Consider the following 70,138-nt stretch of genomic DNA (forward strand, 5'->3'; position numbering starts at 1 on the left):
CGTGTTTTCTGAATCAGGAAAAAGGATACCTGGTAGGCATAAAGAATAGCGCGGCTGAATGTTTTCAGATAGAAGCATGAAATCATTTTTGTGCCCTGCTTTGTTGCCATGTATGCACAGATAAAGCAGGGAAATTCAAGGGGATATGGCTAGGTAGGATCCAAAATTGCTTCAAAGGATACATCTGGGTTGCAGTGTTGTCTTCTGCTTGTGTCACTGTATCAAGGCAATGTCCATGTAGCCTTCCTGGGGAGGTGGGAGACCATAAGCCTGGGAAAGATGTGGGTTAGCGTCTTTGGGCATATGCCCTTGGCAAAGCTTTGCAGGCTGGAAGATGTGGAGACAACAGAAAGAGCACTGAGATGTGAGAAGGCTCAGCCCTCCCCAGTGCTTTATCTCCTTGGAGAGATGTAGCCTCTGGTTAGGCCTGAGGATGTGCTGTACATACCCTGCCCATGTCAGAGCCCCAGCGCAAAGCCCTCCTTCATGTTACCGAAGCAGCAGGTATTCTTAAACTTCAAGAGCAATCACAAAGCCCTTGCTTATAAATAGGGGTCAGAAGCCCAGGGACGAGGTTCCATTTAAAGGATGGCACCTCTGAGGTTAAACACCAGCCCTCAGCTGCTGCAAGGCAGGAAAACATCTCAGCTGCCTTTTTCAGGATGGTGTTATTCAAGAGAAATGGCGATCCTCAGCCCTCCGGCACTGACGAGTGCACAAGGGGAAAGCTAAGCACCACCTGAAATGGGACAGCTGTGCCAAGGACTTCTGAAGTCCTTATTTCCCCTTTTTGACACTTCTCGCTTGCAGCTGCATTCCTATTGTTGTCATGGAGAGCCTGAGCTGTCCAGGGGTGGGGTGTTTGGTGCGTTTCTTGGGCAGGAGTGAGCAAAGCTGGGGTGTCATGAGGGTGCAACGTGCCCTCGAGGTCCCTGCCAGGACAGGGTGCTGGGAGCACCCCGCTTCCTCGTGCAAGCCGGTGGGTCCGAGCCCACCTGCCGGTGTGACACGGGCTCCACCTGCACCTCGTGTCTCATCCGCACGGGTCTTGGACCCACACTCGGCTAATGGCACAGGCGTCCCCGTACTTGGTGTGTGCCTGTGTCCCATCTTAGCTGCTCTTGGCTCGATGAGGCGGTGGAGCCTGCAGCACAGTGATCCCCCTCAGCCCAGCCAGCTGCCTCCTGTAGCCCATGGTGCTTGTTTTCCAGCTGCTGCCGTCCGCTGCTGTGGATCTGGAAAGTCGGAGGCCGGTGAGGACCCAGGAAAGGATGCGGTTTGTGGAGGTGGAGCCCCTCCCCTCGGGAGCGGAGGAGGTAAGTGGGCATCTGTCTCACTTCCCCGTTCCCAGCGTGGCAAACAGTTACGTAGCCCCTGCTGCCACTGGTGGCCCTCGGTGCTGCTCACGGAGTGGCCTCGCATCCCTCCCAGCACGTTGCGCAGCGCTGCTGAAGCAACCGGCCATGTAGGGCTGACCGAGGGTCCTGCCTGTGCAGCGCCTGTGGAGGGTGTATTCATCTTGTTGCTCATCAGGTGCTCGGTAGGAAATTTTTGCAGTAGCTTTTGCAGTAGCTTTTGCGAGAGCAGTGTGTGGGTCGGAGAGAGAGTGAAAAGTGTCAGGAATCAGACGAGCTGGGCTGAAGTCCACCCCCAGCTCCAAGGGCTCTCATCTCCAAGTCTCGTGTTTTTCTGAAGGCAGTAAAAAGTGTTTTTAAAGGCAAGTTCTTCAGCTGAGAGAATGTCTTGCTGCCAGGAGACATCCCAAATTAATTTAGTGTATTAATACATTAATTAGTATGGGAGAAGATTTTTCCCAGGGTCTCTCCCACCGGTAAGTGGAATGGATGCAGAATGAGAGTAGGGTGATCTCGCCTGTGATGAAGAGGCCCCTCCAGCCACATCTGTACTTTGCTCCAAGCCACGGCTGCTCTTCTGCATCAATTTCCACGCTCGACATCTCTGTCTCTCCTCCCCTGCCTCCAGGTTTTTGATGTCCTGCCACTGTACGGCGTGCTGCCGCCGGGCAAGAGCCAGGGTGTCACATTCACCTTCGTTGGCCGCACAAACATTGCTGCCCGTGTCACGGCGCTGTGCAGTGTGGAGGGAGGCCCGACCTACGAGATTGCGCTGAGTGGGGAGGCTTCGCTCATCAACTACTTCCTTGACGTGACGGAGATCGACTGCGGGCTGCAGGTACCGCACGCTTCTCTTGGCAGAGGTCCTTGTCTTGGAACTGTCGCCGGCGCGTTGCTGCCCACCGAGGTCTAGGGCGCTCTTCCCTTCCCAGCTACTCTGTTGGCTCTGTCGCTTGGAAGTACTGCCTTTGGGTGATACATTCTGCATCAGAGTTGTTTTTTAATGGCCATCTCTACCCCCCCATATTTGGGATTTCCTCCTCTTCAAGGTAACGAGCGCTGCCTCCCGGGACAGGCAGGGACCCCGTGGTGATCTCCAAAGGGACATGTCCCCAGGACCCTCATCCGCCCATCCGTTCCTGAAGCCTGAGGTCCAAGGAGATGCTTTCTTTTAATGCTCTTGATTAATCAACAAAATAAACCAGGGAGGAAGTTAACTTGGGCTTCCAGTCACTGCAGCTGGCGAGAATGTCCCAGAACAGTTGGCACTCCTTTTCAGTTAAAATCCCTACAGACCCTTCCAGCTGTTGGCCCTGTTTGGCTGTTGCCCTGTCTGTCTCTACTTTTGCTTCTGTTTTGCCTGCAAATACTTGTATGCAGGTGCCTCTTGTTCTGAAATGCCTCGATGCCTCCTCTTTTGTTTCAGCTGGCTGTTAGGTGACACCTTAAAGAGCAGAGGGCTTGTATCCCCTGGTTTATTTATTACTGCACCTCTACGTGCTGCCGTCGATAGTGTTCCTGCGTAGGGCTAAGAGGTACCCTGTGGCTGGGGGTTGCCCAGGTTAACCCAGGACACCGCAGTGCCTGTACCTCCTCTGCGCTCCCTGCTTCTGCGCTGTGTTCATGTGCTTTCAAGCCAGGGAAAAGGGAAGGAGACTCCCAGCAGCAGACCTGCGTCTGTAACTTCCCGCTCCTCTGTCTTCTCTCCAGCTGTTTAACAAAGTCAGGGAAGCGGAGGTCACCCTGCAGAACAGAGGGAAGATGGGATTCACCTACGTGGTGCTCGGCTCCAGCGCAGCCGCTGCGGACAGCCCTCCGCTCGGCGTGCCCCTGGCCGTGCCCAGCACGGTGAGTAGCATGAGTGATTCACCCTGGCCAGGCTGCCCAGGAGAGGGTTATAGGGAAAAAAGGTGGTGGGGTGGGTGGAAAAAAAGAAAAGGAAGACAGAGCCACAAAACCAGCACGGAGAGCCAGGGCTGTAAGCAGCTGCTGCTGGGTGGCAGAGAAGGTCGAGCAAGCGCGGTCCTACTAGAGCCCCTTCATGGCCTTTGCTGGTGGGTGGCTCTGGCATCCTGCAGCAGCCGCCGGCGGGAGGCACGAGGGCTTCGGTAGCTCTTTGGACCCCGAGTGCTGAGCTCTGTGGTTGTGCCGACACTGGAGCCAGATGGTGCAGGCTCTTGTGAGGGTCACCTTCCCCAGGTTGTGTGGTCAAGCAGGGCGTACTCCCTGTCCCTGCCTGTAAGAAACCCCACCTGCCCCCTGCCAGCACTAAGCAGGACTGAAATACTGTCTTGCCTGGGCATGAAGCTGCTTTGCCAGAAATTTTAGCAGCCCCTGTATTGGTCCCTCCTCCAGCTTTGCTGCTTTGCAGCAGTTTTGTGGGGCAGCGAGGGGGTCAGGGAGGATCGGGGCTGGAACAGCCAGGAGAGGAGTTTGCAGCATCCCGGCGCCCCAGCTTCTTAGTCCCGCGTGGATGTCTTTGAGCTGAAGCAGCGTTCTTACCTTTGTCTCTTTTTGCAAGGGGAAGAGGAAGCCAAATGGCTTTCACATTGTTTTCGTGCCCGTCTCCTACAAGGGATGACACACTGATGCCCTCTTCCCGCGGGCTGCCGAAGACGCAGCTCTGCTTGGACCCGTGCAGCCAGCTGCTGCAGCAGCAGCGTGGGTGCTGGCAGCTTGGCAGGGCTCACCTTTGCTGCAGCTGTGCTGTGCGCTGGAGTACGGGCTCAGGGGACCAAGTGGCAGGAGCTGTCCCACTCAGCGGCTTCCCCTGCAGCGTGAAGGGGAGCCGAGGGTCCAGCCCAGCGTGCAGAGGGCGAGCCAAAGGCGTCTGCGTCTGTGCCCGGTCACCCAGAGCCATGCTGCTGTCTGCTTCCATTTGCTCTCGATGTGGCTGGCGTGAGCCCAGCCTGAGGCTTGGAGAGCCTTTCTGGAAGCCCAGAGAGGAGATGTCCTTCCCAGCAACACCTTCTTCCCTAGAATTTGTCCTAGTCTGCTCCTGCATTTCCAGAGATGTATGTTTGCAGGTCGCTGTGAGTCTGGATGGGCTCACGCACCCCTGGTGTAACCACGCAGGCAGGAGATGTTTGGTTGGGATGATGAATGAGTCAGGCCCTTCAGCAGCAGCCTGGGAACCACTGACGTGCAGTGTGAGGAGCTGCTGGCCCTGCTGAGGGCATGGGCTTTAGCTCGTCTTCCACAGCAGCTGGTAAAAGAGCTTTTCTTTATTCAGTCTGGCTCTTGCTAGCAGAGGGTAAGCGCTGTGAGCAGCAGAGCTGCGCTCCTGCTGAGCAAAGGGCGGTCTGTGCTGTGGGAATGCAGCCTTGCGAGCCCTCTGAAGGACGTACTGCACCCTGGTGTAGGAGACTCGAGCTTTTAGGATACGAGAAAGCCAGAAGGCCATGTTGTCTGACGTTTTCTTCCATAGGAGAAGCTGTTTTCTCTTCTCAGTGTGTCTGTCGCCTGAGCCGTCCCCCCACCAAACGCTCTTTGGTGCATTCCCTCTCTTGTCTCCCGTGCCCTGCAGGGTTACATTGGACCTGGCAAGGAGCAAGTGCTCAAAGTCTGTTACCTGCCAGGAGTGCCTGGAGTCTTCTGCAGGGCTTTGCAGATTCAAGTGGGTCACCTGGAACCAGCAAGCATCACCCTGAGAGGAGAAGGGACCCTTCCCAGGATCTGCTTGGACCTGCCCAGGAACATCAGCGGTGAGCACTGCCTCTCTGCTCCGCAGGAAGGTCCCCTGGCTTTTTCCCCATGTCATATGCCCACAGGGCAGCTCACCCCCACCCCCACTGAGCCTGGAGGTTTCAGGGCTGTCAGAGCAACACTCAACCCTCGGGTTGCTTCCTGAGTCTCTAGTAGGTGAGTCCATGTGGGCTTTGCCCCAGGAACCACCCTGCAGAGCTTGCCAGCATATCTGTCGGAGGCCTGGGAAGGTGGCGGCTGGGCAGAAAAGCTTGGGGAAGGTGTAACGCGGGCTGGCAGGGATGTTGGCAGGGTTGGATTTGCCATGGCGTTGCAGGGGATGGGATGCTCCTCTGTAGAGGGGAAGGTGGGTGGTAGTGAACGTCAGGATTCAGAGAGGAGCAGCAGCATCCACTTCCCATAGATTGCTCAAGGAGTTTGTTTCTGGGAGAGGCCAGCATCAGGGGAGTGGGGCTTCCCAGCTTAAGTGGGATTGGCACGGCGTCCACGCTTCTATTTGTGGATCTCTTCTTCCTCCAGGAAATGCAAAATATGAGAAGGTCCTCAAAGAGGCCAAAGAAAAGATGGCAAAGGACAGCCAGCGAGCTGAAGCAGTTGCTTTGGGGGAGGCTGCGGCCGCGGAGCCACCCAGGGACGATGCGGACACCGCGGTGAGAAGCCCCATTTGGCATGTGCCACCCTGCCCCTGTGTCACTCGAGCCCTGGGCACCCCGCAGCAGGCTTCCTGGGGCCCTGCTGGCACTTGGGACCTCCCTGCCCGCACCTGGCCACGACCATGTGTCAGCTCAGCGTTGCCCCAGGGGCTGCCCAGCTCTGGCTGTTGTCCCTCCAGCAGATGCACCAGCTCCCCGACTGCCTCAGGGAGAGCTCCTGAAGGCCGTGCTCAAGTGACTGAGTTCCTGGCACTTTGAAGGAGCTGCGGGTCGTGGCTGAGGGGTTTGTTGCTCACGACCCAGCTTACCAGCAGCAGCCTGACTGCGCCCTGGGGCTGCGCTGTCAGCGGTCATCTCCAAGAGGCGTCAGCTTTCTCGTGGTTCCCTTTCCAAGAGAGCTGCTGTCCAAGCTGCTCTGGCACTGGTTGGGGGCAGGCAAATACTCGGAGCTCTGGAAGGTTCCTGGCTTGTCTGGCTGTCTGTCTGGCCAGATCAGCTTTTGTGACAGTGACTGGGCAGGCGAAGGTGCTGGAGTTCGTTTCCCTTGAGATCAGGTCTTGCCTAAGGGAGCAGGAGGTGTCACAGACGCTGAGCAGCGAGGCAGAGGGACTCCATCGCCCCTCTCAACAAGATCAGGGTGGGATCCTCTCTCAGAGACAAGCCTGTGCCTTGGGCAGGACCTTTGCTAACCAGCCGCTCTCTTTCCTTTCCTCAGTGGGACACGCAGCTGCAGCTGCAGATGGAGCAGTTGCTGATAGAGGAACATGCCCTGGAGCAGCAGAAAGCTCTCAGCTCCGGTCCCCCCGAGGAAGCGGCCTTTGACCAGCGTGCTCGTCGGAGGCTTCTCAAGTTAGTAGAGACTCCAGGTGCCCCAAGGGTGACACCCAGCAGTGCACCCCTGCTCCCGAGAGCTCCTGGTGTCTGCAGAGCTGGCAGTAGCTGGGCACTGCAGAAAGGGTCTGACCCTGGTAGCTCTGACGTGCTCCCTGTGAGCAGCCGAGTGTCCTCACTTCATAGTGCCACCCTGGGGTGCTCAGCTCCCCACAGATGCTGGGTTCTGCTCTTAGTGCTGAGGGGGTGCAGTGCAGACCATCCAAGCCCCTCCAGACAGCACAGACACCGTCCCTGCTGACCAGCTCTGAAAGAGGCAGCTCAAAGCTGGCATCTTTGTTCCAACTGACAGGCCACGCTAAGCAAAGCCAGCAGGGAATCGCACGGGCTGAGAAACCCTAAAGCAGGGGGTGTAGATGCTGGTGGGACCGTAGGGCTTGCCTGGGTGCCTTGGTCCTTCCCTCTGCTCCTTCCTGATGAGGCAGGGGCACGGTAGGCTCCGGTTCAGGAAGAAAATGCTCTGCAAAACAGACCACTTATGCGCTTTCCCGAGTGGGATTGCTCTGGAAAAGGAGCTGCCCTTGAACGCTGTAGGTGTCGATTCCTGCCTTTCCCGGGGCTGCTCTGGGGACAGACCTGGCTGCAGAGCAGGGAAGATTGCCTGTGCAGGCAAATCTCATTGCAAGGTCCTGAAGCGATTTCAGGCTTGGGCTGTACACCAGGTTAGCAGTTCCACTGAGGCCAGTGGAGGTCTGGTGGACTTAGCCACAGTGGCTCTTTGTAGCCGAGGAGCTGCGACCAGTTAAACACAATTTTATGTTGAGGTCCCGTTGGTAGCTGATAAAACCTAGGACCTGCACCCTCCGTGACTTACCAAAGTGTTACTACCAGGTGGTCAGGCCTTGGCTTTCACAGGCTTGAGCTGGGTTTTTACAGCAGCAAATACCCACTTTATTTGTGTCTTCTGTCCACCTGGAAATGTAGCCGAGCTGTGGTTTAAGGAATGTCTCTATTCCTTTCAGAGTTCAGCTGCCTGAGTACATCCTGGACTTTGGCTGTGTCATTCCTGGTACCGTCCGCACACACCTTGTGAAGATCACCAACCCCGGGCGGTTGCCTGTGTCCTTCCTCGCCGATAGACGTGTCTTGTGTGGCACAGGTAACCAGTGCTGGAGGGACTTCCCGTGGGCTTGACAGATGAGCTTAAGTCACTGGGTGTGTGGGGGGGTTGAGTGCCTGTTTGTACAGCTTTTTTCTTCCTGACTGCCCCCTGCTCGGTGCTTTAGAGCCTGAATTCTCCTGGCCAGCAGTGCCCAGAGACCTGGTCTGCCTGGGACTGCCCTGACACCTCATTTCAGGGACTAGGTGGGCTGATCACCTTGGTCACCTCTCATCATCTTCTGCTCTTGGCTACCATGAGTGACAGCCGAGGTTTTGTGCTCTCTGTGGGCTCGTGTTGCAAACGGACGGGACCCTTTGTGGTTTGGAAGTGCTTTGTTTAGACTTCATGATGTCATAGCCCTTCAGTTGAGCCTTTATTGAGAAAAGAGCCTGTGAGATCCTCTGGTGTATCAAAACAGGCTTCCACGACAGGCCCTGAGGCAAGGCTGTGTCCCATCAAACGGTGACTTGCTGTGTCTGGGGGGTGGTCAGGTGTCTTCTCTAAGTTGTTGTCCAGGGAACACCGCAGCATGGGGGAACCTTCGTTGGAAATTCTCCTTTGGGGAGGTCTGTGCCTCCTTCCCTGAGATGCCCAAGGAAGGAATTGCTGAAGCTCAGCTGATGGGTTTCATTTTTACCATGTGGACCTTGGATTCTGGCTGCAAAAACGCTTTCTCCTTGGGCGGTGACAAGGGAGAAAGAGCAGCAGGCTTCTCCGGGGATACAAGGGGGTCTTTCGCAGAGCTGCCAGCCAGGACACCCGCGTGGCCTTAACGTGCTTGTGACACACAAGCGGCATGAGATGTATCTCAGCTGCTTTATTTTCATCTGTTCAAGGTTTCAGCGTGGATCTGGACCATGTGAAGTGCCTGCCCTGCTGCAGGACTAAGACATTCAGAGTGCGCTTTGACCCACAAAGCGCCAACCTGCCACTGGGAGAGGTGGACGTGCTCCTGCCCATCAAGGTACCACCTTTTGGGGCAGGCAGCAGGCTGGACACAGCCGCAGATGTCACCTGGTCTCTCAGCTGGATGTTCTGTCCTTCACTAGGTAGCAGGTGGCCCCACGTTCCATGTCCGCCTCCGTGCCGACGTGACTGTGCCGTCCCTCTGCCTCTCCAGGGACAGGCTGGAGTTCTCCACTGTCCAGTGTGGGCAGTGCCGGGAAGAAACTGTCCAGCTCCACAATCAGCTCCAGGTCCCCTGTCAATGGTTCGTCACCGTGCACGAGCCTGTTAAGGTAAAGCACAGACAACGTGTGACACGTAACTTCTTGGTTGGGTTTTCTTTGCCTCTCTTGCCCTTTCTGCCCCCGTGGCTGCCTGGGCGCTTGGGCTACAGCTGGGCTGAGGAAGCTTCTGAGGGTACGGAGCAAGGCTGCTTCGCCTGGACCTGTTCGTTAGCTGATGCTTCACTTCTCTGCCATCTTCACCCATTCCTCCTCCTCTGAGGACAGTGCCTCCCCATCTGCCTGCCCTGCCTACACATCTTTGCTCCCATTTATGGTGCCACCAGGTTATGGTGGCCACGTCTGGTTTGGACGTGGGTGCTCTCTGCACCGTAACAGTATCTCAGAGCACGGCAGGAACCAAGAGTCTGTCCCCACAAAGGCCACCTCACACGCCTGGTTTCTGTGCCCAGGTGGACAAATGCTTGTCAGCGAGCATGCGTCGGAAGCTGCTGCAGGAGTTGGAAGCCAAGCCCCGTGTCTTTGAGGCACTGCCCTCGGCCGGAACCCTCGCTCCCGGACAGCGATGCAACATGCGAGTCAGGTTTTCACCCGTGGAAGAGGTGAGATTGGCAGGTGTCACCCCGCGGAGGTCTGGCAGGGCAGTGTGGAAATGAGAGCCCAGCTCAGGGGATGAGGTCTGGCCTCCGCATGGAGCTTTCTGCCAGCCCCGTACCCACTGTGCCCCAGTTTCCCCTGTAGCGCGCACTTCTGAGAAGCGCTTTGGAATCCCCACGGGGAGTTGCACAGGGAGCATCCAGGCTCGGCGGTGTGGCTCCCTCTCGGCACGTGGAGGAGATCCACCTGTTTCCCCTCATCTTCCACCTGGTGTGGGCATATCTGCAGGCTGCAACGCCCCGGCGCAGAGCAGCTGGCATGCTCGCAGGGGACAACCCTGGAAGGGCCAACCTGGGCTAATCCTGCTGCCGGTACCAGCAGACAAAACAGCCGCCAGACACCTTCCTGGGCACGGCGGGACTGTCACCTGTAGCGGTACGCTGCCAGCAGTCCCTGTGGCTCTGGCCCAACCTGCCTGCGTGTTCCCACGCGGTCTGGGAGTCAGCTTAAGCGATGGAGCATTCCCAAAGGCAGTTTGCATGTGGCCACAGTGACTTGGAAGCTGGCAGTGTGTGACAGCATGGACACAAGTGCTTCCATGCCTGGGAACAGTCCCAGGGACGGTAGAATTGCTAGTAGGGATGCAACCAGCTTGTGTTGGGCTTTGGCCAGAGCCAAACGCTGAGCAGAGAAGATGACCCTTATTTCTAGCCAGCGGGAGCTCATCTGCCTCTTGCGTGGCTGGTGTTTGCCTGATGCAGCAGTGCCGCAGCTGTGTCTGGGCAGCGTAACCCCGAGGACCTTTCTCACGAGCACTGCGCTCCCTCGTGACTGGGTGAAAACGTGTGACAGACTGTTTCAGATCTGACACCAAACAGCCAGTTACACCTCACCCAGGATCCATCCCAGTTACCCGGAGCCAGCATGCAGGTGCTGCAGCCTCTGCTATAATTAAATACCTGTTTTCCATTCACCTTAGAGGTACTGATGACACCGCTGACCTTGGGGCAAGGGTTGAATTCCAGGCCCTTGTCACCTGGGACTTAGTGCAGGACCTTTCTGTGCTTCTCTCTTTTCAGAAGTCCTACAGAAGGAGGCTGAAGATTAACATTTGCCAGAGCAGCCAGCACCTCCAGCTGCAGGTCTCGGGACAAGGTCTGGAGCCGCAGCTGGAGTTCAGCCCCCCAGTGCTTGAGCTGGGACCGGTGCTGCCATACAGCCGTGGGGCGGAGAGGACAGTGGTGGTGAAGAACCCGTGCGAGTTTCCCATCGAGTTTTACTCGCTGGAGTTTGACCAGCAGTACCTTGAGGAGGAGCAGGTGAGCGGGAAGGTCTGGTCCCCGTGTGCGTGCTGCCGTAGCTTCACAGCGCTGTGGTGGCATTCCCGGGCTTGCGCCAGGGAGATGGAGGCAGTCCCCAGGGCACAGCCTGGCGGCACTTGAGGGGCAGCCAGCTCTGCTGGCAGGCGGAGGGGGGTGCTTGGGTAGTCCGTGTTGGGAGGAAGGCATGAGGGAGAAGACTGGTTGGCTGGGCAGTGTGTTCGTGTGGTCAAGAAACCCCTCCTGTACGTGGTTTCTGTTCCCTCCGCGCACAGGTCCTGCGCATGCTGAAGGACTACGACAGCCGCAACACCTTGTTGCTGCCTCTGCGTGGCCCGGGTGAGAAGCTGCCCCCAGAGGTGCTGGAGTACTCTCAGGACCAGAAGAGGCTGCAGGATGATCAAGCAAAGCCCAAGACCGGGGACCCAGCGGACCAGGACAAGGGTGAGGGTTTGGCATGGTCTGTCCTGAGTGTGGACACAGCAGGGAGTCCAGGCTGCGTACCCTGAGTTCTCCATGACCTCATTCTCCACGGAAAGCCCGTGCTTTTAGCGGCCGCCTGTTCCCCAGCTTGGTGGAGGAATTGCCAGGTGAAAACCTGTGGCTTGTGAGACGCATCCTCTCGCAGCCCTGAGTGCAGCTAAAGCAAGCTCATATCTTACTGCCACACACTGGGGAAATCATCAGGGTGTCCCCTTGTGTCCCTCAGCCGCAAAGAGCAGGCTCAGATGAGTTCTTCAGCCTGTAGGACCAAGTCTAATCTAACGAGCTGGTTTAGATTTGTTCCTTCGCGGCAACACAAGCACAAGCTCAGAATACCCCTGGACAGGCTCCTCGGTGCCTTGGGAGTCTCCCTCCTTAGGAGATTTTTGCTTTTGCTTGTGGCCCTGCAAAGTGGGAATGGCCAAGAGCAGGTTGCCATTCCTTCCCCACGTCCTTCCTCCTCGGCCAGCTCTGAAGGTGCCTGGCACCTGTCAGATGGGGGCAGAAAGCACTCCGCTGGGGTTGTTTGCAGCACCTCACCCCGTAGCTCGGTCGTTCCCCCCTCCCTTTTCGATGAAAGCCAGTCCAACAGGGTGAATTCAGAATCCGAATGTGGGGAAGAGGAGGAGGAAGGTGTTAAGGAAAGACGCGGGATGGCTGGTAACCCGAAGCTCTTCACCTATTTTGTCCATTGTAGCAAAAGAGCCCCAGCGGTGGACTTCAGTGCCACCTCCATTGCTTCACTGCAGCCTGGTGCCATCTCCCTCGGGACTGTTCCCAATGCCCAGTTGCACCTGTCACCCCCCTTAGGCACCAGGACCCGGGACCAAACTCCCATGAGGACCGTGGGGAGGGTTCATGGAAGATGTGGCCCGGGCCTCTTGGGTGTTGCCAGATGCTCTTTCCTCCTCCTGCCACCCCACTTACTGTGCTCTGAACAGGCCCCTTCACCAGCAGCTGGATCTGCGCGAGCCTCGAGGACAGGCACGATGAGATCTGGGCTGTGACATTGGTTTCAGCAGTCTCCTCTCGCAGGATCTGAGGGGATGGGGAGGGCGATCAGGGTCACAGGGAGGCAGGAGGCTGACTTTTCTACCTGGTTCTACACAGCAGAGCACCAGCAGAGCACCAGCAGCAGCAAGGAGGCTGCGGGAGAGCTGGCCGACAGCCCTGTCCATAGGGCCATCGCCCGCCACCTGGGCATCGATATCCCTGCAGAAGGGCGCACAGGCGGAAACCGCAGAGGGATCGTCATCATCGTCCATGGGGCACCTCGGACAGGTACGTGAGCTGTTGGCTGCAAGGAGAGCGGGAAGCAGGAGAGACTTATCCTGGTGGGCCGTGGTGCTTGGTCGGCCAGTTGAAGCGAAGCGAGGCAAGCCACAGCTCTGCTGGTCCGTGAAACAGTCCCAGGCCTTTGCCTAGCTGGTGCCAGTGGTGTGGCTCATCTTGTGTCCGTATAGCTAGGCTCTTGTCCCCCCAGACGGGGTGGCCACGTCCCTCTTGCTGCATGGGACCACATTGCCTAGTGCCCGTGTTTCCTCATGGGAGCAGCCCCTAGCCCGTGCTGACCCCCAGACTGTGCCCAGCTGGCACCCACCAGCACAGGGTAGCGAACGGTGGTGGTGGGACAGGGCTCGAAACAATGTCCTGGCCCAGGGCTGAGGTCACACCACAAGGGACAGAGTCCTGGGCTGAACCGGAGGTGGAGGCGATCCACCTGCCTCTGGAGTTCAGCGCTTCTGACCGTGCTGAAGCTGCCTCCCTCGTGGTGTCCCCTAAAGGGACATGTGCTTTCTGACTGTCCTTGAAACCTGCAAAGCCTCTGGGGGGGCTTTCCAGAGCCTGTCCCTGAGAATGCTTCACCTGCAAATGTCACCAAGCCGCCTTCCTCTCTCTCTCAAGGAAAGACAGCGGCAGCGGTCGCCCTGTCCAAATATTACGGCGCTGCCTGCTTGTCCATCGACGCCGTGGTGACAGAAGCCATCTCTGACGGGAGCAGCGCGGCAGGGCTCCGTGCCCGGGAGCTGTGCGTCAGGGCTGCCGCTGAGCAGAGCCACAAGGAGACAGAGGATGAGGGTAAGGAGGAACACTGGGCGCAGAGCGGCGCTTTGGAAACCCACCACGGCCACCTGCTTCTGCTTGCTCCAGAGGAGTTTGGCAGCCCTTGGGTCTCTTGGGGAGCACGGGTGCAAGCGTGTAGAAATGCAGAGCCATTTCATAACACAGCTCGGGTGATTAAGCAGCTCTGTTTTGAGGGGTCAGACAAAGGCATTTTTACTGCCTCTGGGCTTCTTGACACACGTCCCTTTTTCTGGGAGTGGTGAAGCACACCCGTACCTTTCTCAGAGCTTTATAAAAACATTTTCTCAGAGCTGAATCCAGCTTGCTCCCTGTGGCCATCAGGCAGAACTGCTGCCCACTTGAACAAGGAATAACCCTCTGAAGTGGCTCATTAAGCTCTAGGTGACTGACTGTGAGTGTAGCTTCACAGACATGAGAGGAAGGGAAGAATAACCTCCTGGAGGAATTTTGGATGAGACTCACTGCAGATGAGCTCTTTTTCTCTGGAAATGTATTTTTTTTCCCCCTATACTGACACTGCCAGGTTGCGGAGCTGGCGCGTGCTGTGCTGTGCTCCATGTGAGACTGGAGACTTTGGGGAAACTTTCTTGGGCAGTTGTTGCCCTGAGCTCTGCAGGGTGAGGCCAGACGCTGGCCTTGGCGGGGGACGTTTTACATTGCTCAGCTTTGAACCTGGGTGGTTGGGAGCTGGTGGAAGGGAAAAGGCTCTGGGTGCCGGGTGGGGTTATTCCAGGCAGAGGGTTTAGCTTCCGTGGAGATGGGTGATGCCGCTGGGGCAGGGCTGCCCGTTACAGTCTCCACGGGAGAAGGCAGGATGGGTGCAAGGTAGGAAAATGATGGTGCTGGGGGACGAATCTTTGGCTTGATCCATAGGGGAGCTGCTGTGCAAAGTGTCACCTGTGTGCATGTTTATTAAGGAGGGACACGGGGCTGTGCACGACAAACTCTCTGGCTTTTCCGTCCTCTCTCAGCTTTATCGTGCTAGTAAGGGAAGCAGGGCAGGAGCTGCTTCTGGAGAGCAGCGCTGCTAGTGCCCAGCAGGCTGGGGGACAAGTGCTGTGTCCCTGCCAGGGGTGGAAGGTGCCCGCTTGCTCCCCGCAGCACCCATCGCCAGCCCCGCTGAGCCATCTGTCCCCTCTGCAGGTCACAATGCAGATGTCTCTCTCAGCGTGCAGTGCCACGCCAAGGCCGGGCACAGCTCAGTGCTGCGCCAGTCCAGCTCTGGGGAGGACGGCAGCCTGCAGTCCCCGAGTTCCCAAAGGCCGGTGAGCACTGCAGCAAGCAAGAGGAAGGCGGATGGCCGTGCATCCCAATCCCGGGAACAGCATCGAAGGGATTCGACAAGCTGCCAGGTGAAGCGTGATCTGCGCTGGTTAATGCCTGGGTCCTTTCTGTTGCCTCTGAGAAGCGAAGGGGCTGCTTAGAGTGGGGGCTGGTGTGTGGGTGTGTGGTGCAGAGCGCCAGCTGGGCATGCTTGGGGTGGGAACAAACCCCTGTGCTCTGGCAGAAATCTCGACTGGGCCTCAACAGTTTGTTGGCAAAGTGCAGTCCTGGCTAATGTGGCCGCAGGCAGTGGGCAAAGCTGCGGGATGCTGCGCTGGGGGCTTGCAAGCCACGGGATGTGTCCTCCAGGGTTGTCCCCTGGAGCTGCTGGCCTGCAGGGTTGGTTCGAGCCTCCCGCTAGTGGAAAACCCTGGCTGCAAGCCCAGCAGTTGGAACTGTTCAGGGGTTACCCAAGTGGTTTACTTTTCTTGTGGCGTTCAACATTGCAGGGCTCCTCCATTTCTCATCTCCACCCTCCCCTTCCCTGCGTCCCTGCGCAGCGACGGCTGAGCATCGGTGGCAGCACAGAGGGAGGGCTGGGCTGTCTGAGCTGCGTGCTGCCCGAGGACTTGCTGGTGGCCATCCTCTCCGAAAGGCTCCAGGTACGTGGGTGGGGTGGGGGCAGATGCTGCGTTCCTGCTCCAGAGAGACAGGCAGCGAGGCAGTTTGGAGAGGAGGTCTGTATCTGCTCTCAGAGGAGCCCCGAGCTGCACGCAGGGATCCTTGGGGGAAGCTGCAGATGCCCCAAGGTGGCAGAACGTGGGGAAAGATCAGAGCTCGTCTGGGCTGATGCGCTGGACACAACGATGGCTGGTGTCCTTTGACATCTGCTGACAGTGGACATTTACTGACTGGCTGAGAGCCCCGTGTGTGCCACAGCTGACTAGAAAAGCTGTTCCTTTTCAACTTTATTCGCAGCTGAGTGACTGCTACCAGGGCGTGGTGTTTGATGGCCTGGAAACCCTCTTTGCGCACAACATGGCATCTGCTCTCCTCTGCCTGCTCAAAGCTGTTGGAAATCGGCCTCACATCTACGTCGTGAACCTGTTCCAGGATTATGTGTCCTTTAAAGCCAGGGAGACAGCTGCAAAAGAGCAGGAAGGTGAGACTTTTCATCTCCGCACCTCTCAAATCTTCCCTGTCAAGCACTCAGCCTTATCTGTGTGTATCTGGGTTACCAGCAGAGCTTGTAAGAAGTGGTCTTATTAATCCTTCCACCTTCTGCCTGGGTGTAGCCAGCGCTCAGCTCACAGTTGCTTAAAATGCAGCAGAGCAGAGCTGAGGCTGGGAAGACTTCCCTTGGTCTCTACCGTGAAAGCCTGGGCACAAGTGCCAGCTGTTGTGGCTCAGTACCGAAGCAGCAGCAGCAGCTGCCTGCCACGCTGGTGCGCAGGAGCCAGGCAAGGCGCGGGAACTCGCCGTGAACTGTTGACAGTTCAGGGGCTGATCTGAATTTTGGAGCAGGGCTGTGAGCTCCCCAGCATCTCCTGGCAGGATGATCGGCTGGCTCGGGACACAGCTGTGAATCCTGGCAGCTCACCCCCAACAGCAAGCTCTGCTAATGGTTTCTCCTCTGGCCTTGGCTGAAGGGCGGGAGCAGGAAGAAGCTGCCCGCAGGGAGAGAGAACGTCTCTGGGAGATGGACGAGGATGAGTATGATGCCCTCAGTGCGGAGCAGAAAATTCAGCTTCATAACAAGATACGCCAAGTCCAGCGCGAGAGGAGGCAGAGGTCTGTGCGCCTGTAACTCCCCAGGAGGGTGCCCCTGCAGGGTTTTCCTGCTCCGGAGACCTCGGTTGAGCTCAGAGGGGTCACGGGGCGAAGGCCCGAAAGTGTCTGTTCCAAGCGGGCAGTTCCACCCTCCAGGTTCCCAGCAGAGGAAGGCCCTTCCTCCCAGGAGAGAACATCTTCTCTCCAGCTGAGCGGAGAGCCCGCGGGTTTAGACGGTGGCTGCCGGGACCTGGGCTCTGGGCTTGCCTGACCGCTGCTCTTAGAAGTGTCTCTAAGTTAATTACGTTGGTTCTCATCTTCACCCCCCTTCTTCCCCACACCAGAGGGGTTGTGGTGTGGCTTGGTGTGAGGCGCAGCTGTGCTGGCTTGGTTTAGATGCCAGTCCTGCCATAGGGGAAGTCCTTGCTGATCTCCTAGGTTTTTCCTTCCTGAGCGACACTGGCCATAGAAGCCGGTGGCTCTTGGGCTCACCCTCAGCTGCAGCAGCAGGTCAGCCTGGGAGAAGCTCTGATCCAGCAAAGCAGCCCAGGAGGGGAGGCCGCAGGGGTTGAGGAGGATGCACAGGCTAAGTCTGAAACTGGGAGGGGGACCTGTTTAAAGCGAGCGTGTGTTTCCGCACTTCGTTCAGCCCAGGCTGACCTTACGAAGCAAGGCTGAGGTTTGGCTGGCCCTGGAGGTCCCCTCCCACCTCTCCTCACATGGGATATTCCCAGCCTCCCCAGGCTGAGGGAGGTCCACAGAGATGGCCTAACGGTTCTGCCTGGCCTCAGGGTCAGGGAACGAAGTGCAGGACCAGCTGGGATGGCGGCAAGCCCAGGCTTCTGGTGGTGACTCTCGGGCATGTTTTCTGTTTGGCTTGCTGAAGGGAGATGGAGCAGCTAGCTCGAGAGCTGGAGGAAAAGCGTCGGCAGGAGCTGGAACGCTTGAAGGAGGAAGAGCTGAAGAATTCTGAGCAGGGGAAGAGAAAGGCTGGAAAAGACCAAGAGAATGCTTTGAGGAGGAAAAGCCGGCCTGGTGGCAAGCAGGTGCGTGGTTGTTTACAGAAATGACTGAAAGCCCTGGGGACCTTCCTACGGAGCTGCGCCGTGCCCCAGGGAGCCCCACGCAGTGCTGGGGACGAGCACCTGTCAGGAGCAACATGTGGGGCTGTGCTGGGAAACAACCACCGGGGTCTGATCGTGCTGCTGCTGCACCGGGGTGTCTTCCCATGGGTTTGCTGCTAGAGCTGCTCTACTAAGATCATGCCGCCTTTGAGTCCTGGCTTCATGTAACTCCACATACTGACTACTGAAGCCCTAGGTAGTTTTAGTCCAGCGTTTCTTCCCACTCTGCCTGTGACTTACACCTGTGAGCCATGATCTGTCTGGGATGTGGGGTCTTTTCCTACATGTCTGGCAGGAGATGCCCCCAGGCCTTAGGTATTCATTAGCAGGCAGACTTTGCAAAGGATCAGCCAGCCACAGGGATGCTCAGCGCACCAGAAATGAACCCAGAGGACTGCACGGGAGTAAGGAGGTGTCTTAAGTTCTCTGCTTGGGTTGGGAACCTGTTCTGTTCCTCAGCTGGTTTGCAGGACTCCTCATCAGTCTGACACTGAAGAGTTTGGTTTGTTGAGCTAAACTGGGTACCAGCTATGTTCTGAACTGGGATTTGTAGGGTGCCTAGCACAGGTCTCGAGCGAGGTTTGGGGTGCTATTGTAAAGATCATTGCTGCCCTACAGCACCTGAGTCAGTGCTTTGAAATGCTCACTGCTTTTTTTGCTCTTCCTGCCCAGGGCATGAACAGTCCCACCAGCAACACCAACACATCCAACAGCCGGAGGTCGGAGGTCGCCAAGGGGGTGGTCAAGACACGATCTGTAAGGAAGCACCCGGGCTCTGTTGCACGTTGCACAAAGGAAGATGAGCAAAAGCAGAGCAAGGTCACCCTGATGGATGCCCACCTGGCAGCGGCTGCACACCCCACAGACCTGGAAGAGGGGGAAACCAAAAATGAGGCCCAGAGTGACAGCGAGAACTTAGCCCTGAGGTTTAATATCTACGAGACGTCACAGAAGGATGTTGCGCATATTTTGTCATCCTGGGACAGGGTTCAGGGTATCCTGCTGTTCCCCCTGAACCACGAGGACGCACGGCACCCAGCAGAAGAGCAGCCCCAGCACACATCCAGCCCCAGGAGCCGGAGGGACAGAGAGAAGGAGCATCAGGGGAGGCTGGAGAAAGAGCATCTGGCAGAACTGAAGGCTCTTGAGGATGCCAGAATACCTCAGCTGGAAGGGGAAGGTGCAAAAGGGTCAGCCAGAGGCCAGGGTGTCGGGGTGCCCTGCTTGGACATCCAGGTGCTGGGCTCAGAAGATGTGACTAGGAAGATCCTGGAGAGCAGCGAGCTGCCAGCGGCAGAGCAGGTAAAGCCCTGTGAGGCTCGGAGGCTGAGCCTGCCGTGCTCCTGGGCCCCGGTGCATCGTGTCCCACCAGGTGACAATGGCACAGAGCCTTGTCCGGGCCACCGATGATGTTCTACAATGGCTCCGCAGCAGCCCCATGGCTGCGGGAGGTTCTCACCATCCCTCAGGTGGGTGGGAAGCAGGAGTGCTCTCTGTACAAGCATCCCGTCTGTTGAGAGAATTTCCCAGCCTGGAAATCATTGCAAATGGTCCCAGGGCAGGGCAGCTCAGGTTTCCTTCAGCTGAGTCACTGCAGGGAGAGGTTTCTCTCTAGGTCCCACTTGTAGGTCCTGGCACTGCTCTGGAGCCTGCCCACTCCACTGGGCATGAAGAAGCACGGTGCCCGATATAAATAAACCCCCACCACATTGCCGAAAGCTCCGTGCCTTTAAGGAGTGAGTGTGAGGATGAAGGTGACAGGAGTACAAACAGGGTTTTCTCTTACGCTTTAGGTCCTGGATAGCCTTGGACTGGGTCCCTCCGGGCTTCCCATCCCCCCTACTGCTTTCTACTCCGTGATCCACTACCCGGCAGAGCGGATGGCCCCTGCAGCAGAAGCCCTCAAGCACTTTGTCTTTGTTGTGCCAGAAGGCGCCACTGCAGAAGAAGACAAGAATGCTGCCGTAAGTCTCGTGGATGCCCCCGTTGTGCCCGAAGTGAAGGTGCCAGGGCAGGGGGGTGGGTGGGGAAGGATCACTGTGATGTCTGTAAGATGAGAATAACGGTTTAAAAAAACACCTCAAACCCTCGCCTTGCCTTGAGGTCCTGGGCAAGGAGAGTGTTGTAGGCAAAACTAGACCTGATGAGGAAGACCAAGTCCCTGGGCAGATGTGGTTGTTTATTTAGTGCTTCCCCTAATTGTTAACAAACCCACAGCTTGCTTTCCAGGAGGGGGATGTCTCGGGGCAGGTCTCACCTCTCTGTTTTCTCCCTCCCCTTGTGGCTCAGACCCCAGAGGAGCAGGTCGCCCCTGTGAGGAGCCAGTCGAGTGAGGAGAAAGCTGCGGGCAGCTGGGAGGCTGCGAGGGAGAAGCAGAGCTCCGGTCAGGGCAGGAGATGTCTCCAGGGGCTGGACAGGGAAGCACCCGTATCTTCTCCTGGGGCGCACCAAAGCGGCGAGGACATGGTCCCATCCCCGCCGAGACATGTCAGGTGAGCTGAGGGCTGAGGAGATCGCTCTGCTTCATGGCCACCCTGTCAAGTGAGGTCTGTCATCCCCAGCTCCTCAGGGCCCCTCTGTTGGTGCCTCCGTGGGATGGCGAGTCCACAGCCCTCCTCCTCGTCTTGTTTGCTCATTAGCCGTGTCTGAAGCCCTCTCTTTAACTGCCAGGCTGAGCAGCTGCCGGTGGATAGTGCCTGCCCGAGGTGAGGTGGAACTGAAGGTCCACTTCAGCTCCGCGGTGCTGGGCCAGTTTGAGCAGACGCTGCGTTTCGAGATCCTGGGGACAAAGCGACTGTACCAGCTGCCCTGCAGGGGCACCTGCCTGTACCCCACCATCAGCCAAGACCCACGGTAAGGCTTGCCCCTGGGAGCCTCCCACGCTGCTCCCCCCTGGGCTCAGAGCCAGGGCTGCCCCTTGTACCCCGGTGACCTTCTGGCTCGGGCAGAGCGTGCTGCCTGAGCCGCCCAGCATCTTGTCCCATGCCTGGAGCTGGGAGTACTGGTACCGCAGCCACCAGTAAGGGTTACGGCTTTCTGACCAGGTTTTCTACTTGGAGCATCTCACAGCTCTTCATTCCCTGTTTTCTCTGCCCAGGCTGGTGTTTCCCCACCGAAGGAAGAGCAAGGCAGACGACGACATTGTCTTCAAGCAGTATGTCACGGAGACGGGTGTCTTCCACTTTGGACCGCTGCTGTGTGGGAAGTCAAGAAACTGGTACGTGCTCCCCGCCCTGAGCGAGCATCCTGATGCGCTGCCTGCGCAGCATGGGACGTTGGGATGGCACCTCCAGGGCCTCGTGCTGTCACGGACACGTCTGGGGACGAGCCGTCCCAGAGGCACAATTCAGGGCAGGCCCAGGTGGAGACCTGCCTGGGAGATGCAGGGGGCTGAAGGGCCACAGATGTGTGAACTTGAGCAGATGATGGGCAAGTGAGTCCTGGAGGAGCAGGGGAGAGACGGAGCTGATCTTCCTCCCTGGTGGGTGCCTTGGTGGCCAGAGCCATGTGCTGCTTCCAGCCTGAGGGTCACTTGGAGCAGCTTGTGTCTCCCCGCCACATCTCAGCTTCGCCACCTAAGAAATGAACTTTATGGTGTTTTTTAAAAGTGCTTTGAGCTCTACAGGTGGACTGAACAAGCAATTATTTTGCTGATGGTTTTATAAAACATTCATCCGTTTGTAATATTAGTAAGGCCTTATGATTCGACCTGCCGATATGGGGGCGTGGGGGATCTGCAGAGGAATGAAAATGGAAATTCTGTTTCCCCGTCCTCAATGCTGGACAAAGTCTGCCGGAAAAAGTTGCCATTGTAGCTGCTGGCGCATTTCTATTTTTAACTTAGCTTTTTTTTTAAATATTAGAAATTAAGTTCTCCTCTTCATGGGAGCTCTGGAGAGCCAGTGGTATTTTGACAACCCAAGCAAATGAAATCAAAACAGTTCAAAACCCAAAAGAGGATCTTTAGCCAGGCTGCTGCATGGCCTTGGGTTTCTGTTTGTGCTTTTTAACCCTTTAACTCCCAAATCTGCTCCATACCCGAGGGAAGGGACGTTTTTTAAATTCAGCATTCCTCTTGGGAATGAATCCTCTCTATTTCCTTCCCTCAGACTTTGAGCTAACCTGTGAAATACAAGGCAATCTCGTGACTGTTTTGGAAGACAAAAGCTAAACTATTTTTAAAAGCTCTTTCCAAGAGCATTTCTTTGTACCCTGCAGGGAAGGAAACCCAACAAAGAAAGGGGGAGAACCCACGTGCCTGCAGTACCTCTGTTTTTCCAGGCATCTTTGAATTTCTAATTTGTAAAATGCTCTTTAAGTGGCCTGTGCATCATCACGCGTCTGGGCTGGAGGCACCAAGTACAGGGGTGGACATCAAAGTAACGCAAGGATGGACACACATAGCATCCAGTGTGCCCCTGAAAATGATGCTTTTTCTTGGCCTGCTTGTTGGTACATGGTCTTGCAGTGCAGCCTCCCGCTGCCAGGACATGGCGCTTTCCTTGGTGTGGGATGAAGGCGACGGTCTCCTCTGCAGCCTTTTCCCCTTTTGTGGACAGGTACAAGGCACTGGACTGTCCCAGCAACTGTGAGACGATAACCATCCTCAACGTCACCCCCTTGGAAGTAGAGGCGCGTTTCTCCTTTGAGCGCGATCTCAAGGCGGACACGTTCCTTGTAGAACCTCCCAGCCTGAGGCTGAAACCGAACGAGAAGCAGGTAGGGGACAGCAGGTAGGGCAGGCACTGGTGTAAGTGCCCAGGAGCCATTCCTCCTGCTCACTGAGTGCTCTTCTGTATTTCTTGTTTCGGGGACGGGGCTAGGAGCTGAGCATTTGGGCGTACCCCACTTCAGCTGGTCTGGTGGAAGACAAGCTCGTCTGCCGCGTTAAGGAGAACCCAGAGCCGGTGGTCTTCCCCCTGTGCTGCCAGGGGGTGAAGGTGGAGCTGAGGGTCAGCCCCAAGCACGTGCATTTCAACAGGCTGCTTCTGCACAGGTCAGTCATCTCACGGCCCCTCTGCTGGGGACGGGTGCTGTCGGTGAGCTCCCCTTCAGCCTCTCTGGCTGGCTGCGTGGCCCTTCAGGCTGGATGTTGGGCTGGCGTCCCTCTTTCTGCCAGCAGTTCCCGGTCTCTTGCTCACCGTTCCTTGCTGGCTTGGTTCTCCCAGGACAGCCGCAAGCTCTGTAGCCCCCAGCAACGTGGTGCAATGGGCATCTTGATTCATTTGTATCTCGTCTGCTGGTTCGGAGAGCAGTGCAGTTGCTCCTCCTTATGTCCCTTCTGTTGGATACACCGTTAGCACCCAGCCCTTCCCCAGGACCTCACCTCTGAGACTTGTGACACAGAGAAAACATTTAACTAATGTTATGGATACTATAAATACTGGATGTGTATAGATAAAGATATATATATAAACTAATGCATAGGGCTGCTCCAAGATGCATTCAGTTGCAAGGCCTATCCTGACCATCGAGCAGCTGGTGCAGGGTGTCTTTCTGCCTCTGCAGGGAGGACAGCAAGACCCTGGTCCTGCAAAACAGCACCCTGCTGCCTGTGGCCTGGCAGCTCTGTGGGCTGGAAAACCTGGGCGAGGACTTCTCCGTGTCACAACGCGAGGGCATCGTGGCTCCGCGCACGGAGTTTGACGTGCATCTGTATTTCAAGCCCACAAAGGCTCTCAACATTGAGAAGAAGATCCGACTGGAGGTGAGGGGGGGACTGTGCCCTCCCTGGCAGGGCAACGAGATCTTCGGGGTGGAGGCTGTGCTTGAAGGGTTCCCTGCAAAGAGGGGGACAAAGGATGAGCCTTCCTGAGGTTCCTTTCTACCCGCATCGCCGGGGGGGCAGGCCCTTAGCAGCAAGGAACTTGCTCTTATAGCTGAGCTTCAGGGGGCATGTGTGCTGCTGGGCCAGGAAGAGCTGCACCTGAGGGACACAAGGCTGCTGTGACCCCAACTTCTGCTGCCTCAGCCTGGGTTCACCAGAGCACATGGTGCATCCCTGAGCATCTGCGTCAGCCCAGACAACCAGGCGCTGTGTCCTGAGCGCACGTTACAGCCACCTTGCCGCTGTGCGTGGTTGAATGCTGCTGTTTGGTTGTCCAGACCTCGGCGTGCTCCCTGCGCCCATGCTGGAGCCTGTCCGGAGCTCTTAACGGAGAGCAACAAGCTGTCACCCTGGGGTTTTGTTCCCCGTGGTTTGGGGGCTGCACTTCAGTGAGGATGCTGGGTGATTGAAGAGGAGAGGGTTGACGGTCAATGCCACCTGCTCTGGGACACCTCACAATTCTTGAGGTTGTTTTTCCATCGCTGTGTCTCCCCGGGTGCTTCCGCGGCAGCACTCCCTGCTGAAGGAGTGCCGAGCTGGGCTGGTAGGGCTTCTTACTGCAGCAGCATCTCGCTGGGTCAGCCCGTGAGATGAGCAGGTTGGGAGAGTTTGGGAATCCACAAGTGCTTGTCAAGCAGGGGAGGCCATGGTGGAAGCAGCCAGCTGAGACAAGGACTCGTACGTTGTCTACCAAAAGAATTTAAGAGAACGGTCTAAGCAGTGTTCGTTTCTCGCTGCCTCAGGTTTCAGATGCAGAAAACATCCTGGGGATTGTCCAGACTGAAAATATCCTCATTTCTGCAGAGGGCTATGATGTTGCTCCAATCATCAGCATTCCTAAAGGTCAGTGGATGCCCCAAAACAAAGCAGTCTGGGTGTGTTGCCTTGCCTTGGCAGGTGAGCAACCAAAGCGCTTGGGATGGGGTAGCATGCAAGCGTGGCCCAGTCACATAAAGCGTGTATCCTGCAAGTTGAGTGGAGTGAAGGGCTGTCAGGGCACAGCCAGCCTCGAGTCTCTCGCCCCTGAGCTTTGCAGTGTGCAGGTTGGTCTGGGGGCTTAGAAACAGCAGCGATGTGAGCGAGCAATTGGCAGCTCCTGAGGGCTCAGCAGGGCACACAAAGTTGTCGGATCAGTGCTTGGAAGCAAGAAGACAGAAACCCAGCTCCTCACCTGCTAAACCCTGCAGATACCCTCCGAGTAAGAAGAGCAAGGGCAGCAAAGTAGCTAAAGAAAATTTCCAAGAATGGAGACTTGCTGAGAAGGGTTTTGGGCTGCCTGAGAACTCCAAGTGTCATAGAACAGTTTGGGTTGGAAAGGACCTCAAAGATTGTCTTGTCCCAACCCCCCTGCCATGGGCAGGAACACCTTCCGCTAGTCCAGGTTGCCCCAAGCCCCGTCCAACCTGGCCTTGAATGGGGCAGCCACAGCTGCTCGGGCAGCCTCTGCCAGTGCCTCACCACCCTCACAGTGAAGAATTTCTTCCCAACAGCTAATGTAATTCTCCCCTCCAGTTCAAAGCCATTGCCCCCTGTCCTGTCACTACAGCCCCCCCGGAAACACCTGTCCCCACCTTTCTTATAAGCCCCATTTCAGTATTGAGAGGCCAATTGAAATTGGCCTGGAAGTGTTGAAATATCTGTCTTGTCACTTGGTGTGGTCTGTAGCAGCTCACTAATACTCCCCGTTTCTTGCCTGGCTCTGCGGGTTTTCTGCAGGTGCAGGTGGCACCATGGATTTTGGAGTCCTGAAAGTCCTGGATGATGCAAAGCAAGTGCTGACTCTGAGGAACAAGGGGAAGTACGAGATTGCGTACAGGTGGGTCCAGCTGCCTGGTCTGTGAACGCGTGGTGCCACCATCTGCCCAGGCCTGCCTTCTCCTCCTGCCCTTGGCTAGAACCGCTTCCCGTGCTGGCTGCCTCGTGGTCTGGTTAAATAAAAAGCCCGGGCTCCCTAATCCCAAAGACTTTAAGGGAGAATGCAGCCCCACACCAGCAGTCCTTCACAGCTGAGCAGGAACCAGAAGGAGAGACCCTGAAATTGAAGCCACTCACTGCTGAGATCCATTGCCTTCCTCTGAGGGGCAGCTCCTTTCTCTTTATGACTCTTTAAAGGAGGGGATGAGAAAATTGGGTGTCGAGGTTAGTTTGCAACACTCATGATGGTCTGCACTCTGTCAAGATCTGAGATTCCCCAAGCAGAGCTGGACTCATTCCCTTTTAATTTTTTTATGGTCTTATGTCAAGTCCTGGCTGTGCTGGTGGCACTTGTACTTTTAACTGCAGAGGTCTTTGTTCCTTCCCTTTCTCCCCAGTTTCCAGCTGAAAGCTGCAGGCACCACCATACCAGACCTGGCAAGCCACTTCACTATCCAGCCGCAGAAGGGCCTGCTGGCTGCCTCCGGGCGCCCTGTGCAGGTCCAGGTGTTCTTCCACCCCAAGACGGAAGTGAATATCGAGGACAAACCCATCCTGCACTACCAGGTGAGCTGCCCCAGCCAGGCAGTGGTGGCACAGCACGTCTTGGGAGCGTGAGCAGGACAGGTGCCTTCTGGAAGGAGGGCTTTAGCTGGGTAATTCTCGTAGGTGACAGCAATGTCTCAGAAAACATTTGTGATGCTTCCTAAGCGGAGCTGAAAGTCTGGCTCCGGAGGAGGCGTTGAAACAGGGAGGATGAGCTGGTGGGGACCTGGGGTGGGATCAGGGAACAGAGTCAGAGGCTGGCCTCTTTGCTGGTTTTACCAAGCCCTCCTCTGGCTGCAGGTGATGGAGCCCAGCATCTGCGGAGGAGGCGAGACTGTCGCCGTCATCCCAGTGAGGGTGTCGGCGAAAGCTGTGTTCAGCAAGTACAGCATTCACCCCGCCTCGCTCATCAACTTCGGTGCCATGGTGAAGGGCAGCAGGAAAACCTGCACCTTCATGCTGGAGAACAAAGGCAGCCTTGACTTTAAATTCCTCATCTACCGAGCAGACCAGGACGCATCCCGATTGCAAGAGAAAAGGTGAGAGAAGACCTGCACCACCTGCCCTGCCTGAGGAGGCACGACAGCATGGCTGGTGTGTGACAGGCAGCCCAGACACCTGGGTTATTGTCCAGTTCACGTCACCTGCTTGTGAACAGGGAGTGGAAAAATGCCTCAGTGTCCCCGTGTGTCGGGCAAAGCTGGTGATACAGCTGAGCTGTCCGTAAGCTGCAGGAGGTGCCGCCGGGGGCTGCGAGGGGCAGGGAGGCTTTCCTCGGTGGGGAGGGGAAGGTCAGCTTTGGCTTCAGAGAAGACGGGGTGGGGGCTCAGCATGATGGACGTTTCTGCTTTCTCCTCTTAGTGGATGTCAAATGAAATCTGCCCACTCTGGCAAGAGTGAGAACTTACACCAAAGGACTTCCTCAGCCAAGAAAAGCAAGCGCTCGCTGCAGAAGGTTGCCAGCCCCTTCATGCAGGTGGGTGGCTCCCGCTCCCCAAGACACACTGCTGTGGGTGCTGTGGGAGGACGCTGATGGGGACTCATCACCGTGGGATGGGACATGGTCTGCACGATGGAGGTCCGTCATCTCCCAGCCACAAGCAGAGGCAGGAGCTGCTCAGTTGCACTGACAGTCCCGTGCTCTGGCTCAGACTTGGAGTTGTGGGGTCAAGAGAGAGGAGCAGGTCCCGTGTTTGGTGGCTGCTAGCCAAAATAGGTCTGTGAATACCACAGATGTGGGCACGTTCCTGTTTGAAGTCCCACTCCATAGATACCAGCTGACCTTGTGTTTTCGTCTTCCCAGTCCCCTCTCTTCCCTCCCGTCACTTCTCACAGTTATTTCTGCTCTCCTGTTTTACCCCTGAGGCTGGAGGATCCCAGCTAGCACCTTCACCTTTTACACCTAAACTCCTTCCTGTGTGCCAGCCAGGACAGGCCTGCAGCTCCTCCTGGCTTGTCCCTCTCCTCCTGGCTTGTCCCTCTCCTCCTGGCTTGCTTGTTCCTCTCCTCCTGGCTTGTCCCTCTCGTCCTGGGGCTGCCTCTGGGCCGTGGAGTCATCCCTCCCTGCCCTGGGACTGGGGGCTCGGCCTGGCTGGAGGTTGAGGAGTGGCGTACTCCTTGCTGGGGATGCTCAAGGCTGGGCTGCTGGACATCAGCCTTCTCCTGGGACTCTTTCTGCAGGCTCGCATCACTCTAGGCATGTTCACGGTGTACCCTGGCTTTGGTTCCATCCCTCCTGGGGGCCAGCAGATGATCACGGTGGATTGCTCTGCGGAATCACTGGGGACGTGCGAGGAGCACCTGCGCATCGATATCAGTGACAGAGACCCCCAGGACAATCCCCTCGGCATCCCCTATACCCTGCTGGCTGAGTCCTGCCTCCCAGGTACGCCCCGTCCACAGGTTCCCGCAGCCAGACCTGCTGCTGGTCAGCACCTGAACTTACTGCTTGGTTAGAGAGGCGCCCTGACCTTGAAGCTAAACCCTAAAATCCTCAGAGGTTCCAGTTCTTTTCAAGTCAGCCAGCGGGGAGAGGCTGGGAGGGATGCATGGAAGGATAAAAGGAAAGCAGTACTCCTTGACTGGGACTGAGCTCCATCCTCGCAGCCGACTCCCTGCCCAAGGCTGGGTTTTGCAGTGACCTGGGCAAAAAGGGTTTATCAAGCCTTCCGAGAGGCCAGCAGGGTCCCGAGAAATTCATCAGGAATTCAGCATTCAGCCCTCCCTCTGCTCTGCTCGCAGCATTTGTGGTTGATGACATCGAGTCCATCTTTGAGGAGCACCGAATCTGCAGCAACGTCAACCTCTGCCAGACCCCGCAGACGGTGCGAGACAAGGGTGTGTATGTCAGAGATGAGAACAAGTTTATCTTCACCGATGTTCGGGTTGGGCACCGGGCCACAGCTCGCTTCAAGATCCACAACGTCAACAAAGTCCCCTGCAATGTGGTCCTTTCCATCAAACCCATCGCCGGTGAGGTAAGAACAAGAGGCCAGGGTGACCGTTGCTCTTTACAGGCTGCGCTGCCTTGTTCTCCAGACTCGCTGCTTCCTCTTGCCCGCACTAGTCCAGCTCCGTGCAGGTCAGGCTGCAGGGGGGAGCAGCAGTGCCAGGGTGGCAGTTCTGAATTTGGCACGTCTCGAGCAAGGCTTTGGCTCGCCGCTCTGGGTCTTTGGTGGGAGACCCAAACCCTTCTGCACATCTCTTGGAAGCCCGCTCGGAGGGGGCCTTTACTGGCCTGACGTGCCTGGGCTCAAAGCAGACCATTCCCTCAGGCTCCCTGGCCTTTTCCTTCTCTTTAAAGGCCAGTTTGAGGTTAGTCGCGGGGTTTCCGTGCAGTGCCCCCCTCCCTTGTGTGCTGGGGTGGCTGCCCAGTGCTCAAAGCCAGCTTTTGCGCTCCTGGGCTCCCTGTGCAAGGTCAGCACCGCTTTGGAGTCACCCCCTGCGATGGAAGGAGCCTGCCCAGGGCAAGCAGGAAGGGAGACACGCTGTCTGGGGCTGTTCCCGCTGACGCATATAAGAATAAGACTGCGTAAGAAACACCGAAGGATGTTTCCTCCTAACAGGGCTCTGTGGGTTCCCCCAAGTTTCACAGCCCCATCAGGGACATTTTCAAGGTGGATCCCGTTCGGATGTGCGTGCCCAGCTGCTCCCACGCCTTTGCTACGGTGACCTTCACTCCACAGATGATGCAGAGCTACCAGTGCACTTTTGAGGCTTCCCTCGATGTCCTGGCGAGGTAACTCCCCCTGTGAAATCTGGGCGGGGGGACCTGCCTGATGGCTGCCCCTCCTCTGGGAGGACCCCGACCTCTTGTTAACCCTGATGCTCTCAGTAGCCTTAGGCAGAGTGCTTAGCATTAGAGAATAGAGGAGGCGGTAACTACTAGACAGAGTAGAAGGAGAAGGGGTTATAGCTTAGCCTCGAGTGACTGTGAAGACAGTGCAGCATTTGGCAGCCAACTGGGAGTTAGTGAATCCGAAAGAAATGGAGATGTGCAACAGTTGAGCTGGGGCTTTCCAAGGACAAAGGTTTAGATGAAGCCGTTTCTGTGCCAGCCAGCCAGCGTGCGTTATTTCCTCCTTGTTTCTGTTAAAATGAGATGATTGTATGTGATTACCTGGGGTATGTTAAGCTATTCTCTGTCAAAGGAGCGACTGGAGCCCTTCTAAAAGAGGAGCCCAGTTCCCCTGTCCTGGGACGTGTGTACCAGGGCCCTGACCGGCTCTTCCCCAGCCGTTTAGTGGCTGAGTCAGGACAAGTCAGCTTTCTGCTCTAGTACGCAATTCCTTTTTTAGCGTCCTTGGAAATAATCATTACTGATGGTGCTATTTATTTTTCCCTTCTTGCTTTTATACTATTTCCATGCTGCGCTCGTGCTTTTTGCATGTGTCTCATATCATCGCAGCCAGTGAATTTGCCATGTCTCACCTGTCGCCTCATTATTTACCTGCTGTGCTGCATGATTCGATTCAGTGACATGTTCTTTAACTGCTACTCTGGAAGGCTCTGGCTCTTCAGAGCTCTTGTGAATGGCCCTGATCGGACTGGGAGGAGGGGGGTGGAGGAGACCTGTGTCGTGGGGTACAGGAGCACCAGCCAGGGGAAATGCAGTGGGTGGCCCCTGCTTTGTTGCTTGCCAGGTGGGAAATTGGTTAGTGCCAGCCGTCATGATTTCTCCTCTGCCTTTCCTGCAGCCCTGCAGCAATTAAAGCGCAAAGCCTGACCTTCCGTGTCAGTGGAGATGGGACTCTGCCTCGGGTGACAGTCCTGCGCCCGGTACTTCACAGTAAGAGAGGGAACCCTCTGCTGGTCTTTAAGAAGCTGTTGCTGGGTGATTCACAAAAACTCCCTCTGGTCCTTCGTAATGGTGGCACCCTACCTGTCCAGGTGAGGACCTGCTCAGGAAGTGCTCTGGTCTGGGAACAAGTGCTTGTCTCGTGGAGAAAAGGTCCCAGGAAGCATGGCAGACCTGGAAACAGCTCTCAAATTCTTTTTAAGCAAATGAATGACTTGTAATTTCCAGGAAGAGAGTTCCTCTTGGAAATGCGATTTTTCTGACTAGCCTATCCTTTTCAGTTAAATGCAACGCAAGAAAGTTGGTGGGGTGTTTTCCCCCCATCTCTCTTCTCACGCTTTGATTCTCGGGTGGGCACGTGTGATGTCCTAGTTGCATTAGATTGTATTTGATCCCATTTTACTACACTTTAATGAAAAATTCTGTTCATTACTTTTGTATCCCAGCGCCTCTGAACACTTCTTTTTTCTGTCTAGTTTTACTTGAACTTTGTAAGTTTAGCTACGAGCTGTGTTTGAAGCGGAGAAGCATGCTGGATGCCCCGTGCTGGACCAGCACCAGTACGGTGCCAACCCACGTGTCACCCTGTACCCACACCAGTGTGGTTGTGCTCTGTGTTCCTTTTTCTCAGTTGACGATAGACCTGTTGGATGAAGCGGGAGTTTTCTTCTTGAAAGCCAGGCCCACCACACAGTGCGTCTACCAAGCTGGGGGCGTGAAGGAGGACTCTCCTGCAGGACGTAAATCCAGTAAGCGTGAAGCGCGGTCATCCACACAGGGGAGAAATGTGTGCCCTGCTCTTGGCTTGGCCAAGCAGCCGCCAAATGTTAGATGTTGTTTCTTTGCTGGGGCTCTCTGTACCCCCAGCTTCTCATGTGGACTCTGCGCAGGGCTTCCTCCTAGAAAGTGGTTGGAAGTTTTTTCTGTTCCTCTGGACATGGTGGGTTGAGTTGCGGGGGCCTATCACCACTTCAGCGGACTATCTGAGGTCTTTGCTGCGTGTGAGAGTAGCAGCCTGAATGGAGGCAGCCCCTGAGCCCACAGCCAGCCAACAGAAGCCAAACCCATTCTTCGGCTCAGCTTTACGTGTGGCAGGAGCTGACTGACTGCAGTTTGAGTGAGCGCTGGGTGTTAACCTGTGTTTAAGACACTTCAGCAGTGATACGCGTGGTGCTGTCGTAGCCTTGTGAACATAGGAGGAGGGTCTGGCACCATTGGTGGGAGAACCTGTGCTTGGAGGCAGCTGGGTTTCAGCCCCTTACGCCCCACGGAAATATTTCAGCGGTACAGCTGTATCACTTGTCGCTGATTCCATTGCTGTGCAGAGAGAAAGCCTCACACCGCTCTCCTGGTCCTGCTCCGTGGGGAATTAGCAGAGTTTGACGTGCTTTTCAAACCCACCCTGGCCCAACGTGTGGAAGGCAGGATCCACCTGTCAGTGGTGAACAACCCGTATGAGGAGACCGACATTCAGCTGGTGGGCGAAGGCTACGAGGATGACTTCACGCTAGATAACATCCACGGACTGGTGGCAGACAGTGAGGAGGAGGAGAATGCTGAGGGCAATCTAGAGGAAGACGTAATTGAGGGTAAGAGAGGAAAGGCTGCCCAGGTGGATCAAGGAACAGGAAAACAGACGTTTCTGCTCACCCTGTGCCGCGCACCTGCGGTCCAGCTTCAGCAGCCAGATCCTGCTGCCTTTTGTAGCCTGCAGAGGCTTAAGAGGCAGCTTGAGAGCAGAAGAGAAGATCTTCTGTCAAGGGAGAAGCTTGCAGGCTAGCAGGGAAGGGTCAGAGACACCCACGTTCAGCTGGGTATCTCCAAAAGGAGGGCTGCCAGCCCATGGTATGCTATGGAGATGAAGCCTGTGCCTAATGATTTGTGCCCTCGATATACGCAGCCTGTGCTGTCACCCCCTGACCTGGCGGTCTGGGAGCGTGCTGGCTCTGTGCAGAGGGTCAGTGCATGCTGTGCTGCGTGGCTCTGCACAGCCACAGCCACGGGTTTAGGCATGTGGCAGGGCGCTTCCATGGAAGCGGGAGGATGGGGAACTGCGTCTCCCCAGGGAGGAAGGCTTGGAGCAAGGAAGAGTTGGCCACGCCTGTCTCTGTGGATGTGAGGGGGGTGGATGGACCTCAGGCACACTGAGACCTCCTGCTCTCATTCCTAGCAGCTGCCAGAGTGAATCACATCCCGTTTGGGGACTGTCACATTGGGAAACCCTACAGCGTGACCTTCACCATCACCAACCGCAGCAGGACGGAGGCGATGCGGTTTGAGTGGCTGGCAGACACCCCATTTCACTTCTCCCCCAAGGTGAGTTTGGATGGCTCTGCCTTTTCCCATTGCTCCAGCCCTGCCCGGCGGGTTCCCAGGAGCTGGCAGGGAGTCACCACGTACTGGTGAGAGCCTGTTTCAGTGCCACAAAGGAGCTGCAATCCCTGGCTTAGCTGGCGCGGGGCTGTCAACCCCACAGAAAAGGCTCAGTGTTACGGGAGGTGGCATCTTTTGTATTTTCCTCTGTCAAACCTCAGATGAATACACGGTAAGAGGCAGATTCCTGGCACAGCTGCTCACCACATCGATCTCTTTGCTGTCAGTCCTGCCCTTGCTAGTGATTCCAGTTAGGTCTTGGCTCTCTGGTTCTCCCTAGGTGGGACACCTCCATGCTGGCTGTGCTAAGGCCATCACAGTGACCTTGAAATCGGATGTCGCGGTCACCTTCAAAATGCACCCTGTGAAGTGCAAGGTGGCTAGGATCACCTTCGCGCTGCCGCTGGAGCAGATTAAAGACTGGGATGACTGCCTGCGCACCATCAAGTGGGTGGATACCACCATGAGGGGCCCAGGAGCCACGTGGCCTGTGAAGAAGAAGGTAAGAAATGCAAACAGGAAAAGTTAACGGAGCTGCTACAAAAAAACCCCTGGCAGGCCACCATCTCTGCTGGCTGAGCAGCTCCTGCATCCTCCTGACGTTTAATCCATCCGTGAGGTTCACCCGCAGTGCGTTTTGGGGGAGAGGCAGATGCAGTGACCTGTGACACCAACACAAAATGGGGAGGTCTTTTGACAAGACACGTTTAGCCACATGCAAACTACCGGTCTCTGCCAAAAGCTGAAGTGTTGCAACCTGTTTGAACGGGAGGGCACATTTTACGATTTTATCACGTTTTGTGGTGTTAAAATTTCTTCATCAAATTCAGTGCCTTGTCACCAACAGGGAGTTTAAGGCGCTGCACTCTGACTCTTGTTTTGGAGTGGAGAGCCACACTAGTGCTCTTGTGTGTGCGCTGGCCAGCCCACCGGCACATGGTGGGTGAGCTGTCAGCTCTGCCTACACCGATAGCAGAGATTTTGGTGGTGGTGCCCATATTGTGTGGGATGTCTCATTGTGGAGCAGCCCGGGCGCTGCGTGGCAGTCGTGCAGCAGTCTGGAGAAGCATCACTCCAGAAACTGCCACACACACGTACCTGGAGTGACGGTTCCTCCCTAGTTTCTGAGCCTTTTTAAGACCTGTAAACCACACTTCTTCCCCGTCAGCAGCAGCACTCGGAGGCTTTCCTAGTGAGTTCGTCCCCATTCCAAAATGCCCGTCCCCAGCCCTCACCAGCGTGGCTGTTGCCCCACACATGGTGTCTGGAAAGCACCTCCCGCTAAGACAAGAGGGAAAAGGTGCTTTCTGGTTTTGTTCAGTCTTGGGGTTCTCCATCCACAGACCTCCCACAGGGGAACTTAATCCTAATTTAGAGGCCTGCTGGATCTGTAGCGGGCCATGAAAAAGGTCTGACACTCTACAGGGTTGAAACACAGGGAGAGGTACCTATGACCCGGTCATTGTCCCCATGGGTGTACTCTCAGTCGTGGTGGTGATTATGGTGTTCAGTCGGTAGAAACAAACACTGTAATGGAAGGGTTAAATTTTATCACCTTCCCGGGGAAATAAATGGGAATGGTCCTTTCTAGCCCCTGTACGTGGCTGATCTTGGAGGCCAAAAGCCTCCTCTTGCTCAGCCGGGCTTTCTAGGCTCTGCTCAGTGATTCTTCCCTTTCCTGTTTGGAGGTGATCGAGACAGACCCAGAACCAGCTCACACTGTCCTGGAGGAGAGCAGCCGTGAGGTGGAGCTTTGCCTCAGTGCTGTTGTCGACTACGCTGAGCTCAAGCTGGATACGGACACGATTCAAGGAAGTTCAAGGAGACCTTGCTCTTCCAGATGAGGACATTCACGTGAGAGCCAGAGGCCAGGCAGGGACCCGTGCGTGGGAGCTGCCTTTGCCCAGGGCTGACCTGGTGCCTGCTTCGCCGGAGCCGTGCCGTGCTCTCTGGTGGCCTCTGCTTCTCCTTCTACTCGTGGTCTGGTGAAAATAAAGGCAATAAAGTGCCAATAAAGGCAAAAAAACCCCACTGACGTGTTTATTGCTTGGCCACTTAATAAACCTCTTCTAATTTCTAACTGGGTGATTAGGCCTGGCGGGGGGTGGGGGCAGGGGTGTGTGTGCTGCTGCCTGCTGGTTCTGAGGTTTCAGCTTCCACACATCCTGGGCGCCTGGAGATGCCTCACATGTGGACTCGAGTCCCTTCTAGGGCTTTGTGTTCAGTCTCACCTGCTGTTCTTCTCTTTAAACAAGTCATGTATTGTTTCATCCTGTCCAAGTCCTGGCAGGGTGCTGGGGCCTGCGTATCTGCACGTAAAGCCAAGCAGGAGATGGTGGCCGCCATCCTGCCAAGACGTGCCAGGAAAGGTTCGATTCTGCCATGTCTTTCTGCTGACAACAACCATGGGTTTGCTTCCATTGCATGTTGCCTGTCCTCATCTGCTCGAGGACAAGTTTGCAGTCAAAATAATGTCAAACTGAATAAGACCCTTGGATTAAGTCTCCTGGGCACCATGCCTGCCCTTTCCTCTTTAACCTCCAAACTTTGAAACACTTTGTCTCGGGGCAGCCCAGGGCAGTGGTCTAGACGTGGCAGAGTTACCTGGGGACAAAGATACTCCTGAGCATCAAGGAAGGGGTACCAGAAGCTCACCATACAGTGTTACTTTTCTACTTGCTTTGTATTTATTGGTCATTGTCTTTTCACTCCTCCTTCTTGCTTTTCAGTTCCATGCTGTCCAACACGGGCAATGTGGCCCTGGAATACAACCGGATGGCGGCTGTGGAGGACGAAAGGGCACTGAGCCACACTGGGGAGCTGCTTCCACCCAGTCTGGATGGTAAGGTGCTGCAGCAAATGAAGAGACAGGACACAGCTTGATGCAAGCAAGTTGTCCATTTATTAGTGATTTTCTTACAATTACATATGTTTCTACCTTCTACATATTACACACTGTTTGGTTAAATCTTAAGCGTAAAAAACACGGATTGGTTGATATTTAAGGCACACCGTTAGAACAATAGGAACTTACTAGTTTATCTTGACATAGCAATAATTTCTATTCCCAAATTAGGGGGTTTCTTTCTACGCGGCTTTCTTAATTACATATCGGCGCCATCCGTTCCCTTATCTGGCTACTTGTTTCTCTGTCCGTCTGGTTGCCTCCTCAACTGTGACGGCTCAGGGGTCTGCAGTTAGCTTGTTCCTTGGTTCCCAGGGCTTGTGCCCTACAAGTTCTAACAAGTCTCTATTCATCAGGCGATCAGTACTTGGACTCTTGTCCTTGAGGCCTTGTCCTACAGGGGAACACAGACAGACAGGCTGATTCTTTGCACCAGCACTCTGCTGCCTCTTGGCACAGTTCTTTGTGTGAATTTGTGGGTGATGCAAGGTGAGGGGGTCGCTCTGAGCCAGCTGGCGTTTCCGCACCAGGCCAGAGGTGCAGGCTCTCTCTTTGGGCACAGCTGTTCTCTCATCTTCTGTTTGCTGCTTAGATTTAGTTTAATGCCCTGTCCTATCCTCAAACAGCGTGGCTGTAGCAAACTAAAGAGGAAATGCCCTGCGGCCCCTGGCTCCCTGAGCTTGTGAAATGATCTGTTGCTTTGGGGAGGGACTGAGAAATGGTTTTACATCATTCGTATGGAAGGTTAAAATGACCTTGGCCTAGGGCAGTTCTCCATACTGCCCAAGTGACATAAGAGCTTAACCTCACCGAGGCAGGCTTTGCAGAGGTCGCTGCTTCCTTTAAAATGTGATTTATTAGTATTCATGAGCATTCATTTTTGGGGTGGAAGTAAATCGGTTCCCATGAAGGGCAAATTGCTGCTCTTCAGCTAGAGAGAAGCAGCAGAGCAACAGATGAACATCACCCCAAATAGAAGTAGGGTGAGAGAACCCCCAGGAGCACTCATGTCCAGTACTTTGTCCCTTGTCTTGCCCTTGAACTGGTGAGTGTGTGGCATTAGGGAGCTGTGCCAGTGAGGTCCTCTGCACAGCTTCAGCGACACCCTGGCGGTTTCTGCTGACCTGGGTTTTGTGCTCCTTGCAGGGCATTGGGGGAGGGATGTGGGCTGCTTGGTGAGGAGCACAAGGGGATTGTACAGCAGAACCAGAATGTTGTACAAATCTGACTTTTTGTCTCGTACTTGATGGAGTGTGAGTCAGCAAAGTCCCGCAGTGCTGTAGCTCAGCTAGAAATGCATCAGTAGCATGGTCAGGATGTGCAGAGCACCTTGCAAAGCCCTTAGCCAAGAGGCAGGCTTTGGGAGATGGTTCTGTAAAGCCACCTGCGCTGGGCTTGCAGTTGCTTGCCTGCAGAGTATCTGTGTGTTAGTTGTGGAAGGCTCAGGAGTGCTGCCTTTGAACAACCTCTACATCCCTGATGCTGCACGATCCACAGGGACTGTGGGTAACCCAGTGAACTGGGATGCGGGTCTTCCTGATGGGGAGTTGGTTTGTATAATTGTCTTGCTTTGAATCTGTTCTTCCCTGGGGTAAGTCTGACTTCAGTGAAGTCACTCCTGAATCAAAGGAGTACAGTTGTGGCCAAGCCTTAAGTACTAGGGCCATGTGAGCTGTTGGTGGCTGAAATGCTGTGTGCCACGTAGCCCTTTCTTGGAAAATGAGCAGTTTCCTACTGTCTGGCAGTCATTTGGGAATGTGCCATGTGGTTGGACTGTCAGAAAATAAATAAACAGCTGGTGTGCCTCTTGGTTTATTGGCACTTGTGTTATAAATGAACTGCTAATTTTTCTGCTGGGCAACATTTCCAATTTGTTACTCTTGCTGCTTCTGATTTGCACGTTTCTGTTTTATGGCTCCAGTTGTACAGCGTGGGTGTTCTCGTGCCAGCCCCTGTTCCCACATGTTCTTGCGTTATGGTCTGACGGCCTCTGCTGAATTGGAAACCATTGTGGCACTGACTGGCAGATAAACAACAGACAGAAATACTTCCATTTGTACGTCCTACAGGCTTATTAATAGTTTATTGTAAAGGAAGAAGGAAGTAAGAAGCACATAAAAACATAGCACAGCTTATTCCGTGTTGTCGTCTTGCTCTTTTCACTGTAGCAGTGCACTGTTTTCAGGCAATGCAAGTTCAGTCTGTGAGGTTTGTGAAATTCATTACTGGTGCTCGGTGGAGACTGAATTAATGCACATTGATTACTATGAAATACGACAGGACAGCGAGTTACTGCATTACTGAAATGAAGTCCTTTACAATTCAGCGCAGCCCTGTTAGATGCTTTGTAGCGCCCAGAAGCTATTCCAAGTATACTTTCAAGATGACTCGTGTGGGGAGGAAAGGGGCAGAAGACCAAGGCAAATGGCCCAGCACCACATGAACGTGAAGCCAAGTGACTCATTTCAAAGACTCCTGCGAACCGGCGGCTGAGGGGGGCAGGCGCAGGGGCACCCCCTCTGCTGCGAACGGATCTTCATCCTCCGGTCTCTCCTCTGTTGTCACGGCCCTTATTTTCCAGACTTTCTGGTATCAGGGTTTCAGCGGGAGCTTTCCCTGCTTGGCTTGCCGTGTGACCTCATGCTACAAGGATCTTTTCTGTGCAAGTCGTCTGCTGCAAGGAATTCAGTGAAGCATTTGGGATAGGTTATGCAGGGAAACTGACATCTGAGTTTGGGGTTCTGGGCAGTTAGGGTTAATATTGCTGTGACAGTAATTACTGTTAGCCTGAGTTTACAAAGAGCCTGAAACAACACCCAAGATGAGCAGCTGCTTCAGTCTCAGTGGGTGCCAGTTCAGCTGCCAGTGGTGAAACCTGGAAGGCCAGAGCTTGTAATTTACTGCTTGTCACAGGGGAGCATGAGAAGGGGAACCATCATACAACTGTCTGTATCTTCCTTGAAACTGAGAGGGGAGTTGTATGAAGGATGAAGTCATATTTGCATGAAAACCTATAGCCTGAAGCTGTGTCTAAACACAACAAACTTTAGAGCATAGATGGGATGCAACCCCTCTGTCATCCAGGCACGTTTATTTAGAAACCTGGTCTTAAACAGTCTGCTAAGGGTTTGCAGTTGCGAAGCAGAACAACATTTTGAACTGGTCTCAACTGTGCCCCTAGGCTGCAAGCAAGTGCGTAGCAGGGTTAGTGCCCTCGTAGCACGAGGCAGTGCTGCAGTAGAGACTTTGCAACCTGTTGCCCCCAAGGGAGGGCAATTCAGCTTTCAAAAGCTTAAGGGACCATGGGTCCACAGCGACACAAACAGCCAGCTTCTGCCTAGCACCCCTCCTGCCTTGGGTTTCGCCCTGTTTGGGCTGACGCTGCATTCAGCCTGGTGCAAGGTCCCACTTTGGTGGGGTGGTAGAGCGTGGCTGAAGGGTCAGCCTGCTCTGAAGTGCTGAGTCAAGCCTTGCACGGGATGCCATGACCCACGGTGTCCCTGGAGAGGGGGCTTGGGACATAATGTGCATCTGCATGAATGGTGAGAGGCAGCTTTCTCTCCCAAGGTCGTGGTTGTCTCTGTGAAACCAAATCCTTGTTGCTTTAGCCTTGCCCTCAGGTCCATGGAGAAATCCCTTGTGCATTGCTGTGCAGGTGGTCCCAGTGCCCCTCACCAGCAACGGAGCTGGGAAGGCTGCCTGTGCTTGCTTTTGGGGGGGATTTATTTCTTGGGCTCTTAATTGCATTGCTGTTGATCCGTTTGCTCCTTAGCAATGACAACGACTTGACAATTACTTCCTTTTACTTCCTTCAAGTAGCTCCAGTTGTTGAAGTTCCTTTTTTCTTTATCCTCCTGCTGATCTGAACTTGCATCCTCCCCTGCCTACCTGGCACCTGAAAGAGGGAGATAAGTAAATATGGCATGCCAAGACTTAATAAGGCAGGTAGCTTTCAATTGGCTTTGCAATGCCTTTGTTACAGTAGTGTGGCCAAAAGAACAACAACAACAAAAGCAAATAACATTCTTCATTTGCTAATGAGTTTCTGAGGATCTAAACAGTGCAGGACGTGAAGTACCCAGATAACAGGTGCTTTAAATTCATATGGGCTGCCCATAGCTTTTATTTTAGAGGGCTTAGCTGCAAGATTGAGTACAAACTTGCTAATTCAGAACGACTTGCTGAAGATGAAACGCTTTCCTGAAATGTGGTATTAAATCATGCAGGTTGCTTGCTGCAGTTCCCTTCCTAGTATTTTACCTTCCAAATAGGAAAAGCAAAAGCCCTTCTGCAGTTTCTAGGGTGAATATTTGAGATGTCTAGAAAAAGAGATTATTCTTTTTGTCTTGGATGGGGCAGCATCTGTGTTGACAACCTTAAACCCCAGCTGAGCAGGTGGTAGGCAAGGTGCTGGGTGGTGGGTGAGGCGCTGGCTGTCAGCGCTTGCGTTAGAGCAATAGGTACGTGTCTGTGCCTGGGCTGGCTGCCTTAGGGCCCTTCCAGGAGGGGATGGGGATGGGAGCGGAAATCCCAGCCGTGGAGGAGTCTGGATCAGTTCTGCTGAAGGGAGTTTGCTGCTGTATGCAATTCCTAAATCAAAGCACCTGCTGCTTCAACAATGATGAAAATATCAAATTAATTAAAAGCACTGAGGAAAAAACCAGGGCAGCCAGTGAGTGATGAGAAGCAGAGCTTTGATCAGCTCATCAACAAGAGCGCTGCTGGGGGTAATGGCTCCTGGCCCTATGGCAGCAGCTTTACCACTGATTTCAGTGGGGGCAAGGTGATAGTTCCAGCGCAGCGACGCCATGCCATACATCTGGAGACTGCTCTGCTCATCCCTACAGTAAAATGCTTTTGGTAATTTGATTTGCCTTCCTGCTGCTAAACGCCAGGCAGCCGGGGCGCGGGGGGGATTGCCTGGCTCTGTTCTGAACGAGCCAGTGGCTGGGAATGCACAGCCGGCTTTGCTCTGGTGGGGTGTCTGAGTGTCCCCCGTGTGCAGCTCCCGATGCCGCCTGCCTGGGGTGGGTGTGCTAACCAGGCACCCCGTCACTTACTCCTCTAGAACAGACCTTACAGAGGGGTTCGATTAAGGCATCAGCCAGAGCTGTCTCTGTGTCCCCTGGGGCTGGGTGAGATGTAAAGGGAAACTGAGTTCAGACACAGCTAACACCCTTTAACTCTAGCGCAGAGCTGGCGTAGGCTGCTGAGGGCAGGGGTGGAACTGTTAGTGCTTTGAAGTACCTGTGAAACCTCTTGCAAAAACAGTTTGGGTCTGGAGCTGAGCCGGCTCTGGTGTGGGGAGATGGGTCAGATGGCTTTTGAAGGGTGCGTGTCCCCAGCCTTGGCCCTGTAAGGCTGTGGGAGCGGGTGAGAAATACAGCTGTACCCTACACTCAGCTGGCATCGCAGCAATTACCGTGTCCAGCTTGTGAAGCATTTCCCCAGCGACTGACCGTTGACCATGCATGTGCTGAAGTCCTTTTGAAAGTGTACCTGAGCATCCCCTGCCAAGCTTCAACGAGGTCTCCGCGTTGCTGGCTTTGAAGTTAGTGCTGTGGCACAGCTGGGTTCTCAGTGGTGCTTCCAACAGTCTGCGGTGGCGATTGAAGCAGGTTCCATTAGTGCTGTGATCCCTTGCATGAAGCGACTCTGTTTTGGTGCCTCGGAATCAAAGCATCAGATAATTGTGGTGCTGCCAGCTTGCTGCGAAAGCGGGTGAATCAGTGGGCTTGTTTCTTCTTTGCAAGTTAACAACTGTGTGCAAGTCATGCTACTGGAATGAAAGGTCATGAAGGTAAAAAGTACTGTTGCGTTACTGAATGATACTGCTATAGTCCTAGAAAACAGCAATTTTCCTTCTGCCATGGGGAAAGTACTAAAAGCATTGTGCTGAGATTGTTTCTTTCCCTGCAGGATTATTTCCACGAGCTCATCTGTGCCGTGATTGAGAGAAGGAGACCTGGTCAGGTGGAAATCAGATCTGCTTTATTACTCTTAACATGCTTCTTTTATAAGGCTACATACATAGTCTAAAATAATCGTATACAAAGCTCATTGGTTACATATTACAAAAGTGATTACATATTGCAAAGGCTAAATTCCTTATTCGCTGTTCCTCTTCACTCTGCTTACTTCGTTTCTTAGGGTTACAAGTTCTGCTTCGGTACTTTTCCACTGCATGCCTCAGTTTCATGATTGCTGACAGTGTCAGCTCTAACCGGATCTACATCCTGTTACTGTATAACCACAGGCCCCAGGGTCGCAATGCCCTTGTGGCCTAAACCTCCACTAGTCGTATTGTATTATGTTCTTTCTCCTGTGGTCCGTTCTTCATGAGTTCCCACAGGCCTCCTTCAATTAAGTGAGTTTCACTGGGGGTCCTTTCAGGATTAAACAAATCATTCCCTTCATTTCCCCCTTCTTGTTGCACCATAAGAACTCGTTTCACAGAGTTAGCTATTAGCTTCTGTAAGCATTGCATAACACACGGCAAAAACAAAATTAACAACAACACTATTATTATTACAACAGCTGATTTTTCTAAAATTATAATCCACCATCCAGACAAACCTAATGAAGATAACCAATCTGTAAAGGGATCGCTACTTTCTTGAAGTTTTTTCATATTATTTTTCAAAATGGAAAGTTGTTTGTGTATTGATTGAGAGTGATCAGAAAGGTTCATACAGCACATTCCTTCAAACTCTTCACATCCGTGCCCTTGTGCTAAAAGTAAAAAATCAATTGCGGCACGATTTTGTAACAGGGCATGTCTTATTCCTTGGACATCACTGGCCAATTCAGACAAAACGTTTGTCGTTATATTAACCTGTTTTCCGGTCCAACATGCCAATTTCCTTAATTGTGTCAGTGCTTGTGCTGTAGCTATCCCGGGGGCAAATATGCTAGCTAAAATAACTTCAGGAGGGTTCCAGAGTTCTACATTATCCTTACAATCACTGCCTAATTCTACAAGAGCTCTTTTTCTGCGGGTATGGTTGGCTTGAAAGATATTAGTAATACTTGGTGTAAATAGCGTTAAACTGCCAACATAACAAGGCCCTCCCTTAGCGCTTCGAGGAATTCCCTGCCAAGCTCGATCACCGCAGATTAAGAACATTCCCTCCGGCAGTCGCCCTGCGTTAGAGGTGACCGTTGTAACATTAATAGTTTTTTGACAATATGCCGTCACGTTGTATGGTCTATATGACGTGACATCAACGGGATCATCTTGATTAATATGAGAGTTAAACCAAAAACATTGATCTGAGGGGGCAGAGCCTAAAAGGTTGAACTCCTGTATTTCTCTAGCTGTGGTACACATAGAGCTACTACATTTCATAAAAGGGGAAAAAGCGTTAAAGGTAATATTATTTTTGTCACAACACGGAGGTATCCTACCAGGTAACTGGAGACCACATGTGACAACAGAAGGGTCAAGGGTTATAGTAGAGTTGTTTACCAGGCTCATGTTAATAGGGATGCCTAATAAACACGTTCTAAAAGGGTCAGAAGGAGTAGCCATCGAGAGACAAAGGCTACTCTGGTTGATTTTCTCCGCCCAGGTGACCCATAGGTTTTTTCTATCCTCTATGTGCTTGAGGGTTTCCCAGGCTTTCGTGCTGATAACGAGGATGGAGGTAATGATTCCTGTTAAGAGGTACATCATGCCAAAGCTACTCTTAATCATTTTCATTTCTCTTTTTAAAGGATCGGCTCTACCGCCTGGTTTTCCTTTTCCAGGCAAACCGTCTTTCACACTTTTGCTTTATACGTTCCCAGTCTTCTTTCGAGACTGGCCAAATAGCAGGTACTAAATTAGTTTTACTGCATTCCAAACCAAGAATCTATATGAGTTTAGCCCTCTCAATAACCACTCTTTGCCAGTCAGCGCGATAATCAAAAAGGCGGCTACTTCCTAAGGGTTCATGCCCTGTTATAAGTAATAGTCTCACTGTATCAAATTCTTTCTTTAAACAAAGATTACACCAACGCCCGGAATAAGTTAAGCGGCACCACCACTCCTTGCCACAAGTATAACATACACATAACACCCAAAGGTCACAATGTCCGCACAAATTGCAAAAAACTTCCCTAAGGAATACTTCGCGACACTCACGCGTATAGCAACTATTCATCTAAAATACTTGAGTCTTCAGGCTCTGCTCCTTTTGTAAGAGGTTCTTCCAAACGCTGTTCAGAATCTTTGGACGCAACTTGTGGTAAAGGTTCACGGAATGGTCGCACGTTCTTTGCTGGGATCCATCGGGGGCCTCCCTCTGTGGAAACACAAGCATAGCCTCTGCCCCACGTGACAAGGGGATAAGGCCCCACTATCTTACCCGTTTCTGGATCACGAACCAATACAGGAGCTTTAACTCGCATCTCGAGTGAAGTATTTGCGTTGAAATGTCGGATTATTGGAGGATTGCTGTCTAATAAAGAACAATTCAAAAAGTTAAAAACATATAAGGCTTTCTGTAATCGTTCCTCAGGAGTAGCAACTCCTATTCCCCCTTTTTGTTGTTGTAATAGACGTTTTAAAGACTGATGAGACCGTTCAATGAGAGATTGACCAGTGGGGGAATGAGGAATGCCAGTAACATGAGATATACCCCATAGGGTAAAAAAGGTTTTTATAGTTGTTGAAACATAAGCTGGACCATTGTCTGTTTTTATTTTTGAGGGAATACCCAAAGTAGCAAAAGCACGCATTAGATGTCTACGAACATCTCGTGCCTTTTCTCCTGTGTGACAAGAAGCAAACAAGGCACCTGAAAACGTATCTATGGAGGAGTGGATATATTTAAGGTTACCAAATTCAGAATAATGTGTGACATCTGTTTGCCATAATTGTAGGCTTTGTAATCCTCTAGGGTTAATTCCTGCAGCAACTGATGGGAAAGAATGTTTTTGACAATCAGGACAGACAGCAATAATATTTGACGCTTGTTGAGAAGTAAGGTCAAATTGTCGTTTCAGAGCTCCAGCATTTTGATGGAAAAAAGAGTGACTTAGTTTAGCTTGTGCAATACGGTCTGGTAGTACTTGAACTGGTAACGTCAATAGATCAGCTTGTCGATTGCCTTCTGTAAGAAAACCAGGTAGTGAGGTGTGAGACCTAATATGCATAACAAAATAAGGCGCAGATCGAGCGTCTAAAAGGAAAACAAGTTCCTGTAACAGGGTAAAGAGTTGTGAATGTGAAACATTCCGCAACACAGAAGCTTCCGCTCGTGTAACAATTCCTGCAACATAAGCTGAATCAGTGACAAGGTTGAGTGGTACATTCCATTTTCGGAAAACGCGAACAACTGCATTTAATTCTACTATTTGAGATGAACCGGAGACCATCTCTATGTCAGAGTCCCATTGTTTCTTTTGATCATCCCACCACAGGAGAACAGATTTATGTGATTTGCCTGATCCATCTGTAAACACAGTAAGTGCCTGTAGGGGTCGCTCGCTTCTTTTGGGTTTTAACATCAGACGAAAGTCAATGTTAAACAGTTTGTGTGAAGGTGGGTGAGAAGTTATTTGACCTGTATAGTCAGCAAGTGCCATAACAAAGGTGTCTGATTGCTGATAAAGCCATTGTAAGTATACTGTTGTTACTGGTAGACAAATACAGACAAAATCCTTCCCTGATAAGGTTAACAGGCGTGATCTAGCTTTAACAATCAGAGAGGCAAACATTTCATGTTGTGTCAAAATGGTTTTCATAGACTGGTTAGGTAAAAAGATCCATTCAATAATTAATAAGGGGTCTGAGTTCTGAAGGTCCCATTGAAATATCAGGGCATGAGGCTGTCGAGCAGGGTTTAAAATAATCAAATAAAAAGGTAGTTCAGGGGCCCATCGGTGGGCCTGTCGAGAAGCGATAGCTGAGGCAACCTTTTGCAAAGAAGTATTTGCTTCAGGGTTAAGATTACGTGGAGAACAAAGATTAGTGTCTCCTTTTAATAGTTCAAACAAAGGACTCAAGTCTGTATTAGAAATTCCCAATAGTGGCCGAACCCAATTTATTGTTCCCAGTAATTTTTGTGCATCATGCAGGTTTCTTACATTGGTATTGATTTGCAATGGTTGAGGAACAATTGTTTGTGCTCTTATTCGCCAGCCCAGATATTTCCAAGGGGGAAACTTTTGGACCTTTTCTGGTGCTATACAGAGACCTGCCGAATTTACGGCATCTGCGACAAGGGCTACAGCTTTCTCCATGACCTCATGATGTTGTGCTGCCACTAAAAGATCATCCATATAATGATACAGTAACACAGCAGGCATAGCATTTCGGACAGGACTGAGTATTTTTGCAACATACCATTGACACATTGTAGGGCTATTTTTCATACCTTGTGGCAGTACAACCCACTGATATCTCTGTAACGGAGCTTGCATGTTGATGCTTGGAACTGAAAAAGCAAATTTCAGGGCATCATCTGGGTGTAACGGGATACTGAAAAAACAATCTTTAAGATCTATGACAGTTAAATGCCAGTGTCGAGGGATCATAGTCGGAGACGGGAGCCCGGGTTGGAGGGCTCCCATATCTTCCATAGCATCATTAATTTTTCTGAGATCATGGAGCAAGCGCCACTTGCCAGTTTGTTTTCTGATAACAAAAACAGGAGAATTCCATGGGCTGGTAGAAGGTACAATGTGTCCTTTTTCGAGTTGTTCTGTGACCAGCTCCTGAAGGGCGCGAAGCTTTTCTAAAGGTAGGGGCCATTGATCTACCCAAATAGGAGTATCAATTCTCCAGGTTAATTTTAGGGTGTCGCGCATTTCAATGGCCCCACCTAAAAATGGGTACGAATTGTCATTCCCCACTGTGATAGCACGTCTCGTCCCCATAAAACCATGGGAACAGGTAACACAAAAGGTTTAACAGAAGCAATACGCCCTTCTGGGCCCTGAATTTGGATCAGCTCCAGGCTCTGGTGGCTTTTGCCAGTTCCGCCAATCCCAGCTAATGCCTGTGGAGTATTGGTTAGCGGCCACAGCGGTGGCCATTTAGCATGAGATATTACTGTAACATCGGCTCCGGTGTCAATAATCCCATTCAAAACTACTTTTTGTTCCCCTCGAATAAGGGTACATTGGCACATAGGCCGTTTTTGAGAAAGAGACTGTACCCATAAAATTTGTGGGTCCCCAGTTGAACCAAACCCACCCTGCCTTTGTTGGAGCTGGTCCAAATTTAAACAATCTTTGCTTGTGGGCATAAGGATCAGTTGTGCTATACGGCTACCTTCCGGCACCGTGCAGGGAGGAAACGGGGTCCATGCCATGATTTTAATGTTTTCAGTACTATCAGAGTCAATAACACCTGGTAATACAAAAAGACCAGATAATGTTGTAGAAGACCTCCCTATCAATAAGGCCTGTGTTTTTGGGGGTAAGGGTCCTGAAACATCTGTTGACAATAAGTGAACCGAGGAATCAAGTAACGTTACTGTGTGGGCGGTTGCCAGGTCCAGTCCTGCGCTGCCGGTTGTTGCTGGGCGAAGACTTGAGGCGCTGCTGCTGCTCCTCTTTGGGAATTGTTGAAGGGTGACGGCGTTATTTGTGTCTGCGCGCGTCGCTGTCCCGCGCTCCGAGATCGGTTTCCCTGGATTGGTTGTCCCTGCAAATCATACTTGGACCGACATTGATTAGCATAATGACGACCCTTTTTACATCTAGGACAAATTCCTGGGACTCTGGGCTTAGCGCCAGCCTTAGTAGCCAGACAATTTTTCTTTAGATGACCAGGTTTACCGCAGCTATAGCAATTCCCCAACTGGCTACGCATGGCTGCAAAAGCAGCAGCCATGGCCTCAAATTTATAATCTACAATACCGATTCTGTTACATGCCTCGATCATTTCAACTAAAATAGGGTTTTGATTCGGGAGAGATTTTAAAAGCTTTCTGCAGTCTGCATTAGCATTTTCAACAGCCAATTTTAACAACAAAATTTCCCGTGCTTCCGTATTATCTATTTGGCGTTCCAAAGCCTGTTTTAATCTATCGATAAATTGCATATAGGGTTCTCGAGGTTCTTGTGTGATAGTGGTAAAAGCCTTCTGCGGTTTTTGAGAGTCAGGAACCTTAAAAAAGGCCTTTTTTGCCTCCTCACGAATCGCTTCAAGAGCTTCTCGTGGGATTCGGGCTTGATCTGCCGGGTTAGAATGACGACTCGTGCCTGTAAGGTGTTCCAAAGTCAATACAGCAATTGCATTGTTGTTATGACCCGCATAAGTTAAGAGGAGCGCTTGGAGTCCCCCCCTCCAATGGGCCTCCCACAAAGTATACTGAGTCGGTGTTAGGAGCAGCTGCGCCAAAGATTTTAAATCATGTGGAGTCATAACATATGTATCAAAGACAGAAGATAACAAACTTGCAAAGTATGGTGAAGAAAGTCCATGTTCAGTAACAGTACGACGCAGTTCCTTAACTACCGAAAAAGATAAAGCTTCCCATTGGCCCCCTCCGACTCGCCCTCCGCCTCGCGGATAGAGTACAGGAGCCACTATCGTTTTGGCAATCTCCAGTTCCCCCTCCTGTAAGGCTTGACGTCTAATGCTGGCCCACACATCATGTGGGTCGGGGGGGTATAAATCTGGCTCCTGTTCAGGGTCTATGGGTCCCGGGTCAAAGGGGTCGTCTTCAGGTGGATACTCCGCGGCGCATACTGTCAGTGGTGCCGAGGGCTTTGCTCCCTCCGGTAACGGTGGGGACACCGGGGGGGGGTCTTCCTCTTTGTCTGAGTCTTTTTTATGATTGTTTTCCTGGGCTTTTAAAACCTCAAAAATGCTTCTCCACCACGGGAGCATACGCTGTGCTTCAGCATTCCCCGTAGTCGCCGCATCCCATAACTTCACTCCCACATTATCCCAAAGGTCTCGTGTAAAAATAGTGGATGCGGTTACAGCAGGTAATTTAACTTGAACCCACTTAAGGATTGTCTTAAGATCCTGCCCAGGAATGCTCTTCCCATGTTTTTTAAGAAGAGCTTTCATAAGCTCATATACGTCTCTCTCAGGGGCCGACGCTTGATTCCCCATGTTTCCCACAGCTCACCTCTCTACTCCGGAGGGATTTCAGGCCGCCTCCTGCTTCCTTTCAGCAGATCATTCAAAGTTCTGTGGGAGTCGCAGCAGGCCGCTTCAGCTAGGTGGTTCGTCGACCCATCACGTCGGATCCTTAAACGTATCACGTCGGATCCTTAAACGTATCACGTCGGGGTCACCAATTTGCCGCGATTGAGAGACGGAGACCCGGTCAGGTGGAATCAGATCAGATCTGCTTTATTGTTCTTAACATGCTTCTTTTATAAGGCTGCATACATAGTCTAAGATTATCGTGCACAAAGCTCATTGGTTACATATTGCAAAAGTGATTACATATTGCAAAAGCTAAATTCCTTATTCGCTGTTCCTCTTCACTCTGCTTATTTCGTTTCCTAGGGTTACAAGTTCTGCTTCGGTACTTTCTATTGTATGCCTCAATCTTATGCTTGCTGACAGTTTCGGTTATAACCGGACCTACATCCTGTTTTGTATAACCACAGGCCCCAAGGTCGCAATGCCCTTGCGGCCTAAACCTCCACTAGTTGTATTGCGTTATGTTCTTTCTCTTGCAGTCCGTTCTTCATGAGTTCCCACAGACCTCCCTCAATTAGATAAGTTTCACTGGAGGTCTTAGACAAATCATTCCCTTCATGGGAGAACACGGATTCATCCAAAGCTTTCATGGGATCTTCCAGCAACCAGCAGGCAGGGGCTTGTGGAGGAATCTGATCTTTTGGAGTTCTTCAACATTTTATTCCCCTCAGCCATTACCTCCACCTCTTCTGTGTGGGCATTTACTTAGCCACATGCTGGTTTTCCTCCTCTTGGTGTTTTCTCAGCCACACCAGAGGAGAGCCGGCAGCTGTTTTGACTTTGTACTTCCATTTTCCCTCTACAGAAAAGGAGAAAAGGGGAAGGCTGTCCCTTGGCAACTGGCAGGCGCTGCTTGTTTCCCAAGCACTCGTTCATTTACCCAGCATTCCTTCAGTATGTTTTCCTGCAAGGCTTTTAAGCTCCCGCTACGCTGAAAACATACAGCAGCTCCTCCACACACGCACTGGAAACATCACGCATTTTAAACCTGCCCAGAAACCAAGGGGTCAGAAGATGACCACACAAAATCCAAGGAAGAACTGGGAACTGTGGCCTTGCTCGATGTGCTCAACTGATAGCAAACCACACTGGGAACTCTTCCCAACAGAGCCACTCCAGAACTTACACAAAGACACCCATCTAGCTTTTATTTGCTTCCTCCATGACCCCCAAACGATAAGGTACTCGCAGCCTGAATGGCAGGGATAACAGAAAATGATATGTAAGAACCTGACCAGAAGGTGCATGTGGTTCTCCTGGGTATTGGCTCGGTGCCTGGAGAATTTTCTGGGCTCACCTGTTGCAACAGTTCAGCCTTCTCCTCGTCCAGCTGAGCAACGCGCTCTTCAAGGTGGGATCTTGACTTCAAGTGCTCCTCCCACGTGCTGTGCAAGTCCTTGGATGTCAGAGCCAGCATGTTCTGCTTCTGCGTCTGTGAAAGCAACAGTGGCAGAAGAAAAAGTAAGGTGGCCGGAAAAGACAAGAGCGCAGGAGAATGCAGTAACTTACACAGAAACAGGCCTAAGCTCTCTTCTCCCCGTCCAAGACCTATGGCCAAGGTTGATGTGGAGTGTAAAACACACCTTAGGAACCATAACCAAGAACAGCAGCTGGAGCTGGTGGGAAGAAGGAATACTCTAGAAGCGACAGGATGAGGTTACAACTTTGGGGGATAAGATGACATGCACACACACACAGAATCACCCTACAGCTTTCCTGCAAAGCTCCTCTGGTTCCCTCTATACTTCAGTTTTCGTAAGAACACTGCAAAAGGTGGTGCAAAAGGACAACATTCGCTCCTACTTTCAACAGCTACACTCAGATTTATTCATATAGTTACAGACATTAAGTACCTTAGTTTTCAACTTTTTTTCCAACTCCTTTTGCAAGCGCAGCTTGTCTCTCTCCAGGTCACTGTGGTAGCGTGTAGTAACTTCAAGTGAAGCTTCTGGCATAGATTGCTTTTTAAGTGCATCAGCAAGCTCCTGCTGCAGTTGTCCAAACATGCCCTAACGAAACAGTTAAATTAGCATGAAGAAAGTTCTAAGAACATGAAATACGCCTTTAACTTACTTTGTTATACAATTAGACCTGTCTAGATTGAACCCAAAAGTATGAAATTTTGCCTGCCACCAGCAGGCATCTGCACAGATGATGACCTCTCATCATCTTTCTCAGCTGAGCACCTTTGACTATCAGCAGCTGTTCATGAGGATTTCTGTTTCCTAACACATAAAAAAGGCTCAGGTATTGTTCTTCCTTGAACAATACACAGGAACACACTGCAATCGGGTATTTTTTCCTAACAAAACCCAAAGAAATCTGTTGTGATCCAAGAGCCACAGTTTGACTGCAAATATTACTCCGGTGACTGAAGGCAGGACTTTGTGTTAGATTGTTCTTTGTTCTGTTTCTTCACTATACAAATACAATTAAATGAATACAAATATCTGAAAGCTCCTTTGAGATACACTTTAAGGGTATGTTGAATCACATCCTCTTGTAGTCTTCTTACTCAGCTCGTTTTAGAAATACTGATAGATTAGGTTTACAAAAATCTGGATAGCTCATATATATATATAGCTATATACATATACACACACACACTCTCTCACATGATCTTCAAAAGGAACCCATTATTTTGGTAGTAAGAATACAAAGCAAGTCACAGTTCACAATGATTGACAGTACTGCTGGAGTGTGGCTACACATCATAAAAGAGAAAGCTTAAGGTCACCGTCTGACATGAACTTTGAGGAACAGGCAGGCCCCTCAGAACCCTCAAAACACATACAGAAATCAACAGCTGGACATTACTAATACTCTTCAATCTTGATAGCAGCTTACAGAGAACCTATTTTTTCCCCTCTATAGAAGCTTCATATAAATCTATCCCCAACCACTTCACTTCTCTGTATCTTCATTTCTCAGCCCTCGTGTATTGGATGGTTCCTCCTTTTATACCACTCTCATTCATGTCATCAGTGCAATACTTACATCAAAACCATCCAATACTTAAGACTATTCTATAGGGCATAACATGGACTAAGGAAAATAGATGGAAAAAAGTTCTAGAGAAGAATCACCTTTCTTGATCAAAGCTTAGACTTGGATACCTTTTTTCTGTTCTCTGCTTAGATCTGAGGACTAATATCCCCGCTGCCAAAACTTTCCGCAATTCCGAGGGAAACATAACAAACCAGAACAAATCAGTATTCTTTGGTCCCATGCATGTAACTTGCACCGGATACATTGTAGGAACAAACTGATTTCAAGAATGGACAAACTTTAAATTGTTCTTTCTACGCATATACTTTACCTGTCTTTCTACTACGTCAGTCTCATATTTAAAGACTTGTTCCCTTAAATCAGTACACTTGGCATTTAAATCCTTGTTTCACTCTTCTATTAGATAAACTTGCTTTTCTGTATCAGCTCTAAGTTTGTTGAAAATGTCATTAAAACGGTCCTGCCCATAATCCACTATTTTTTCTTTCATGATCCTCTTGTTCTGCATCTCTTCCCATTGCTGATGGAGTAAAAAGGTTTTCACTCTGGAGCTGGGCCAATCGCTCCTGCAAGGACTCCTGTTTTATTACAGGTTCGCTTACTGGATCTTTCTCAAGTTGTCGAGCATGATCACATTCCTGTGCCCGACACTGGCCTTGACTTAATTCTTTTTTGTCATTTCTAAAAGCAAAGCTTTTTCTCTGAGCATTTGCTTCAACTGGTGAAGCTCATTTTCTAGCCTGTTAGCTTTGCTTTTAGCTTTACACAGCTGCAGAGACAAGCTCTTGTTGGTTTCTTGCACGTCAGAGAGGTCACGATGGAGCTCGACTTGCAAGCAAAGGCATTCATCACGTTCTCTGGGAAATCTTCGTTCAGCATTGCTTTTTGATGACAAATGAAGTTCAAGTTCTTGAACTGCAGCGTTCAGGGAGGAACGAAATGATTCAATTTCTGTCTCTAGTCTGTCTTTGCTTTTGTTTGTCTGCTCAAGTTTGGAAGTCAGCACTGCAGATTCTGTCTTTACTAAGTCCAGCTCCGCGTTGAACTGAAAAAACATTTGTCTTAATGCTTCCTTGTTCGGTTTAAGTTCCTTTCTGAGAGCTTCATTTTTTTCTTTCAAGGTCTCATTTTCCTTTAAATATTTTCCTTGTTCCTCCTGGTGCCTAAGTCTTACTTGAGTGAGTTCTAGCCTTAGCACAGCAATCTCATCTTGTAGTAACTGATTCTTGTACAACAGATCCTGTTCTCTATCAGTGCTGGATTCCTGAATGACAGGGAAAATGAATAAAGAGCCAATTGGGAAATGAATCTACAAAAAACCTGCAGCAATAAACTGCATTTTAACATTTCTAGTACTGAAGCATGACTTCAAAGATGAAGTTTCAGGCAATAAGCTACTCTGTGAACCCATGCACATGTACAATGTACGTACACAACGGAAGTGCAACATATCCTTAAAACCTAAATGAACATCCAAATACACAGTTTCGTTTTTTTCCCCCCCTTAAACCAGCAACCAAAGCTTTTAAAATGACAGCGCTTTCTTGTATGTGCATGCCTTTATAATACTGCCTTTAAGGTTGAATTAGTTGTGCTACAGATCTGGTAAAAACAAGGCTAGAAAGGGTAATTTCCTTCTCAAATGTCTTCTGAACACTTATCCTTTTGTATTACTGAAAGTTAGCTATAAGACTCAATCACCCCCGGAATGCAATAGTCCTGTATATTTCCTCTTTATTGTATGTATAACTTTTTTCCACTTAAACACATTCACCCTACATTTATTGGGCAGCACAGCCAAGAACAAAAAGGCTTCCAGGCACTGCACATTCTTTAGGAAATTCAGTAAACTCTTTTCAAGATCTTTTTTAATACAGTGTTTATGATTGCTTTTTCTCCTCCAGTTACTCTGACTCTTACAGAGAGTTGAATTCATTGCTGATAGTCGATCATAAAATTTTAGTTATGTGGAGGTGGCAAAGAAAGGCATACTTGAAGTAAGTTCAATAAGGGAATAACTAATTTAAAAAAAAAAAGCAATGGAAACACAAACACTGTCAAACAACTTTCTTCCTGGTCAACCTTGCCATAGGTAGCTAGGTGTTTCGCTGCTAGAAAGCCTAAAAAGCGATGACAAAATGTCTATGAAATGGAAAATAACAGATAGGTTAAGAAACGGGGTAAATAGTGTCTTCTATTAGTTTCCTACTTGCACAAGTAATTCAGGTACATACAGGAGTGATGCTGCTTTCCAGAACTTTTAGACATAAGAGAAAACAAGAAAGGTATTTACCCAGGTAAGTTACACGGGTAAACAGTAAATAAACCATCAAGAAACAGAAAAAGCTATGTAAGATTTATTATGACTTTAAAACAAACATGGTGAAATTTGATTTATTAGAAAAAAAATCTGCTTACCTCTGATTTTTTTCCTATAGATCTTCTTGTCTCTTCTTCTAGTTCCGTTTGTCTCCCAAGGTGGTTGTTCAAAATTCCTTCTTGAAGGGCTCTGGCCCTCTTTTCCTGAGAGAGCTGTCTCTGTGTTTCATCACGTTCCTCTTCAGCCTACAGTAATACAATAAAACTGCTTGCATCTTAAGAAAAAACAGAGCTAGCAATACATCTTCCCATTCTCCCTTGCATACTTGAAAACATTTTTGATTCCCCACCGTTATGATAATCCACCTATAAATAAATAAATTTAAATTTTCTTAGGAAAATTTAAGAAGGCAAAATACAGGATGTTTTGTAGTAATTCAAAAAAAGGTCAGGCTTTGCCTGAAATACAAATGAAACCTAAATTTTGAAAAAGGAAAAAAGGAATAATAAACTGCAAAGCAAAAAAAAAAAAAGAACAACCCAATTGTGAACCAACTGTACTCTACTGTTCTCAAAATTTGACAATTGTTATCCAGCGCCTCTTCCGTGAACAAAGCGCCTCCTTCTCTAGGCATACTGGAATACAATTGAAAAGAAGCAGAAAATAAGACAAAGAGTTTAATTCATTATTTAATATACCTGTTTCAAGAGCTTTCTCAGTGTTCTTAACTCCATTTCTGAATTCCTAGACTGTAACTCAAGTTTCTGTTTCTCCTCCATCTCTTTACAATATTGATCTTCTTTCCTTCGGAGGTCTTCTCTCCTTTTCTCACACAGCACTTCTACTCTGAGCCTCTTTTCTTCTTCTTGTTTCAAAGAACATCTGGGATTTAACGGAGTATTTGAGAAACAAAAGCACTGATATAAAAGTAGATATTCCACATGATGGAGTTGCAGAGACAACTCAAACCATAAAAAATGTTAAACGTTTTCAGAGTTCATATTTTTACTGTACTTTTCAACTTTTTAAAGAATTCTAACTTCATTCCATTGTGCATGGTATCAGTTGTACAAGATACAGAAAAAAAACTTTGAGTGATTTATCAGTTATTTGTAAGTTTGTATAGGGAAACACACACCAGTGTGCACACTTCTATAATAAAATTAAAAAAACCCATCTTCATATTACAGCCATTTTGTTGAAAAAGGAGTTTGTTGTCTCATCAGATCAAAGCATCGCAAACTTTTACTATGGTTAGTATACATTTTCTTAGTATACTGAGCATTGCCTACACATTACGGATTCAGTGACCAGAAGCAACACTGGTGAATCAGCACGCCACTTATCTGTGGCAGACCCAACAATTTTTCAGCAAGCCTTCTGTAAGTCTAAAACAACTGCTGACCACAGGCAGAACAAGCAGCTTCTGTTTACTCCAGAAGGATGTCAGTGTTCAAAACCAGATTCAGAAATGCATGGGGTTTAAGCTGAATACGATTAAAAACAGTTTTAAACCTCAGTTGGATCTACCTCTGGGAGAAACTACAGCAATTCCATTTTGAAGCTGACTTACAAGGAAAGCCTTATGGAAGGTCAGCTTCTTTACCAACTGAAACAATCAGCAATAAGCACTGACATGGTAAAAAACGGTCCATGGTGTGCCCACGGTACCCAAACAAGCAAGCAGCTTTGTGTTTGATCATTATTTTGACTATTTTTTCCCATATACTCGCAACAGTGAACAAAAAAATAAATTAAAAAAAATCGTCAACGTAAGGGAAGAACTGCCAATTGAAAGCCTGCTTTAGAAATTCTGCAAAACAAGAATCAACCACCACTAAAATTACTTGAAAGACTGACAGAAGCATTTGTATTTGAATGGTGTATATTGCAAGGAAAAAGCTTTACATGTAATTTCTAGTGTAATTTCGCAAAAAGTTGCGAATTAAAAATAAATTTAACGCTGCTTGGAGAATTCACTTAGAATGAAAATACTACTTCTTTATACTTGACAGATGCTTGAGGATTTTGAACACCTGCTGAAGTCAAACCCAGGCCAAGCTGGGACCGGCCTCGTCTTCCTCGTACTCCCCTCCCCCGCGCTGGGAGGCCCAACTCCCCCAGGCCCAGCTCCCGCAGCCTCCCCTCACAGGGCTGGTGCTCCTGCCCCCGGGCCAGCCCGGCATCTCCCTGCCGACCTCACACGGGCTGGGCAAGATCTCCTGGGCTGGGCGGCCAAAAACCGGACCCCGGGCTCGAGACACAGCTCAGCAAGCCCTGAGGAGGGGTGGGCACTCACTGCCCCCAGTGCCCTGGCACTGCTGCCCCCCATACAGCCCAGGCCGCTGTGGGCCGCCCCAGCTGCCAGCTCACGGTGGCTCCTGCTGAGCTCGCTCTCTGCCTGGGCCGCCTGGCCCTGCTGGGCCAGCTCCCCAGCCACGCCATCCCACCGGGGATCACCACGAGGAGATCTCCCCTCCCAGGCCAGGGCTCTGCAGTTGTCCTTGCTCAACTGCCTACGGTGCCTGCTGGCCACCCCTGTCGGACGTGATGTCAACAGCGATGAGAAACCTCACGCCTCCGGGTCTAGCTCAGGAGTGTGGGGAAAGGGGCAATCCCAAACTTGACCCTTCCAACAAACAAACAGGTAAGCAAACAAATGCTCTAAGCTCTGGTTTGACTTGCACTGGGTGGAGTTACCAGAAATCCTAGTATTATAGGCCAACTGAAGCTGCAAGGACAAAATGAAAAAAAACCAAACACCCAACCATCTCTCAAATCTCTCTTATAAATCTGATTTCCCCGTACACACTCTCTTGCTCTTTTCTTGCTAGAAAACAAAGTTAGAACAACATCCAGAAGACTGTACATGGAGCTGGTATCCGGACGTTTTTCCCCTCTCACATTATGTACTTCATAGCATAACTGGCCCACGGGATTCAAAAAACCCAAACCCAAAAGCCTGGAAACTTCTCATCCTGTTGCCTGCACCATCAGTGTCTTTCGGAACAAAACCACTACCAAGATAATACATTATCAGACCACAATTTACATACTTAAGGCTTTGGATATCCCTTTTCCATTCTGCTTCTTGGTGAGCCAACACGGATTTCAAATCTTGAGTCTTCTCCGCTCTGAACTGTGACTCCTCCCTTTCGTCTTCCAATTTCCTTACTTCTCTTGAGAGCGCTTTATACTGATTTTTCTGACGTTCTATTCTCCGTTCATATTCAAGAAGTATGTTTTGCATTTTCAACAAAGTAGCAGAACCTGTTTTGAGACAGAAAAGACACAAAGCTGCACAAATACTGCCCAATGGATAAGCTGTTCAGTGCTTTGCTGTATTAGGTGCAGGTGGCAGGTTAGTGGGAAGGTCCCTGTGAGAAGCCAGGGGTCGCCCCGTGCTGGACATGGACGGTTTCAATGGACCCACCGCAGGGCACAGCTGAGCCTCTCAGCCGTGCTGGCAGCTCCTCAGGAAAAACAAATGTAGGAAAGGGCGAAACCACCACACGGGCAGAGAAGGGGAAAAGCATGTGAAAACCAGCCCTGCAAACGAACACCCAGGTCAGCGAAGGAGGAGGGAGAGGTGCTGCTCCAGGTGCCAGAGCAGAGATTCCCCTGCAGCCCCGGAGAGAACCATGCTGGAGCAGATACCCACAGCGCAGTGCTGCGGAGGACCCCGTGCCAGAGCAGGCGGATCCTTCCCGAAGGACCTGCGACCCATGGAGGGCCCAGGCTGGAGGAGATTTTCCCCAAAGGACTGCAGCCTGGGGGAGGACTCACACTGGAGCAGGGAAAAGGGACGAGGAAGGAGCAGCAGAGAAACTGCTACGTCCCGACTGCCGACCGCAGCCTCCCCGCGCTGCCTGGGGAGGTGGCAGGGAAGGAGCGCGGCAGAGCTTGAGCAGGGGGGGTGCCGACGTGTCCTTCTCAGGTTTGGGGTCTTTGTTTCTCACTATCCAAATGTATTTTAATCCGTGGAGTCTGTTTTGCCAGTGACAGTCCCTGGGAAGTGACAGCCCTGCCTTCACACTGACCCACAAGCTTTTTCACCCCATTTTGTCAAGGACGGGCAGTGGCAGCACTGGGGGGGGAGTTTGGCCTTTGGCCAAGGTTAACACTTGCCTAATGAAATTTTAGCATAGTTTAAGAGCCCTAGTAAGTGATGCTTATGTTTATATAATGCCTTGTGCATATATGCAAGCATCTTATGACAGTTGAAATTTGTTATATATATGTACTTACTATTTTTAAGCAAAGCCATTATTTTGCTGTACTCTTTGTCATTAGCTGTTGAGGGGTGTGCTGGTTGTGGCTGGGATAGTGTTAATTTTCTTCGCAGTCGCTGGTACGGGGCCATGTTTTGCAGTTGTGCCGCAAACAGGGTTGGTAGCACGGGGATGTGTTCGTTACGGCCCAGCAGCGCTCACACAGAGCCAAGGCCTTTCCTGCTCCTCACCCCACCCCACCAGCGAGCAGGCTGGGGGTACGCAAGGAGCCGGGCCGGGACACGGCTGGGACAGCTGACCCCAGCTGACCCAAGGGATGTGCCATGCCATGCGGCATCATGCTCAGCATATAAAGCTGGGGGAGGACGAAGGAAGGGAGGGACATCCAGAGTGATGGCACTTTGTCTTCCCAAGTATTTGTTATGCGTGACGGAGCCCTGCTGTCCTGGAGGTGGCTGAACACCCGCCTGCCCATGGGATGTGCTGGATGAATTCCTTGCTTTGCTTTGCTTGCGTGCGTGGCTTTTGCTATTAACCTGTTTTCATGCCGACCCATGAGTTTTCTCACTTTTCCCTTTCCGATGCTCTCCCCCACCCCACTGGGGTGGAACAAGTGAGTGGCTGTGTGGTGCTTAGGTGTTTAGGTGTGGCTGGGCGTAAACCACATCAAGGGGATATAAAGAAGAAAAAGCTCTTGCTGACTTTTGATGACCGCATTAGAAGGAGCTGAACTGTACTTTGCAAGAAACTGCTTCTCCAGCTCTGACTAGACAGAGAACCAATGATAACGTAAGGCACATCGGCTGGTAATGCAGGCAACATCTCAGGTTAGGTGACAGTTTCACAGCTTTTGAGGGGGATCTCTAGTCACAAAGAGATACTATATCAAAATATGAAATTAAAATACTTAGGAGCGCATACAAAGAAATCATGTTTTAAGGGGAACTTGTAACAGCTGAAGACAGAGACTTGAAAACATACCCATATGAACCACACCAAGCTCTTCCAACAGCAGCATAGTCTCCTTGTAGGTTGAAGCTTCCAACCGGACATCCTCTGAAGTTGGGTCAGATGAGTGAGTTAAACCAGGGCCATCAGTTACTTCCATTGGTATGCTGACCTACAAAAAATACAGTACTTTCTGTAATTCCACTGTCTAGTATTACAGACCATTACAAATGCATGAATGATTCATTCTCTCCTTCACAGCCCACAGATTTGTATCAAATACAATAAAGCTGCATACCAGCAGCAATTTGTACATCTGGTTGATCACTACATAAACACTGCTCCCATCTACGTGATTAAAAGCTGATAGAGACTGTTTACCAAGAAACTAGTTTTACAGTACCTCGTTCCTTTCACTCCTGGGTGTTGCTGCAGGTCTAGAAAACAGAAATATATTTCAGTACTGAAATGCTTACTTTGCATTATGAATAATACCTACAGTAGCTTTGAAAACTTAATTGCAGAACTGAATTAAACTAAAATCTGGTATAGTAACTTTGCTAGATATAGTTCAAGACTGAAACAATTATTGTGTACTATTAATGTCTACTGGAAGGCTAATTTTTCCGCAAGATATTAAGCAAATAGTTGAAATAACTGTTCCCTAAACTTCACGCAAAGTGACAGAAATCTTACAGCTACAGACATGTAGCTATACGGTTATGTGCATTCCCTGTTTAATACCAGGGGTTTAGCTCTCTTCAGTACCGAGAATCCTTCTCCTACAGGTCAAAGAACTGTAATTTTGGATTCTCTGGTGTCCTGGGTCTGGCTGGGATGCAGTTTATTTTCTTCACAGCAGCCCACACAGGGCTGTGTGTTAGACTTCTGACCAAAACAGTGTTGATAACACACCAGATTTTTAGCTAGGGCTGAACAGTGTCAACAACTTGCTCTTTCTCACTTTGCCACAACCCACACAAGTAAGTTCAGGGTGGGCAAGAAGTCAGGAGGGTACGCAGCTGCAAGAGAAAAGGTGGAGTGGGGAGCAGGGCAAAAAATCCTGAGATACCTGCCGTGAAAAAACCTGAGATACCTCACCCTTTTTAAACACATGAAATACTTCTATGCCTGTGCACACACACTCATGTAATGAATCAGAATTTGTGCACGTGACCTTATTGTTAACTTGGCCAGCATGTTCAAAAGCACTCTAAACAAAAGTGAACTGTTTGTCAACACAAAGCGCATCAGGCAGTCACAGGAAAGAACAAGAAAGAACAAGAAAGAACATCAGGCGGTCACATGAAAGAACAAGAATCTTCATATGCATCAGGTTTACAAAAAACCAAAACACACAACAAAAACCCAAACTTGCCTCTAGCTCTCAGGCCAATTTTTATCATTAAGTAAGTTTTATTTTCAACATTCCTTACATGCATACCTTCCTTCATCCTCAGATGTTTCACTGGAAGTGCTCTCATCCGGTACTTGACCATGATTGCCACTGGAAGAGCTCATCTGCTGATGAGCCCTCTGCTTTGAAGGCTGTCTTTTACCTTTCTTTGCAACTTTGGCATTCAGGGCAATTTTACTGCATTACACAGAAAGAAAGAAAGAAATCACCAAGTTACTAGGTTTATAAAAAATATTTCTGTGAAACAGACATTAAGATGATGTCCAGAAACAACTGAGACAAAAAATATCTATGATAAAATCACAGACTTGACTGTAAAGATCATGGAATATGCCCAAGTATTTAAAACCCTTCCCCTAGGAGTGCGGGGGACACGTGGAATCTGAGCTAGATCCAGGTTAAGCTGGACTATACCCAATAGCCACGTTACAGAAAGCACCTAGAGCAGAGATTCCTTTGAAGGACAGACAGAAAAAGCTCCTGCTTAGGTCTGCATAAAAATATGTGTGCCTTCTTTAGACTTTTGAGATTGGTTTGGTAATATCATCTTTTCCCCTCTCCTGACAAAGGGCATATTAACTTAATGAAAAGGAAAACACCAACTGCACGGAGATCACTAAAATCACCTAGAAAAGGGAGTAGTAGCAAACCCCAAGTTCCTACTTTTCTTTTCTAGGTGGCCATTTCCTACAAAAATAACTGCTTTTTCCAGTCTTCAGTTCTGGTTTTGAAGATGCATTTTACCTCAGTGTTAACATGGAAATCACAGGAATTTAGGTGGGGGTTTTCTTTTGGTTTCCCCTTTTCTTTTTTTAGAGCAGGCCATAAATTTGAACCTCCATCGTGCGCTTCATTTTGTCAAAAAAGGATTTTTCTTCATTTTTTGAGAAGCAGTGGACTGCTCACTATGGCTTTCACCACTGAGGAAACTACTTCAACTACCACAGTATCAGAAAACCTAAGACACTTACATAGTACTACAAATAAGAATTAGAGATTGCTGCGGGCATTTCGGGCGAGCGAGAGTCAGATTCAAATACTCACAGAGTTCAAGATCTGATCCGTTTATTGTACAAACCAGGCAGACTTTTATAAGGCATTCTATAAGCGTGCAATAATGTGGTTGGCTATTTTACAAGCGTATAATAATATGATTGGTTAACAATTGTTTACTGGGAAGATTTCTGTTTCTGCTTGTTCTGGCATGTAGGCTCCTTTCTGCGGTTTCCCAGCTCCTCTTATCACGTCCCGTTGGCCTTGGTTTTGAGCAAACATCTGCAATTTGCTCCTTTTTCTTCATCCCACTGTTCTGGCCGTAACCTTGTCTTATTTCTTCAGTATTTTTCCACTTGCTTCAGAGTTCAGTATAATCATTCAATACAGCAAGAGCCCCAACACCTCCCCCTTTCTTTTTAAATACAGCATTAATACTGCGTTCCACACAGCTCTGAAAACATTGTAAAAGGCAAGGCACTAAAAGTAACAAAAGAATAACAAACAACAATATAGACAGACCTTGTTTCAATAAATCCCTCAACCACCCTCAATTCTTGTTGAGGTAAATAAATTGATACATTTAAACGGTAAATCAACTGTACATATTTTTAACAAGTGTAGTATTCCACCAGGTACAGTTATCTCCAAGGCCATGATTCATGTCATTATACTTCTTACCTAACCAACCCCAATATGATTGATTTATAGCCGTATAGTTTACTCCCAAAGGCTCAAAAGCTAGTTCAAAGCAGAAACGCATTTCTTGTAGGTGACATCTGAAGCACTTTTTTTTTTCTTTTTTTTTCCTTTTTTTTTCTTTTTTCTTTTTTTTTTCTTTCTTTTTTTCTTTTTTTTTTTCCTTTTTTTTTCTTTCTTTTTTTTTTTCTTTTTTCTTTTTTTTTTCCTTTTTTTTTCTTTCTTTTTTTTTCTTTCTTTTTTTTTCTTTTTTTTTTTTCCTTTTTTTCTTTCTTTTTTTTCTTTTTTCTTTTTTTTCCTTTTTTTTCTTTCTTTTTTTTTCTTTCTTTTTTTTTCTTTTTTTTTTCTTTCTTTTTTTTTCTTTTTTTTCATTTTTTTTCTTTCTTTTTTTCTTTCTTTTTTTTTCTTTTTTTTTTCTTTCTTTTTTTTTCTTTTTTTTTCATTTTTTTTTCTTTCTTTTTTTTCTTTCTTTTTTTTTTCTTTTTTTTTCTTTTTTCTTTCTTTTTTTTCTTTTTTTTTTCTCTTTTTTTTTTTCTTTTTTCTTTTTTTTTTTTTCCTTCTTTTTTTTTTTTTTTTTTTTTTTTGGGGGGGGTGGGTTTGTAATCAAGTCCGTATTTTTCCTTGAGAAGCTTAAGCTGTTCCTCTTGTTTCAGGAGAGTTTCCAACTCTGATTTGTCGAATAGGTCCGTATTTCCCAAAAATATCATACATTTCCTCCGCTGTGATTTTATACGGCAGGTTCCGAATATAAAGGATCCGATTGACCTCTGGGGGCAGCCAGATGTTAGCTCGCTTGGCCGCTTGCATCGCCATGGCGCCGATCGGAGGGGGGGGGGGGGTGGAGGGGGGGGTGCCGCCTCGGAGAGAAACCGCGGCCGGGACGGGGCCTGCCGGGCCGCACGCCGCCGCTCGCCGCTTGTTCCTTTTCAGGACACCAGGGTGGTAATTGCGCGACCATACCCCGTACAGCTCGATACGTGCGAGCCAAAGTCTTTACCCCCTTAGTCCCAACTTGCACAGATTCCCATAAGTCCTCTCCTACTTTCTTCCATGTTTCATTATTATATACATCTTGCGTAGAAGCAAGGTAACCACGGCGGCGACTCCAACATAGCAGATCAACTACTGCCTGCCGTGAGACTGGCGTTTCAGTTTTTTCTGCCAGTTTCATCAAACTGTCTACGATTGCTTTTTCCACCACTGACGCAGTGATTCCCATCCTGCTTAAATTTCCTGACTCACCGGTCAGCCGTGCACGTTCCGCCTTTCTTCGGGCGCCCAGCTCTCTCTCGCTGGCAGCAGGATCCTCGCCGGCTCCGCAGCTCGTAACACGATCCTTAATGAATCCTCCTGACCTTTTAACCGATCCTGTCGACCCTCATCGGATCACGTCGGGGGTCACCAGATGCTGCGGGCATTTCGGGCGAGCGAGAGTCAGATTCAAATACTCACAGAGTTCAAGATCTGATCCGTTTATTGTACAAACCAGGTAGACTTTTATAAGGCATTCTATAAGCGTGCAATAATGTGATTGGCTATTTTACAAGCGTATAATAATATGATTGGTTAACAATTGTTTACTGGGAAGATTTCTGTTTCTGCTTGTTCTGGCACGTAGGCTCCTTTCTGCGGTTTCCCAGCTCCTCTTATCACGTCCCGTTGGCCTTGGTTTTATGCCAACATCTGCAATTTGCTCCTTTTTCTTCATCCCACTGTTCTGGCCGTAACCTCGTCTTATCTCTTCAGTATTTTTCCACTTGCTTCAGAGTTCAGTATAATCATTCAATACAGCAAGAGCCCCAACACTTTACATGTTAGAGATGTATTCCTCGTGATTCTGCTCCACGCACAAGAAAAAGCCCAGTTTGCCTTTGCCTGGAGTAGGACTCAGTATGTTTTCAAACAGTTTTCTGCAAGGATACAAACACTGCCCCACTATCGCTCACAATGCTCTGGCCACAGCCTTAGCACAGATCACCATTCCACCTGGCCTCACAGTGTATCGATACATCGATGGCATCCTCAGCGGGGCAGAAGGGCCAGAAAGCATTACAGGTGCAATGAAAAACATTTGGGCAACACTAATCAAGTTGGGACTGGAAGTCCCAGAGTCAAAGTGCCAAGGGCCAGCACGAGAAGTTAAATTCCAAGGAGTCTACCAGAGGTTGCAGGAGCTGCCTCTCTTCCACCAGACACACTGGAAAAGAACGAATCTGGGCACAGTCCATCCAGTACGCTGGAACTACAACAAGTTCAAGGGACTGTGAAGTACTGGCGTAACCATATTCCTGCCTTTTCTGCCATTGCTTGTCCCTGGTAGAATTTGTTATAAAAGGGAAAATCATGGCAGTGGACATCTCATCAGCTCTGTGGTACCATCAAGTCCCCCTTCCTGCAGGAGCATAACAGAGCCTGGCCGCAGGGTCTCCACTCCGCTCCAGCCCCCGTTACTCCTGTCAGCACGTGCTGAGGTTGCAGGCTGCGCTGCTTAGGGAGCCGTGGCAGCACACATTTAGGATGGTGAATGCCGGCCATCCTGAAAGCAACAGCTGTCTCTTACCCTAAAAAGCTTCCTGTAATACTATGCTTCTCTGAGGTCCCAGTTTTCTCGAATTGCCCCCACCCCAAAGCAATTTCCCCACAGGGTCCCTAAGCAAGGCAGTGGAGGAGTGGCTCTCTCAAACTCCCTCCCAGCCCTGCCCTGGCTGAAAGAAGGCAGAAAGAAGCCTTCAAATGAGGGAAGTTCTGGCTGCAAGAGAATACAAGCTGACCAGGTCTTGGGATCCACTGACATCAACAGAAATTTAGGTGAAAACTCCCCTTTCACATGAAACTCGACTCCCCAAACAAAAAACAGTTGTGATGGGAAACTATGGTGGGGGTGGGAAATCAGTGCTGGGGGCAGGAAAGCATCAGCAGGATGGGAAACCATTGAAATGGGAAGTTGTTCTGTCATTAAGTCAAACTGTCACAACGCTGGCTGACCCAGGTGCTGGCGGAATGATCGCCGTGGAGATGGAACCCCAGAACACTGTTTGCCCCAACAAACGCCACGCTGGCCAACTGCCGCGGCATAGAGCAGCACGCTCCTCGGGGTGCTCCTGCCTTCCGGGTAACCCCCAACCAGCTGTGCCGGCCAGCATCGCACCCCATCACCCCCCTTCGCTTCTGCCAACAGAGAGGTTCCCCCTCCAGCTGCCGACAGGACCAGAGGTGCCCAGCACAAGCTTCACCACTCTGACCATGCCGCCACCGGTCACTGCTGGTGTGCTGCCCTCTGTCCCAGGGCTGCTGATCACCATTCGGCCTTCCCAGCTCCACACCATCACCCACCAGCCCGCCCAGGCAACCTGGCAGGGTGTGCAGGGGCCCCTGGGGGACTCGGGGCAGGTTGTGCAGCTGCCACACGTGCTGCAGCTCCCCAGCGGTGTGCAGCTGCCCCCTCTGCCTGCTCCTTGTCCCCCTGCCTATGGCCGGGGACAGCAAGTGGTGATGGGGACACTTGTGCCCCACCAGCCAGTGGGGCTGGGCCCATGGGACGTGGGCCAGGGGCAGCCCCTCTACCCTACGGGCTGCACTGTGCTGAACGTCCCTGCCCATGCTGGGCCCCTGCCACCCCCAACACCCTGCAGCTCAGCACTGCGTGCAGGTCTCCCCTGTGCTCCACACCCATCCTGGCAGCGCCCAGAAGCTGTTGGAGGCCTTTAACAACGACGTGGTGGCCAGTGAGGATGGCATCCCTGCTGCCACCTCCTGCCAGCCCGCCCTGGATATGCTCTCTGGCAGAAGCAGGACCAAGCACCAAGGTGAGGTCTGCAGGGTGGCAGAGCCCATAGGGGGGTGACCTGCACCAAGGAAGGCTTGCATCACCCTGGGGGTGGCTTGGCTTCGTCTGCTTTTTCAGAAGTGGTGACCACCCTGGCAAGCCCAGAGAATCTCCTGGACCTGCCCGAGCTGGGGCCAGATGCCTTCAATGAGGCCTCTCCTGAGCTGGCAGAGGACAATCTGCAGTTTCAGGATGAGCATTCGGCCACCATGGACAGCAGTGACCTGCTCACCTGGCTCTACAGCATCCTGGAGCTCTCTGAAGTTCTCAGTGGCTCCTCCTTGACCACCATCCTCAACAAGCTCCCGGAGCTCTCACAGTACGTGGCAAAGGGTGGCTGCTCTAAGGAGCAATCACTGGCGGCAGGGCTGGGGGACAGCGAGGACACCAACCATGGTGTCCCTGATGTCCCTGTCTTGACCACCACCCTCAACAGGATCCCTGACCTCTTAAGAGTGCATGATGGAGGGCGACTGTCCCAAGGACCAAGTGGTGGCTGCAATGCAGGAGGACACCAACCCCTCCTGGCAGAGGGTGGCAACATCCCCCTTGCTGGACGCCAAAGGCAAGCAGGGTGGGCTGGCAGCGGTCTTCCCCACCCGGCTGCCAGAGAGTCCCATGGAGCCCTCTCAGGAGGGTCCTACGGACACTTCAGAGGAGAGCCCCTTGAAGGGATGCTCAGAGGGTCCCCACCAGGGTCTCCCAGAGAGTCCTCAGCAGATCCTGCTGAATAGTCCCCTGGCCAGCCCCCCGACTGCACCCCAGCATCATCCGCCCCGCATGGCCCAGCTGGTGGAGGAGGTGCTGCGGAGGCAGCCCCGGGTCATTCTGACCCACTTGCCACCACCACCGGGCATCTCCTCCTGCCGGGTGGTGCCCAGATCAGGCAAGGCTGCTGGCAAACAGGCCAAGTGCCCCACACTGGCTGACACCCTCAGGATGCCAGAGACGTCCCCACAGGGCAGCATGCCACCCAAGAAGAGGAAGAAGATGGTGGTGTGCCCAGTGGCAAAAAGCTCCAAAACCCTCTGGGAGGGGAAGCCGGACAGGGATGCCACGGCGGTGGGCTGTAGTGGGGAGCAGGGGGGCAGCAGCAAGCAGAGGGCATCCAATAGTGACTATGTGCCCACCAAGCGAGCCAGAACCCTGAGGAACACCAGGAGACAAGGTGCTCCACGCTGCCCCAGTCGCCGTTGATATATTGATAGAGAAGGTGTGGAGCACAGATCCCTCTGACCCACCCACTGCAACCCCAGCCCTCTACCAGATCTGTCTGTCTTAATTCATTAAAGGCTTGATGTTCCTTGCACAGTGCCTCTGCCTGCGGTCATTCACGCAGCGGGAGATGAGGGTTAATGCAGCCCCTGCCACATGCAGAGATCTGACGCTCCACCTTCCCCTCTGTCGAGGTGACACCTCCACCGAGCTGACCCACTCTCTAGAGTATTTACAAATGAAGGGACTTCTCATCAAGGGAGGCAGCCTTGGCAGGGGTGAGAAAAAAAGACCAGGTAGCGAAAAGAGCACCGTTATCTAAGTTGCGCAGGAGGAAGACTTCCAATGAGGAAAGTTCTGGCTGCAAGAGAACACAAGCTGATCAGGTCTTGGGATCCACTGACATCAACAGAAAATGAGTTTAAAGTAGGACAAAGATAATTGTGGTAGTGGGAGATGGTGACCTCTAACTGAAATAGTTCTGCCCCAAAGAGGCCAAAATCCCGCTTGGGGAGCATGCGTAGTCCGTAAAACACTTCAGCAGTGCTACTGAGGATGCGTACGCGTTTGCATTAGAAGCCAGAAACCAGTCACCAAACCTGTGTATGACACATGACTATGCAACGTGCGGCGCTCTGAGAAAGGCCCTGAACCCCTTCTCAGTGTTCCAACTGGACCTAAAAACTTTGCATGTACTTTTTAATCGCTGCCCCCAAAGCGATTTCCCCGCAGGCTCAGTAAGCAAGGTGGTGGCGGAGTGGCTCTCTCAGACCCCCTGCCAGCCCTGCCCTGGGCGCCGGTGCCTCCGGCCCTGCCCCAGCAGACGTTGCTGTGCTGATGGAGGGGCTCCCTCCCTCTCCACTGCACTTGCAAAGGGAGTGGCTGGCTCACCCTTTGCTGCCCACGCAGCCAGCCCTCACCTTTAGCTGCTGTCATTCCCAGGGGCGCCGGCTCTCTCCCAGCACCCTCACACCTTCTCCCTGCAACACCGCGAGAGAAGCGCTCGCCAGGCACACGGGTGCCGTCACTGCCCTGCGCAGCTGGGCACCCCAGACTGGCCCTGCCTGACTGCCTCCCTCACCAAGCACCTCCACCTCCACAGTCTCAAGCCCCATCCCTTTAGACGGAAAGGGGGTCACTTTATTGAGAAGTAACTGTTCCTCATGAGGAACACAGTCTCTTCAGGAGGCAAAATACTTCAGTAGCGTTTAGAAACAAAGCTGGGGCATTTGGGAGGGCACCTCATCACTACTCCAAACAATGTGACCTTCGTGGAGAAAAGCTGAAGAGCTAGACAGTTTCCAGAGGACAGCAAAACCTGACCTGCTGAGAGCTTAGGACAGTGCACGTCATGTTCTTCTTCACACTTGGTGCACGTTTGACAAGCTGCGAGATGATGGTAAATTACTTCCTTCAGAGAGGACAGCAAGACACTGTTGCCAACTCAGCTTAGGTTTTTTTGGTTTTTTCTGGTTGGCCAAGCAAAGAAACGGAGGCAGTTTCAAAGTGCGCAGAAGCACAGCTGCAGACATAATTTCTGCTGTCACGCAGGCAGCAGGAGTGAACTTCATCCCTTTGGGTCCTTTTGAGAACACCAAGCACCCAGATGGTGCTGAAGGATGTTTTTTTACATAGGGGACCCTCGGAGAGAAGCAGACATGTCCAGTTTTATTCCCTGGGAAAATGCCCTGACACTGTCCTGCCCCTCAGGTGGCAGTAGGACAATTAAACGTATTAGTAAGCATGGGCTGATTCCTGGCCCACCATGATTCGAACAGCAGCCCACAAATCCCTCAACTAGTTTTGTTCTGCCTGTACTTACGACAGCTACATTGCTCTCTGTTGTGGGGGAAAGCAGATGACACAGCTTGCCCCTTTGATGCGCAGGGCTGTGTTTCAAAGGACTACGACAAGCCCAGAAATGCACAGCACAGTACGGCTTACGAATCAAGTCAGTATTGCATCACAAACCATAATGCATGTGTCTGTCTGAGAAAACGGGGTTTATGTAGGCACGTGGGAAGTGGGTCTCTTGCTCAAAACCCAGAAAATCCTGTTTAGAAAAATTCATATACTGAAACAATAAGGCAACATACTTCTGGATTTCTCTCTAAATCCCCACGGAGATGTAATTCCCTCACTGCCATGTGAGATCATACAGCTTGAGGCACTTTTCATGTAAAGCCAAGAAAGCTCAGCTCAGAAGGCAAAGATCCTTCTTAAGGGAATGGATCATCTGTAACTACAAGACACCTTCCCGCCCACTGAAACATAGCAGCAGAGTTAAAAGCAGTTTTTAAATTCCAAGTGGAGACATTCAAAGTTTGAAAACTACAGGACATTCTCTTCCTAGCACAAAATAATCAACTTTTTCCCACTTCTCTGCAAACCTTAACCCCAGTGCTTTGTATTTTTCACGCTACAGCACAGAAAGCCAGTACCCACAGTTGCACAAGGACTTCCACTGCCAGTGTGCAAAGCATTGAGGAGTCTGGGCTCAGTCTTGGCAGTACAGGAGTGATCCACCTCAAATGCACTGCACAGCCTGCATCTGGGAGTATCACAGGTCAAATAGTTAATCACTGCTTTTCCTCCCAGTAACAATAAAAATAGAAAAAAAAAAGAAAATCTCCCTACTTCCACGGCTCTTCCTTACAGGCTAGAGGTTTATGGAAGTGATGACCCATTTCACCCAACATACAAGACACCTTTTGAACAATTTTCAGAGCTGTCCAAAAACCCCCAGATCTTACACAACAATCAGTCCAAAGAAAGTACAGAGGTCTCTGCGCTACTGGACACATGCAGGAACACTTGTGTTTACTGGACACCATTGTAAAGGGAAAAGGCATTACACCAGCGTACCAGACCCTTGCCCAAAAGACTTTTCAAACCACCTGTTTGTTGACGCAGTCACTGCACTTCAA

General features: G+C 51.1%; 1 protein-coding gene, 1 long non-coding RNA gene and 1 pseudogene across 2 annotated transcripts; 1 reads left to right on the forward strand and 2 right to left on the reverse strand.

Annotated features, from left to right (window-relative positions):
* The first annotated feature begins 1,193 nt into the window (after positions 1-1,193).
* LOC129735209 (hydrocephalus-inducing protein homolog) lies at positions 1,194-34,511 on the forward strand (annotated as a pseudogene).
* Positions 34,512-49,816: 15,305 nt separating this feature from the next.
* Positions 49,817-52,631, reverse strand: LOC129735213 (uncharacterized). The gene is made up of 3 exons (XR_008730608.1): positions 51,872-52,631; positions 50,406-50,561; positions 49,817-49,984 (listed from the first exon to the last, which is right to left on the reverse strand). It is a non-coding gene; the product is annotated as an uncharacterized LOC129735213 (long non-coding RNA).
* Positions 52,632-54,507: 1,876 nt separating this feature from the next.
* Positions 54,508-59,221, reverse strand: LOC129735193 (ankyrin repeat domain-containing protein 26-like). The gene is made up of 4 exons (XM_055700548.1): positions 59,095-59,221; positions 56,938-57,151; positions 54,580-54,763; positions 54,508-54,516 (listed from the first exon to the last, which is right to left on the reverse strand). The coding sequence occupies exons 1-4, from the start codon at positions 59,219-59,221 to the stop codon at positions 54,508-54,510; spliced, it is 534 nt and encodes a 177-aa protein (XP_055556523.1).
* Between the last annotated feature and the right edge of the window lie 10,917 nt (positions 59,222-70,138).

This window comes from Falco cherrug, unplaced genomic scaffold (assembly GCF_023634085.1).
Source record: "Falco cherrug isolate bFalChe1 unplaced genomic scaffold, bFalChe1.pri scaffold_58, whole genome shotgun sequence".
NCBI classification, from domain to species: Eukaryota; Metazoa; Chordata; class Aves; order Falconiformes; family Falconidae; genus Falco; species Falco cherrug.

Bases quoted from the DNA above. Each gene is read 5' to 3' on its own strand.
- LOC129735193 (XM_055700548.1), bottom strand. From the start codon at position 59,221: ATGGAAGTAACTGATGGCCCTGGTTTAACTCACTCATCTGACCCAACT. The intron at 57,152-59,094 runs GTATGTTTTCAA...GTCTCAAAACAG, and splicing joins GCTTGGTGTGGTTCATATGG to GTTCTGCTACTTTGTTGAAA. The intron at 54,764-56,937 runs GTATGTAAATTG...GTTAAATCCCAG, and splicing joins AGGGATATCCAAAGCCTTAA to ATGTTCTTTGAAACAAGAAG.